Source organism: Cavia porcellus, unplaced genomic scaffold, assembly GCF_034190915.1.
Source record: "Cavia porcellus strain 051 isolate PalLab524CR breed Dunkin Hartley unplaced genomic scaffold, mCavPor4.1 scaffold_24, whole genome shotgun sequence".
Lineage (NCBI taxonomy): Eukaryota > Metazoa > Chordata > Mammalia > Rodentia > Caviidae > Cavia > Cavia porcellus.
In genome coordinates, this window is record NW_026947507.1 from 40,660,493 (window position 1) to 40,732,581 (window position 72,089).

Below are 72,089 nucleotides of genomic sequence, written 5' to 3' on the forward strand. Positions count from 1 at the left end.
TTAACTCTTATTTTATTTCCCAGTCTTCTCCTGATATTCATGCAAAATTACAAAAAGTTGAACATGGCCCTCAGACTCCACAAGGGGATCTACTTAAATTAGCTTTCCGTATCTTCAACAACAGAGATAAGGTTCAAAAAGAGGAGAAGCAAACTCAAAAATTAAAGTTTGCTAAATATCAGTCTGACCTTTTAGCAGTGGCACTTGGAGCTCCCAAGACAAGAAATCCACAACAAGGTGTGGCTGCCCGAGTTCTGCCCGGACCGTGCTTCAAATGCAGCAAACAAGGACACTGGGCAAAGATGGCCCTAACCCTGCCATCCCTCTAGGACCCTGTCCATACTGCAACCTTAAAGGGCATTGGAAGATCGACTGTCCTAGCTGCCAGTGAGCCGGTAAGCCATCCTCTAATATCTCGCTCTCACAGGAGACTTCGTCAATGCCAGATTCATCACTGACTGACCTGCTCGGACTTGCTGCGGAGACTGACGGGGCTCAGGGCTCACAGCCCCCACTCCAGTAACCTTGTCAGAGCCCTGAGTCTCACTGGAGGTCTCAGGTAAGATAATGTCTCTGCTTGTGGATATGGGGGTGACTGATAGTGTACTTCCTGAATTTTCAGGACCTTGTAGTAAGTCCTTGATTCCTGTTGTAGGCGTTGATGGCCAGCCTAATCGGCCTTTGCAGACTGGGCCTGTCCCATGTAGATTTCAGACTCTTTTCTTTACCCATAGCTTCCTAGTAATCCCAACATGACCCACACCCCTTTTAGGTAGAGACCTTCTTCAAAAGCTTAATTTTTCCTTCACTTTCTCTCTCCCCCCAGCCCTAATCCTCCAAACAGCTTCACAATGCGTCACAAAGCCATTCCCTCCCCTTCTTCCTTCTCTGGTTGACCCCATGGTTTGGGACACATCTAATTCCACTCTGGCTACACATGCCAAGCCTGTTTTAATCCATCTCAGGGATCCCTCAATTTTTCCCTGTGTTCCCCAATACCCCATAGCTCCCCAACATTTAAGGGGACTTAAACCCATAACTGAGCGGCTTTTAGACAATGGTTTTCTTAAGCCTACCCATTCTCCCCACAATACTCCCATTCTCCTGGTACTCAAGCCTGATGGGTCCTATCACCTGGTACAGGACCTTAGGGTAATTAACAGTGCTGTTACCCCGACTCACCCAGTCGTGCCAATCTCTATACCATGTTCTCTCATATCCGTCCCTCTTTCTACCACTCACTTTACAGTTATAGATCTTAAAGATGCCTTCTTCACTATCCCCCTATACCCTGATTGCCAGAACCTCTTTGCGTTCACATGGACTGACCCAGACACTCTCAGGTCTCAACAACTTACTTGGACAGTGCTCCCCCAGGGGTTCAGAGATAGTCCTCACTTCTTTAGTCAAGCTCTCGCTACTGACCTCACAGAACTTGATCTCAAACCTAGTGTTCTTCTTCAATACATAGACGATCTTCTATTAATGTTCTCCATCCCATATGTTAGCCATACACCATTCAACCAGTCTTCTTAATTTCCTTGCTAGTTGTGGATACAGGGTGTCTACTGCTAAAGCCCAGATAGCTTCCCCAAAATCAAATGCTTAGGTCTTGCTCTCACCCCCTCCACTCGCTCCATCACCTCAGATCCTAAGGCAATTCTTCATGATCTCCAGGTGCCCACAACTAAACAGCAGGTTACATCTTTCCTAGGTTTAGCTAATTTCTTTTGTCTCTGGATTCCTAACTTCCCAGCCCTAGCTCAACCCCTCTACAAGGCCGCTAAGGGTCCCTTATCAGAACCCCTGGACTCTACTAGGCCCATACATGCCTCCTTTCAAAAATTAAAAGAGGCTCTCCTAAAAGCTCCAGCTCTTACCCTTCCTGATCCCACCCAACCTTTCATCCTATACACTACTTTTCAGGGCCACAATGCTATAGGTGTACTAGGACACAAAAAAAGGACATTCTTTTTAAGCACTAGCTTACTTGTCAAAACACTTAGATCGCACAGTGGAAGGATGGGCTCCTTGTTTCCGAGCTCTTGCAGCTGCAGCCCTCCTGACACAGGAAGCTAAAAAGTTTACATTAGGGCAATCTATTACAGTACACTCACCTCATCACCTATGTGAGCTTATCTCACATAAGGTGCTCCTTGCCCTAATGACCCCTTCTCGCCTTCAACAGGTACACTTAGCTCTCTGTCAAGACCCTTGCATCTCTATTGCAACTAGTGGTCCTCTTAATGTGGCAACCTTACTTCCCACCTCAGAGGGCCATCCTCACCATGACTGTATTGAGTTCCTACAGATGACTCCCACCCCTTTCCCTCACATCAGTAGCACACCTCTCTCCTTGGCCTTTGACACATGGTTCATAGATGGCAGTTCAGCAAACACAGACAACCAAAAGAAGGCAGGATACGCAACAGTTAACCAGTCAAAAGTTATAGAAGCAAATCCACTGCCACCTGGCACCTCATCGTAGAGGGCAGAACTTATTGCCCTTACAAGGGCTCTTACACTAGCAAAAGACAAGATTATAAATATATACACTGACTCAAAGTATACATTTAGCATTTTACACTCTCATGCCTCTATCTGGCAAGAACAGGGTTTTATTACCACTCAGGGAACCCCCATCATTAATGCTCCCCTTATCCTTAAACTTCTAGAGGCAGCCCAACTTCCAAAGCAGGCAGCAGTCATCCATTGCAGAGGACACCAGAACTCTATAGATCCTATTGCTCAAGGCAATGCCTTTGCAGATTCATAAGCCAAGTTAGCTGCACAAAGGCCCTGCCCTTCTCATCTTCTCCCGTTAGTCCCAAACAGTCTACCTCAGCCTAATTATTCACCAGAACAGTTACAGCTACTTTATAAACCAGGTTACACACAAAATACTCAGGGATGGATTTTTCAGGGATCTAAACTTGTTCTCCCACATCAACAGGCCTTAGACATCATCACTGACTTACACAACTGTTTTCATATAGGATCACAGGCCCTATACAAACTCTTAGCACCAATAGTCACACACCCTTCTCTAAAAGCTATCATTCTTAAGATTGCTCACACCTGTTACCTCTGTGCCAGGATCTCTCCTCAGGGACGCATGGCACCCCCTTCCTTTCCTACCCATCAGTTTCGAGGACACACTCCTGGTCAGGACTGGCAGATAGATTTTACACACATGCCCCACCACAAGACTCTCAAATAGCTTCTCACCTTTGTTTGTACCTTTTCAGGATGGATAGAAGCCTTTCCCACAACCAGGGAAACTGCTGATGTAGTTACCAAAGTCATATTACAAGAAATCATTCCAAGGTTTGGTCTACCTCAGAGTATTCAGTCAGATAATGGTCCCGCCTTTATTTCTCAGATCACTCAACAGGTATCCTCGAGCTTATGCATCACCTGGCACCTACACATTCCATACCATCCACAATCCTCAGGAAAAGTTAGAAAAGGCAAATGGCCTCATAAAGACACACCTTACAAAACTCACTTTAGAACTACATCAACCTTGGCCTCGACTTTTGCCCTTAGCCTTAGCCAAGCTCAGGGCACTTCCCCGGGCTCCTACTTTCCTAAGTCCTTTGGAACTTATGTATGGCAGGCCATTCTTACTCCACAATCTTCCTACTCCCCAAAATCTCCCTCCCCTGGCTGACTATGTCCCAGTCCTCTCTTTCCTCCGACACCTGTTGCAACAACATGCTGATCTCTGCCTTCCACAACCCTCTGGAGAAGCCAAACCAGATCCTCCCATATCCCCAGGAGATCTAATTTATCTCAAATGTTCTAAATCCACAGGACTACAACCAAGGTGGAGTGGCCCCTATCTGGTCTACTTGGCTACCCCTACAGCGGTCAAAGTTGCTGAACTCCCATCCTGGTTTCACATCACTCAGGCTAAGAGGTGCCCTCCCAGCCCTAAATCTGATCATTCTGAGTGGTCATCTCATCTTCTGTCACCCGCCCCCCCGTCTCTGTTTCACGAAGGCCTCGCAGCCACAGTTAACAGGCTAAGTCATGTTTTGTTATCCACTTTGGTTCCTAATTTCTTACATTCTATTAATGATCATTTCTACAGCAGGACTCTTCACAGTCTTTCCCAAAGACTGCCACATCATGCATAAGATAATCTTCATCATGTTCTATGCGATGACTGTCGTAGTTCTTTATGCCCTCAGCTGTCTGGTTAAGCGTGACATCCCTGAAAGCCTAAGCTCTTACCTTCCCTATACTGGTACAGCCACCACCTTCCCTGCTCCCCCTATTTTTTCTAGTTCAACTCCTGGACCGGAGACAAGTTTTACACACCTACCCTCTTAAGTTTATGCTTTCAGATGGGGGAGTAATCACCTCTCATAACATCATTTATTCTAACCTCACACTTAATTTTCAGAATTCTACCTCACCATGACAATGATCCTACCTCAACGTCATCCTGATATAATGACATGTCTAAAATCAAAGGCACCTTTCCCTCTACCTCACCTGGGTCCTTAAATATGACAGTGCCATCTCTCCTCATAACATCATGTCTCTTTGTTTTTCCAGTCTAACATACTTGTATTCACCAGTGAAGTTGTCCTGGCTAAAACACCTGGCACCAGAGTCTACCTGGGCATCAACTGTCACCCCATCGACTCCCCTAAACTCCAGTACAGCGCCCTCTGCCAGCAGGAAATAGTTAAGAAAAATCTTCCCCCCTTTTCATAATAATAATCATAAGATGGGATATGAAAGGGTTTCGGCCCAGACAGGACTCTGTAGCCAGAAAAGCCTCAACCGAACCAGGAAGCTCCTATCTCCCCCACCCCTCGGAATTTACCTGTGATGTCATCTTCCCCGCCCCTGGGAACTTACCTGTGGCGCCAAACCTAGGACCAATGGGCTACCCGTGCATCCCTGATGCCCCCTTAAGGTTCCACCCCAAACCGAGGCTGCTTACATATCCCGACGCCTCGTGTCAGCCAGAGAGAAAGCCAGACTCCAGCAGTCGGGGGTGCTGGTTCTCTCTCTCCGTGTTCTCAGAATAAAGACCTCTTTTGTTTTATACTTCTCATCTTTTGGAAATAATCCTATCAGTTCTGCTGAGAGAAACTCAGGTAATCTAGAAACACGTGCCTTGGGGCCTGGGTGGAACAAAGGGAGGGCTCTGAACCTCACCCCCTTGGTAAGCCCGTGGAAATAGAGCTTCGATATTTTAGTCAGCAGATAACAGACCCAGTCTTTGTACTTGGAACTTTCTAAGGATTTTTCTTTAATGCTGAAAAAGTAAGCTTCTACCTCTACTGCCTTAAAAAATTGATCACCACAGTCTTTTATTATCAGGATAAATGGAAAGGATCCTGTTTCCACAAGCAGTGGACCCTTGACTTACAAACTCATTCATTCTGAGGGCTGGTTGTAACTCAAACTGTTTGTAAGTCAAGATTATTTTTCCCATGAGAAGGAACGGAAATACCCATAATGCATTCTGAACCTCCCAAAGCACCCCTTAACTAACCCTTTCATAATAAAAATGGTTGTATAATGTGCGTAATGTACCAGAAACACCAATTGTTTTCCCAGTGTATTCACCGGCAAGATATAAAATGTGCCTAGTTTACCAGAAACAAGTTTCATAGTGTACTCACCTTCAAGTTGGCATCTTTGGCTGGCGGAAAGGGAGGATGAAATGGGAGGTGGGCATTGTTTGGAAGCAGAGTTCTTCCACAGCATCAGGAATCTGCTCTCAGGTGTCTTCTCTCTTGGGAGAGTCTGTAGCCCACTAGGCCTTCCTTCTGGCTCATCAGGTCTCAGCCTTTTCAGAGCTAAAAACTGGCCTGTGTCTTTCTTTTCTTTTTGGTCTGGAGTATGAAATGACCTTGTCATTAACAAGTAAATAAGCGATTGGCTTTTTCTCTGTCTGGTGGGTCTTCTCTACAAATGTTTAAAGCTCTGTGCAGTTTTTCAGGATTTCCCTTATTTTTAGAAGAACTTTGCTGAACTGGTTGTTGATCCCCCCACCCTCCCGTTCAGAAAGCTCCTCACTGCCGTTCTCTGCTGGCAGCCAGAAGTTGGTGCAGTTCCTCCATAGGCAGTTCCCAGAATGTTCCTCCACCAGTTCCTCGACGTTACCACTGTCCACCTGCAAGCCTGTGGGCTCTGCTGTCATGACAGTGTGGTCTACCACAGGGTCACTTGAAGGCTCAGGCTCCTCTGTGTACCCTTCAGAGTCTCTCCTGTGTAATTTTAGGCTATATGTGGTTCCAGGCAGATGTCAGGGTCCTTAGATACACAATGGCCCAGGATTTCTCAACTATCCCCACACTGGAAAGGATGTAATTTTCCTTCCAGAACTCTTTAAAGGTTACACCTGTATCTGAGACCACCTGGAAGCACTGCAGGAGCAGCTTCTTGGTGGATCGCTTCTGAAAGCTCGCTATAACCTGCTGGTCCGTAGGCTGCAGTGGAGGAGTTGTATTAGGTGGGAGGAACTTGACTGAGAGCCATGGGAAGTCTTCAGCCAGTTCCTCTTGCAGATCTCATGGGTGAGCAGGAGCATTGTCACGATAAGGAGAGCCTTGAATGGTAAACCTCTGTCCTCTAGATATTGCTTAGCAGTAGGACAGAAAGCCTCTCTGATCTGCTCAAGAGAAAGTACTCCTGTTACCCAGGCTTTTGTGTTAGGTCTCCACATGACCCCTAGCCAATTCTTCATGACTTTATGTTTTCTGAACACCCCTGGGGTCTCAGGGTAATCAACCAAGAGAGGCTTTATCCTGAGGCACTTGCATTGGCATGTAGCAGTAAGGCTAGCCTGTCCTTCACAGGCTTATGGCCTGGCATTTTTCTTCTCTTCCTGAATAATGTACTGTATGTTCTCCTGGGCATCGCTTCCAGAAGAGGCCAGTTTCATCACAGTTGAAAACTTGATGAGAGCAAAAGTAATTTTTCTCTGTTGTTTTGAAGTGGTGTGTGTAGTTTTCAGCCGCCCTTTTATCAGCACTGGTTGCACGACGATGCCTAATTATGTGTAGACCCGAGTTCTCGTTTTAAAATTGTGAAACCATCCCTTACTGACACAAAATGTTTCACCATTATCACTCATGAATGGATTATCCTTTGTGAAATCTGCATTTATAGCTAGCCCCAGCTTTTTCACCAATTATAGGCTCAGGCTATATAACTGGCCATCTGCCTTTCATTTATGCACACTGATAGCCTTCTGCCTTGTCTAACACTCTTGATTGTGACTTAACGTAACACCTTTTTGGGAGGGTGGGTTTGGGTACAGGGAATTGAACTCAGGGCCTCACACTTGCCCTGTAGGCGCTGCACCACTGAGCTAAGTCCCCAGCCTGAGTGACATTTTTAGCAACACTAGCTTCCTTATACAGATCTGTTCTCTGTAAGATTGTGGAGATGGCGAATTTTGACATGCCGTGCATATTGGTGAAATTGTTTACACAAAAGCCACTCTCATATTTCTCAACAATCTCCTTCTTCTTTTGAATTGTGATTGCTTTTTTTCTCTTCCCTTCTTTCCTTAGCTTCTTTACTTTTCTTTTGCAGGCTATTTGACAGCAGTAATTGTAGTGATTATACAAAGCACTGACTGAAATCAGCCCCATGAGTCTCTGTCCCTCTGCAGAGCCACCCTCAGAAGAATCCCAGACCTGGCTACTCTCTTTCCATAAGCCCCATGATGTGCTATGGGGAACTTCCAAATATCCCAGAGACCTCGCCATTAGGCTTCAAAAATGGAAACATTTGATCCTGAGGGTCTGAGGAAAAAACAACTTACTTTCTATGGCAGTGCCTTTTGGCTTCCACATCAACTCAGAAATGGTGAGAGATGAGCACAGAATGGCACAGAAAGTCTATAAATTATAATGCTCTTCTTCAGCTAGATCTTCCCCATAAAAGTCAAGGAAAGTGGGCTAAAGTCCCGTCTGTCCAGGTTTTCATGGTTCTATCTGGAACCATCCCTCTGCAAAGGCCCAAGAGACCCCGAAGAAGAGGCTGAGATGGCTGATGATTCCTCAGGTCCTGCCTGTCTCTCAGGGAGATGTGGGTCTCCCCTTCATGTTTCATGAAAACAGCCACACTGGGGGAGGCGTCTCCTGAGCCACCTCCTTCCATCCTCAGGTCAGTAAATCAGGGCCATCCTCTCAAGTGACTCAGAAACTCCACCATCTGCCACTCCCTAGAAAGACCCAGGACTCCTCAGACCCCTCCTCCTGCTCCTCAGATGGCTCCGAGCCCCACAGGACATATGTGGAATAGAGTTTCCAGCTCACATCCTGCTCCTAAGAGACACCCGGGAGTACTCAAGTCCAGATTCCTCTTCCGTGGCAGGTTTCCAAAAATGCAAGGAAGAGTCAGGCCGATTTTCAGGAGATCCTAATAGGTTTGGAGATGGGCTTCCATCTTTTTTTTAAAAAACAAGCTGTAGCAAGTTATATCAATAAAGAATCTTGCATGGTTTATTTCTCCCTAATGTGTACTTGCATGCTTCAAGTGATATCGGAATGACCTGGATCAGTGATCGCCAGTGTGCGTGCTCGGTAGTACTTTTCACGTGCTGTGCCCAGATCAATATTATGCCACTGTAGTGATGGATGCCAGCTTTGGCCAACATGGCATAGTACTCTTCAGAGTCTGCTTTTACCCCACTGTGCACTTTCCACTTTTCATGACGAGTCGGAGCCTGGAGCTGATGGACTCCAGAGGCTCTTTCATCTTCTCTGCAGCCACCATCTTGCTGCTTTAGCTGGGTGACTGTCCCAAACAAAGAGCAGCCACCAAGATGCCCGGGAAGCAAGAAAGTGAGGCTTCAGACTTCGACCCTTGTCTTTGACCTTGCATAGCAAGATGTCCAATTTGTCCACTTGCTGCACCCTAAATAAAAACATGAGGACTCCTAGAGGTGGCTGGGAGATACGCAGATGAGCAGTGTGCTGTGGAAAGAGCAGAGTCGCCCCAGAGAGGGCACTGTCCTCCTGGTAGAAGCAAATGGGAAGGACTGGGTATGAGGTCTAAAATAATTACTGCTCTTATGGGAATAAAAAGATGCATTAAGAAACCTGTTAATTATGAAAGGGTGAGAGAGGTCATGCAGGGCAAAGAGGACAATCCAGCTGCCGCTCCTAGTTGATTAGTAGAAGCTTTCCATAAATCTATGAACTCAGTTCTGACTCCAGAGGAAGGTCAGGTACCAGTGGGACAGCGTTTCTCACTGTCAGTCGGCCCCAGCTAGCTGTTCGGCACAAATTAAAAAACTTCAGATGAATTCCTGAATGCCTGGGGCCCCACTGTGAAACTCATCCTTTTCAATCGTGATCTAGAGGAGGATAAATAGGAGAGGAACCAAGAGCAAAGGCAGGCCAAAATTGTACTGTCATAAGTGGCAGTACCTTAAGCACACCCAGGTTGTCCAAGGGAAACCCAGGGCCAAGCAAGTGAAGAGTTACAGTTTTAAACACAAGGAATCTGGACACTGGGCATGCAACTATATTAGGCAGCCACTCGGGCCCTGCTCCATGTAGCAGGTGGCTGATGTGAATGATTTATGACTGTGTCCACAGCTTACATGGGCACCGATACTGGGACTCCTGCTTTTTACTGGGTAATCTTGCCAGGGCTGCATTCTCAGGCTCTTGGTAGCCTAATATCCCTTCGCAATGCTTTCCTGTCCACAGAACACATGGAAATAAAACTCCTAGAAAATGTCTCAAATAATAACAAGGAAAAACACTGTCTTTTTGCTGGCTCAGTCATAGTACACTTTTCAAGACAGAGACCAAGAAATATTCCGACCTGTTCCTTCTCATACTTGGCTGCTGGCTCTTAAAACTGGTAGGTAGTAAGCTTTGCCCATTGAAGGCTTCAACAGATCCATCCTCAGATGATGATCCAGCCCATGACTCTCCTACAGCTTTCTCCCACTGGCCAGGCAGTTTGACAGTTCCTGACATGTGGGCACTAGTTCTTCTCTCCTTCTCTCTCTCTCTTTCTCTCTCTCTCTCTCTCTCTCTCTGTGTGTGTGTGTGTGTGTGTGTGTGATTGAACTCACAACTTGCACTTGCCAGGCAACCACTTATGCCACTGAGCTAAATCCTCAGCCCTTTCCTTGTCTTCTGACAAATTCTCCCAGCCCAGCCAGTGAGCCCCACATCCAGGGTAGTCAGAGAGCACAGGTCCCCCAGCAGCAGGTAGGGCCTGCAGGCCTTTTCAGCAGGAAGCAGCTGTAAGAAGAGGCCAGTGCTGCCTCAGCATCCCATGAAGAACTGGAGATTCTGTCCCTCAGAGGGAACTGAGGTAGATTAGGGCCGGGGCAAACCTGCTGGAAGAAAGCTGTCAAAGTCTTAGAGACTGGGTACATGCACAGAACACAGGCTCCAGGATGACCCTGAAGCGCCTGGGTCCTGCACACTGAACCAATCAGAAAAGCCCTCTTTGCAAGTCTTTATTTATATCCGCAGGAAACCAAGCAAGTCTTCCATAGGGTGGTTTAAACCTGGCTTAAGCCCCAGGGCATTTCTGATAGGACAATGTCCCAAAGGCTTATTTGCATGAGAAAGAAGTCAGTCCAGGAATCACAGCTCCAAAAGCCCCCTTGCCCTTGTGCTGGAGCTGCCAGGAGTCTGACCCCAACTATGCTGTCCCTGCAGAGCGTGTGTCACCACCCTTCAGTGAATGTGTACCTCGATACCTTTTCTGTGTCTCACTCAGTTCTCTGTTCCCGACCCCGAGATCCTGGCGAGATTACCCCGGGAGGCACCTCCGGTACCAGTCACAATTCTACCTGCAATTTCACCACTTCCCTGACAACTTGTTTTCTTTCTGTTTTTATTGATCACAGAAGTCGTGATAGGTGATAGGCTGGTGACTTTTTGTAATTCATGTTCCTTCATTAAAATGAGTTTTTAAAAAACTGACAACGTATTTGTTTGATTTCAAAAAATGAGAGGCCCAAACTGAATAAATAAGTGTTTCCCTAACAGGATTGGGATATAGAGTCAAAATTCCCCAAAGTCCCTGCTCCAGAGTGGTGAAAACTTGAGTTCCCAGCAACCTCGCTGTTGCTGGGTTGAGTGCCGCAGGAGGACTGAATGGACTGAAAAGGCGCAGCGCCCGGACTCAGAGGCGGGCAGGCGCGCCCTCCAGTGGCCGTTCCTTGCTGGTGTCAGTGAATTAAAAAAGCCGGCCGAGGACACATTTCAGTACTGCAGTCACTGTTGACGGCCCAATCCAGTGCATTGGGGGCTTGGTCTGGCTCCTGGCGTGGCTCTGTCCTTTGATGTCGGTATGCACTCTGCCTTCCTCCCTTCCCAATCATGCCATTTCCATAGCTGGCTTGCTGTTGTTCAACATTATTTTACTTCTTTAAATTTTACATATTTATGGAGTACAGTATGTACTAATGCATAGTAAGAGCCTGGCATGGTGATGTCTGTCTGTAATCTCAGCTACTGAGGAGGCTGAGGCAGGAGGATCTTGAGCTCGAGGCCAGTACACATATACAATGTAGAGCCATCAAAGTGAAATATTTAGCAGTTGTAGCCCCTTAGTCATTTGTTTGTGCAGGGAACCTTCCAACTTCTCCCTTTTAGATGTTTACACAATATATGTGCTGTGAAAGACTAGAACTAGAACTTACTCTTCCTATCTATGTTATATGTGTTTAAGTGGAGGTCTTGCTATGTTGCCAATCTGCTTTGCAGACTAACCGCAGCGCATGCAGCTGCAGCTGTATAAACTCCCACCTGCCTGGCCGTTTGCTTCCTTGCTGTAGCCCCATGGCAAACGCAGCCCTTAGAGCAGCAGAGCTAAGTCATGAGACGCAGAGGTGTGCTCTGTATGTGGCTGGGGCTGCCGAGTTGAATTAAATCCACTGGCTGTATACAGTTAAATACAAGTTCAGTTGAGATTTTTGTGCTCTGGTATGGTATTTGCTGTTTCCTTCTAGAGATACAAGAAGCTCACTGAACCCTTTTAGTGTGAATTTTTTCTCCTCTCAGAGTAAGAAAGAGAACGTGTCGTTTAATTGACTGTACTTGGTTTGGAACCATGCTGTCCTGGGCTGTAAGCGCCACTGGAAAAAAACTTGTAAAATTCTAGTCATTGAAAGTGACATCAGGAGGGAGGGCAGGGAAGACTGAAGAGGAATCAGCTTGACTGGTATGTGTGCCAGCTCCCATGAAGAGTGTACTGTGTACAGCGCTGATGTATCTGTAAACATTGAAAAACAGAAATGACATCGAACAGCAAGAGAACATGTAACCTTTAACTTAATCATATAGAGGAGAGGTTTGTTTGTTTCTCTGAGGGAGGACTCCGGGTTTCAGTGTTGACTAAGCTGTGCCCACATTATTATGTAGTTTGGTTCTAGGATAATGACTTTTTATTGCCTGTATTACCATGAGTATGAGGCCAGCCTGGACTACACAGTGAGACCTTGCCTCAAAAAACAACAAAACGAAACAAAACTTGCTAATAATGTTTAAGACTTAATTGAAGGCTTTTTTTGCATCTGTTGACAAGATTACAAAAATTTTTCTCCTCATCTGCTAATGTGAACTACCTTGATACATGTGCTAAGCTAACCACACGTTCTGGAAAGTAGTCCCTGGTTTGTGGAGATTTTCCTGATCCAGTCTGTAATGTTGCTGGCATCCCAATTCCCCCAGCCATCCGAAGATCTCAAACACGCAAACTGCTTTTGTGGTGTCGTGTGACATTCTCTGTGGCAGGAACTTCTGTGAGCTTCGTCAGACAGAACAGGACAAAGAGAAGAGAAATGGGACTGAAAAGGCCTAACTAAGTATAACTGGTAAACTTCAAATGACCTTCTTTATCACAGCAACTAAAGGATGAGTTGATTTGACTGAATCTCTGAGACTTCAGGACAGCAAACTATTTAAAAAGCATCTTCCTCACCGTACCAAATGCTGAGATGTAAGGCCTATCAAATGTCCACAGGTACAAGGACACCATAGCTATTCTGTGGTTATTTATAACTGGCTTCCTTGACCTACTGGAAGTTTTCACCTGACTTTTCCTTGATTGAACTTGAATTAATGTCTGCTTTAGGGTGATGAGATGTGGAAGTGTACATCACTGTTTTGTATAAAATACATCTGCAAAGAAGAACAGCGTGCAGGAGGCTTGCAGGCCAGACTGCATTGTGCTTGCCTGGTTACGGTCGAGAGTGGGTAGAATATTTCCATGTTTGCTGACAGTATGTACTGTGAAACTGTTGGCAGAGCTGGCTTTTACTGGGGCTTCCTTGTTGCCAGGTACTTTAGTACCACGGCTGCCCTCAGAGCTGGGCATGACACTGTTCACTATCAGAATCGAGAAGATTGGCCTGAAGGATGCCGGGCAGTGCATCGATCCTTACATTGCAGTCAGCGTAAAGGGTAACAAGTTGGGTTTTCCCTCTCTCACATTACTCCTAACTTACCGCACTTTTTTGAGGCATGTCTTGTATCTATGACAACTCATTTTAATCCACTTTACAATGAGGCAGAATTTCTGCAAGAAATATCGTTCCATCACTAACCATTTCTGACGAGTTTACTGAAAATAGTTTCCTTTTCCTTTTTTGTAACTTGCACCCTTGTTTTGGAGATTGTCTGTCTTTTGTTCTCCTCAAATTTACTGTGACAGCCTTTTCTTTGGCACGCACGCTTTCATGAGCCCTGTCTGCGGTATGCGGCAGTTCCCTTCCTTGCCAGGAGTTGGTCTGTATGTGTGTGTTTGTGTGTGACAAGGCCCCGTTCTCTCCCAGTCCCCCATCTCCCTGCCCCAGCCTCTAGCTCATCTGGTTCTTCTTCTGACTCTGGGGTGCTAACCAGAACCACACAGTCTCCCTGCCAAGGGCTTCTGCCCTGTGAAGGTTGTCAAGCCCTTACCTCCTTGGCTGAGCCCTGTGCTCTGTCTTCCCACTCGCCTGTCCCTGAGGCTTCTGACCCCAGGCCCGTGGGAGCCCCAGGCCTTCAGGGCATCTTTAGTGGGGACAGGGAAGCAGGTGCAGCCCAGCAGCATCCAGGCCATGTGGGCCCTGGGCACCACTGCCGTACTGAGGAGGTGACAGGCATCTGCTTGGTACTTGCCCTCCCCGTCTCTGGTCCAGAAGAGAGGCCAGCGCTTACACTCTTTTGTTGCTGCTGAACATATTTGTACATCACTGAAGTTTTTTAAAAAATAGTTACTGGTTGTCAGGTCTGTAATCCTAGCTGCTCAGGCAGCTAAAGCACTCAAGGATCACTTGAGCCCAGGGGTTTGAGACTGGCCTAGGAAAGACAGTGAAACCTGATGCTAAAATTTAAAAAACAAGTCATTCCATTATCCAGAAATAAGTGCGCAATACAAGTGTATTACTTTAATCTGTAGTTGGGGGCAAATCAGCAAACATCGAGGCTGAAGTTAACTGGAGAGAACTTTTATCAGTCCTAGAAATAAGCGCAGACCCATAGGAGAAAAAGGAGCCTGGCAGGCGGCGGTGGGTAGTCCGGGGCCCCAGCAGGCGGCAGTGGGTAGTCCTGGTGCCCGGCAGGCAGCGGTGGGTAGTCCCGGGGCCTGGCAGGCAGCAGTGGGTAGTCCCAGTGCCCGGCAGGCGGCGGTGGGTAGTCCCGGGGCCCGGCAGGCGGCGGTGGGTAGTCCTGGGGCCCGGCAGGCAGCGGTGGGTAGTCCCGGGGCCTGGCAGGCAGCGGTGGGTAGTCCCAGTGCCCGGCAGGCGGCGGTGGGTAGTCCCGGGGCCCGGCAGGCAGCGGTGGGTAGTCCCGGGGCCCGGCAGGCGGCGGTGGGTAGTCCTGGGGCCTGGCAGGCGGCGGTGGGTAATCCTGGGGCCCAGCGGGTGGTGGTGGCATTCGAGGAACAGGAATGAAATACTCTCGGGGGCCGAGCGGACCTGGAGGCCTGAATGGCACAGGTGCCGGCAAGAACTTGCGGCGGTGCAGCGGCAGGTCTCGGCATCCGGGCAGGATGCCGGGCGCATACTCTCTTAAGCCCAGTGTGGGACTGGAAAGCAAGAGGGACACGCGGACACATCCTGAGGAGCAGCCCAGGTCTGCTCAAAGCATTTCCCTTCCCCTGAGCCAGGAAGCTGAGTGATGCACTGGACTTCACAGATAAGGAAAACTGAGGCTCAGTAGGGCTCAACCACAGCCTGACCCTCCGTTCTCCCAGTGCCGGCCACCTGTGGCGTCCCGGGTGACCACCCTGGTGGGACTGGCACTTCGGCTCTGCGGGAAGGGCCCTTCTGGTCCAAGCAGCTGTGGAGGCTGCACTGGGCTCAGAGTGCTGGGCCTCGTGCTGTGAGTCCGGTGGGCTGCAGCTGCCGATCAGGACAGGAGAGGAGAGGACCTCACCTCTCCTTGTAATTGTCTAATCGGCAAACAGAACAAGCTAAGAGCACAGCATGCGCCAGGCTCTAGCTGCCTGTGTGGGAGATGAGCGTACCCCGAGGGAAGCCAGGATTGTCCAGCAGAGCTGCTGGGAAAGCAATAGGCGGAGTCCTCCTCGCACCCCCTCCCCCCGCCCCCATGCTGTCTAGGAAGAGCTGTTCCTCTAGACCTAGGCCATGATAAGCACACAAGCAAGGCCGAATGGGTGGACAGGAGCCTGTGGCCCCAGCCAGAAAGCGAAATGTGGGCCCCAGAGGCCAGTGCTGCCCTCCTTCAACCCACACATTGAGGACAATGCCAAAGATGCTGTACTGAGCCCTCGACAAATCCCTAGGCTTTAAGAAACAAGCAGTGGAGCTGAGGCTACAGAGGCAGGGACGCTGGGCTGAACTGCTAGCTGGATGAAGGTGACGGCAGACAGGCAGGAGCAGCCTCAGGTCGCCATCACAGGAAACCAGCAGCACCCTGGGCCCCAAGTTTCCTCTATGATCACTGCACATTGAAGCTGCTAGGCAATCAGAAGTGACAGGAATGGCCAGCATGAGACACTAGGCAAAATCTCTCGGATTCACTTCTGCAGCTCCATCTCCTTCTGCTGGGACAGCTCATTCAGGACCTCCACCTTCTGTTGCAGCATCCTAAACTCCTCCTCAAGCCGGGCCTTGTCTGCCTGCAGCATGCCGCAGTCCTCACCTAGCTTCACGATCTGGTCTGGGAGGTGAGACACGTCATCAAGGGCACCGCCAAAGACACAGAACCAGGCTCCCAGCATCCCTGCCTCATTCATGCCAGCGCTCAGCCTGACCACCATGCGGTCAGGGACCTACTTTCCAGGTCACATTTGGCAGACAGGGAGGCTCTCAGCTTCACCTGCAGGAGTTTGACATCCTCCTGAAGTATGGATATTGCGGGATGTGTCTGAAAATTGTGAGGGAGAGACACAGGCTTGAAAGTGAGGCACAGTCAGGACTCACGGGTCCCTGGGGGGCTCTGTGAAGGGATTCACCCGGGAGACATCCATCAGCTGGTGCATGTGAGTCTTCATCTTATTCTCCCCACCTACAAAGAGAACTAGTGTGGCTGTGTCTTCCTGTGCCATTTCTAACACTGTTGTCTTGACTTCCACAAAACTAAACTAATGCTCATCAAACACTGTAAAGAAAAACAATTCACCAACAGAACTGACACAATGACTTTTATGACAACTGCACCCTTAGATTTTGTGAGCTCTTGCCAAGACAGCATGCCACCTGGGCTGTGGCTGAGCAAGCCTAGCTCTGCCACATACATGATGGTCTAGGGGGAGCTGGCTGGTGTGGGTCCAGACTCGCACCCTGAGCACCCTCTGCAGCTGGGGTGGCACCATGACCACTTTCCTCATCTCAGACCCTGCTGCTCTCCAGCCTCTGCCCTCACAGCCTGGGCTGTGGCTCCCCCATCCCCACACTCTAGCTGACCCTGGCCAAGGGCCTGAGAACCGCAGAACAGCAGAGGCTGTGAGTGCGGACCCGAGCGTCATCTCCAAGAAGCTGAGAAGGTTTCTTCTCTGGCACAGAGGCCAACACAAAGGCAAAGCCCCAGCGTACACATCCGGTTCTCAAAGGGTGGAAAAGCAGCTTTCCCCACTTGCCTGCTGCTACTGCACCCCAGTGACCCAGGCATAAGTACGAATTATTTAGATGTTGGGAGCCACTGAAGCTGGAAACTGACCACACGTGTAGGGCCAGGGCATGGCTAGCCCAAGAACAAAGAGCCCCTGGGGCTGCCATGTGAAGAAGCTGCCTCAGCCCAGAGATCACCAAGCCCCAAGACAATCTGAACAGTGGGCTGCTAGGACAACAGGGTGTCACGTGACATTAAGTTGCTAAAAGGTATAAACGCCCCTGCAGTGAGGGGCCAGTTCCTTTCTTCCCATCAGGAGGGTAAGGGCTCCACCTGACCCTAGATTTGTCTGTCTATTTTCTCATCCTCTTGTGGTCCTTCACACTAAGAACCTAAAGAGCTGCATGCGTCAGTCGGGGCAAGAAGAAACTCAGCTGAGAAGCAGTATCCATGTATGGAATTAAAGACAAAAATGCTTAGGAGACTGAGGTAGAAAATTTGCTGTGGGTTTGAGGCCAGTGTGGGTTACACAGTGAGCTCAAGGCCAGCCACTACATAGAGACCTTGTCTAAAATAACAATAAAGAGAAGAAGACAAAAAAGGGCCCTTGAAGGGCTGGGGATTTAGCTCAGTGGCACAAGCACCTGCCTGGTGAGTGCAAGGTCATGAGTTAGATCCCTGGTTAAAAAAAAAGGGCCCTTGGGCTAGGGCCAGTCTTACCTCCCACTTCTCCATTGGCTAATTCACCTGGCTCACATCTGCCTGGACCTGGACCCTCAGATTCTGATCCACTCTCCTCCAACTGATTCAGCTGCATGATGCAGTTGGTCAGAGCCTAGCAGAGAAGCAAGAGGCAGTTAAGAGCCTCTCCATCCTCACAGTGGGTTTGTTTTCCAAGTGTTCACAAACAGGCTGGGCTGGCCGGGGTAACTTACACCAATGCTATCATCCTTATCAGCGAGAGTGGCTTCCAGATCCCTCTGAGACTTCTCCAACGTCCTGATTCGCTCGCTGAGTGCAGCGTTCAACTTCTTCTGGTCTTCAACTTCCTGCTGTAGCTGAAAGTCACATGGAAGGGTCCCTGTGGACTGGGGATTCCACAGAGGCACAGGACTATGCAAGTGGGATGGGGAAGCAGGAGTCATGTCCCTCCTTGTCCCATCACAGAGGCTAAGACTTGGTTCAGGACCGAAGAGTGTGGCTTCCACCCTGAGCTGTCAAGGAAGCTGACCCCATCCATCAAGTCCTTCTGAAAAATGCCTGCTGACTCAAATGCCTGACTTCCAGATGGCACATGTGGGCATGTACTGTTGGGGTTTAACATATTCCCACTGGCATGCACCACTGCAGGGCATGCGGGACTGTCCATATCACCTAATGGGACTATCCTGTGTGTCCCCCTAGCAGGAACATAACCCATTCAAATGGAAGCTGCCGGCAGCTAGCCGTGGGATTTCTGGCCTCATTGTGTGTGTGTTGATCACAGATCTCTGATCTAACTTTCCTATGGCCAATGTGAGGCAGTAACTGTTAGAGGAGGCTTAGCAAAGCCTTAACTCTGAGGTTTAAAAAGCCAACCCCTGGCCTTGCTGAGGCCAAAGTAATGACTGGTATCTAACAAGACAAGGGCCAAGAACTGCCATCAATTTACAGAACTGAAAATCCATGAGCAACACAAAAGGCACCTGTGCCCTCAATAATGTGCAAGCTGGGGAGGACAGACTCGATGCTCCCCAGCTTGCTGCAGGGGCCTGCATAAGCAGCTCCTCATGAGAAAAGATGACAGAGCTAAAGTCGCTGGGTTTTGCACCCACCCTGACCAGACATTTACAAAATCTGCCACCCTGACCAGACATTTACAAAATCTTTCTTCTTTTTCAGCCTTGAGTTTTCTTCTGAACCTGGTGGCACTCAGACTTCACCTTCTCCTCACTCAACTTGCCTTCATTCAGGCCGCCTGAACCTAATGCAGAACACGACTGTTCACGAGCCGCGCCAGCCCTGCCCCTCAATCATGCACGGCCTCTGCCTTCCACGGCTCTCAGCACTTGTCAGGTCACCACTGCTCGATGCAGCTGAGTCTCGACACTGACATCGGTAGGGAGTGTGAGCAACCTTACCTCAGAAAATTCTGAGGCATTCATTGAAATAACCTCCTTTAGCTTCTCCACAGATTTCTCATTTTCCAGGACCTGCCACGGAAGCAAGGAACACACAGAACGCGTTAGGACTGTGGGAGAAACACTGATACATATGCTAAAGAACAAAAACATTACTACAAGGTACCCCAAACTATCTACTATGTTTTAGGTAAAATCGGGATTTAACCTGGTCTGGGGAAAAAAATCAGCTTAAAGAGCTGAAGAAAAAAACTTAAAGAGTTTCATGGCACCCGCAAGCTTCAGGGTGACCACACAGCATAGTATAAAGAAATGTTCAAGCAAACCACGGAAAATGAACAGCTTTTTCTGGTGGCAGGAAAACAAGCCCCAAAAGGGCTGGAGATTTAGCTCAGCAGCATTAAATGCCTGCCCGCCAAGCACGGGGTCATGAGTTCGATCCCTGCCACCAAAAAAAAAGCTCCAAGATCACTTTAAACATGTTCTTGTCTGAATTAAAAATGGTAAGAATGCTGGGTATGGTGGACGCCTGTAATCCCAGCACTCAGGAGGCTGAGGCAGGAGAGGAGAGTGTAAGGCCAGCCTAGGGTACAAGGTGAGTTCACAGCCAGCCTGAACTGCATAACAGAACCCAGTCTCAAAAAGACAAAACCAAAACAAAACAACAGAAAAACAAAGTGTTTCTGGGGGAATAGAAAAATCTCATGTGCCAAATTTCTCAATATTTATGACAATACTGGCTCAGGGGGTGACCCTAACCCACCGTTCTTTTAACTGCAGGTTGTGTGTCATAACTTGCTGCCAAAGAGCGTGGTGCACAAAGGACTGAAAATGGGCAATTCACCAGGTCTGTGCTGAGCAAAGGACCAGGCCACACAGGAGGCGGGAAGCATGAGAACTCTCCTCAAGACATTTCCACTTAAGGGATTTTCAGACTATTCAAAAGGCACAGAGTTTACTGTGAAATAAAACCAGTTTACACAGACTACTCAACTGGACCAGTTTGTTAGTGACTGTGTGTGTTCTGGAGGACACAACTATGAAATTATCCAAGATTCGGGATCAAAACACTTCCCGTGCCTATAAAAACATCCTAATGGGTTAGTACGAAAAATCCCACAAAATGGGTTCAGGCATGTTCAGTTCTGTTATTCCTAGTCTTATGGAGTTAACAGCATGGGAACAGCTCAACTAATTTATGAAATAGCTAAAAATATACCTGTAGTAACACGCAGCAGCAGAACTCACCAAATCCTGATTTTTCATGTTGCGTTTCCTCTCAGATTCTAACATATCACCAAGAGTTTTGGTCCTATCATCCAGAAATTCATTGCTTTCTTCAAGCAGCTTGATTTTATCCTACAAGAAAAGAGATTAAAAGTAACAATATCATTAATGCTTGCTTTTGTTTTTAGACTATAATCCCAAAAAGAGAAGGACTTTTACCTTGTATTTATTTGCTTCATCAGAGAGAATCATATTTTGATTCTTGGTCTCCTAAATAAGCCTGTTCGATTCCTTGATCTATGGAAAAAACACATTCAGAACTAAGTAACAGAAGTCATTGTGCTAGTAAAACCTTGTTCCAAAGAAGCGAGCAGAGTGTTCGCTTTACATATGATGGTGCGTAAGATCTGGAGGGCTCAGAGGAAATGATGAAGCGAAAACACAGGCCTTCAAAATACCATAATAACCGAACTACACCACAGACACACTAGAGGAGGGCCCGGGAAACAGATTCTACCTTCTGTTCATAACTTGACAATTTTTCTGCAAGTTCTGCATTGTCCTTTGTGGCAGTCTTCACCTGCTCGGCAGTCTGCTGTTCAGTGACTAAAAAGAGGAAAAAGCCAGGTTATTAGGAGCACTAAATGGAACTGGGCTGCACAGTGTCTCAGCAGCAAGGACACCTGTGAGGCTCTGTGAGAGACAGGGCTTAGCACAACCACCTGCCTTTCCAGAGACCCGCAGCTAACAACAACAGTGCACAGGACACTGTTAAACTTTAAGAAAACTATAGTAACACTTGTTTTGAGGAGATATCAATTACTGCAAAGGCAGGAGATACAGTAAAATGTTACACAGTTGGAGAGGCTCCTTTCACAAAAGGCACTTGTTCTCTGAAAACGGATCACTTCAAATGAATGTCATTTGCTAAGAGAAACAGACACTTCAGGCTCCGGATCTATACTGCTGTCTCTCGAGCTCCTGTGCCGATAAACCTATAGGGGCTGAGGTGTCCCTGGCACAGACACACTGTCCTCTCTCCACACCTGTGTGGTCCAGCCACGCTCGGTCTGCTCCAAGTAAGCAGTCACCCCTGCCCCCACATCTCCTACCTCAGCCAGTACCATCACCTTCCCCACTATACCATGGTTAGTAGCAACAGTAAAATGTGGAGCAGTTAGTAAGTCAAATCAGACACCAAAGTCACTGTCGCTCCTAGCCTGCCTAAAAGTCCTCCCAAACACCAACGGGAAGAGATTTACCTTGGTATATTCTCTCCTTCAATAGAAGAGAAAGAGAGAAATTTGATGTCAAACATTTGATTAAAAGGAATGCATAGTTCCTAACACAAGTCAGGATCATAACCAAATGCAAATTTAGTAACTTTAGTTCAGGATAAATCCATACAATTAAAAATGTATTACAAAAAGCATCTGATACAGAGGAACAGTAAGGAGCGTGTCTTACTTCACAGCTACACACGGGCTTATGTGCCAGGACCAAGTGAACACCAGGCTTATGAGATGAGCATTTGGCTTCAACAGTGAAATGCTTGTTTTTATAATACACACATTATTGATTTACTTACTCAAAATTACTTGACAATCCCAAAAGCAAGCATGCAGTCTAGAAATGGGTGACCATATGGAAGACCTGCGAGCGAGATTACCAGCATAACCTTTGCACTAAGATACGCCTCTCTTACTCACTGGAAGACACCTCAGAAACTCTATTTCAAGTGATCTATTGACTCAATTAAGAAATAATCTAATACACCTCTTCATCTGATTTCCCCAGACCACAAAAACAGTAATAAATCTAAGCGGAAGGGAAGACACCAGAAGAACACAGAGAAATGACAGCTAACGGCTTCCAGGAAGAGCACAGACCCAGTTCTTCCTCCCAGCGCCTTCTGGGGTCATAAATCCTAAACTGTAACTAATTAAATACCACAGTGGCGATCACTGCACTTCTCTGTAACACAGACTCTGTCTTCTCCTTCCGAGTGCTATAAACAGTATAGGACAGCAGAGCACAGTGGCCAGCTTGGGGGGGGGGCGCGACTGTCCTCTCCAGGATCAGGAGTGGGCCTCAGAGCCATGTGACCTCAGGGAGTGGGAGGAAGTGAGCCCAGGGGCAGGGTGGGAAGCTGCAGGGCTGAGCCTGAGAGCCCTGCTGGGTAGCAGCTGCAGGGGAACCAAAGGAGAGGAGCAGGGGAAACAGCACCTTTTCACCCCCAAACACTTCCGCTTACCCTTCCAGGCGTTCTCTCATCCAAGAAGCTGTTCAGCGAGATTCCAGAAGTCCTCACAGGAATCTTTCATAGGCGCTGTTTTGGGGTTGTTTTTGGTGGTACCTGGGACAGGGCCTTCACAATGAACTACATTCTCAGCCTTCCCATTATTCTTGAGACAGGCTCTTGGCAACTTGGTCACCCAGGCTGGACTCAAACTTGCACTTCTCCTGTCTCAGCCTCCCTCTCCACCAGGGCTGCAGGAATACACACACCACTTGCCTGATCTTGCCTGGACGTTTCTACCATCTTACTGTATTTCTTGCCCTGTATGTTTCTACAACACAGTTCATCAATACCTCACGGTCTGTTTCCACTTTTCCCACTTCACATTAAATCGTGAACACCTTCTTTGCCCCTGCCTTTGAAATACATACAGCAGCCTAATATTCTGTTCTGTGGATATAAATAAGATAAAACATGATATTCCCTAATATACATCATTTAGGTTTCACCAAGTTATTATTCTATTAAATACTACATCTAATACCTTTGTATAAAATCTTAACATGTAATTTATTTCTTTAAGATCATTTACTGACGTTATCATACCACATAAAAGCAATTTATATTTCTTATCCTGTTTTGTATCCCATTTTAAAGGCTTGTGATATATAGAATTATGAAACTGCTTTTCAGGATGGCTGTAAGACTCACCAACTCTACTAACAAGTGGATATGGTTAGCTTGCTCTTAAGTCTTTGCCAGTACCAAGATTAAATTATTTCAGAAAACTAACTTGAATTATAACCACTGATTTGTTTATGTTAATAACTGAAAGGGCCAATGATACATAGAATCCTCAATATATTCAGAAGTCAAAGAACAAGTTAATTCACTCACTGGAAGAACACTCCTCCACAAGAAAATCGCAAGCATAAGGATTCCAACACAGGTAGTGAGCAACACAGGCTCCCAGGGAAGCCCATAAAAGTGAGGCCCGGGCTGGAGATCCTCAGGTAACACTGCAACCAGCTGAAAAGGAAGGGACAAATAACGGAAACGTTAACAGAACTGGCGGAGCAATCACAAAGGTTCATCACAGATAGTCTCAATCTACTCTCAATAGTCTAAACCAACTTCCAGGTGCCCTGAAGAAACTTCCAGAAGGGGGATACAGGCAGGCTCGCGTTCTTGTCCCGTATGTGGAGTCTCTAAACTTAGGGAGTGAGTTGAGCCTATTTCCCAGTTGGCCAACAGGCCCTTCTTCATCGCGGTGTCTCACGTATGGCCCAGATCATGCTTGAGCTGTTTTCTATTACTGCACACGTGCTCACTCTCTCTCTCTCTCTCTCTCTCTCTCTCTCTCTCTCTCTCTCTCACACACACACACACACACACACACACCACATTGTAAATACATGATAGAAGCCATCGGTTTGTGCGTCTGCAAACAAAAGCACTATGACAATGATCGCCACAAATCAGGCATCACTCCTCCAGGATGCTGCGTCTCAATTCGCTGCACCCTCACGAAACCATCTGTGCGAGGAAACAGGTGGGGCGTGAACAGGGTGGCTCCCAAGGTGATGGTTGGCTTCGCCCCATGCGGCTCCCTCAGGACAGCCCGGCCCTCTGCAGTCCACACCACGCTCGTGCCCGAGGGGTACAGCTCTTTCGAAGAAGGGACCGTCCCACCGGCGGACCCGCGCCTCTCGCCCTACCCTGGTTCCCCCGCCTCACCTGCAGTAGCAGGGCTACGAGGGCCGAGTACAGCTTCGACGGGGGCTTCAGCAGCTCGGGGTTGCCCGGGGACACGAAGACCGCGGCTACAGTGGCTGACACCGCGTCCATCGCGAAGGACCGCTCCCTGCAGACACGGCCGGACCCGACCGGACCGGGCCGGACCCGGCAATGGCAAAGAAGTCTTTCCCAGTGGCAGTGGCAGCAGAGGGCGGGACCGCACTGCTACACCTTCCGCTTCGTGCTGTGCTATGAATCATAAACATAGGTAACAGGGTCTCCAGGACGACCACAAAGCTGCAGCCTTCACACAGGGGGCGGGGCGAACGCTGGGCACCGCGCGGGGCGGGGCGGGAGCGTCCAATGAACGAGGCCGGCGGGTGGAGCGTCCAATGAACGAGGCCGGCGGGTGGAGCGTCCAATGAACGTGGCCGGCGGGTGGGGCGCCCAGTGAGCGCGGCCGGGGGCAGGGTCCCGGGGCCGCAGAGCAAGGCTGGCGAGTAGCTGCACTAGGGCACCAAGCTCAGGCGCCTTCACCGCTGGACCTGGGCACCAGGCCTGGCACGCCGCTACGTGGCTGCTGGCCTGGCTGGCACCTTCGCCCGGGTGGGGCAGGGCCACGCGTCGAAGTTCAGGGTGCAGACCCCGGGCACGGCGGGTCACCTCAGAGCCAGGGCCGCGGTGGCAGGTGGCTGGCATTGTAGGTGACGGAGCCTCCCCTCCTTATTCACAGTGTGGATTAAAAGGATCCGCAACTGATGGCAGAAACAAAGATGACTATATCAAAAAAGCGTTGGGTGATTTTTTTCTATGTACTCAACAGGTCTTTCCTGATTATGTCTCAAAAATCAAGAAGCAAAAAGGGAAAAGACTGTAAATCTGATTACTTAACACAAAACAGAAAGAAAACGTGGAAAGGAAAGTTTGTAAATGGTAAGGGGAGGAACGTTGAAGGGAGGGAGGGGAATGGGAAAGAAAACTTTACTATGTATAGGTACAAATCCTCTAAGATGATCATTAGGTATGTCCCAAATGTACCAATAAAATCTAATTGAAGTTAAAAGAAACAAAGCTTGTTCAGGCCCTACCTATAGAAACAAAACACACAGAGAATAAGCTAGTGAGGCTCAGAAAAGATGTGTAAGTAGCTGTGCCACGGGAACACGGCTGCATGGCTCCTAACTGCACAAAAGCGTGCTGAGGTGGCTGGCGGAGCCCTGAACAGCACTGGAGAGAGATGGGGTGGGGCGCTCTCCCAAGGTGTCTCACTGTATGGAATGATCGCTGCCAACCATTTAAAGAGATTATGTCAAATTAAATTGAAAGGGTTTTGGCCCAGACAGGACTCTGTAGCAAGAAAAGCCTCAACCGGAACCAGGAAGCTCCTATCTCCCCCACCCCTAGGAAATTACCGTGACATCATCTTCCCCGCCCCTGGGAATTTACCTATGGCGCCAAACCTAGGACCAGGGATTTGGCTCAGAGGCGCAAACACTTGCCTGGCAAGTACAAGGTCATGAGTTCAATTCCCGGTACCAAAAATAAAAAAAATGAACACGTGTGGTCCTCCCTACACCTGACTACCATGAAAGCGTTTTAGAGGCACTACTGCAGACCTCCTCCACAAGCCCACACCGGTCACTCCTGAGTCTCCATCACCCTATTCTCTCTTCGTGGATCAAGTCCTGATGCTCAGGTGCCTTTGAAATCACCCCAGGAGTCCAGAGGTCGTATGACCAAGGTCATTAAGACTGGATCCTGGGATTCTCCACTGGCTTTGATATTTGGAAAGCCTCAACACACTGAGGACTCCACAATGAACTCATAAATGACAGGGAAAAAAAAACAAGACTTTCCACCAGATAGCCTGGCCTTCCACAGTGGCCTGTGCCAGAGTCAGGTGCTGGGTGTTATTTTGTGAGCTTGGTATCTATGCCAACACTTGACAAGGGGCAGGTAGGTACTCAACAATAATCTCTACATGAATCATCTACTCCATCCTGTCCTCAAACAACAAGAGTGTTTAAAGTAGCGGTATTTTCCCCCACTAGCAAATGATAAATTTAAAAGCATGAAAAAGAGAAAGTCACTTAGCTCAACCCATCTAGAAACAACGGAGGTTTGGTATTATTAGGACACTTTCTTCCAGTTATTATCTAGGCATGTTTTTTAACCTTTGGAATTAGATGGTAGGCACACTGTAACTTTTACCAGAAACATCCTCCCTGGTTATCTTTTAAATTGCTCCTAAATATTATTTTGCATAACTTCATAAACCTCCATTTTAAAGGCATATCCACTGGAATTCACCTATCCACTATCTACAGCCCACACCAGTGGAAATATAGGTTGTTACCAATTTTTTACTAGAGTTTTTAAAAAATCTGAATGATGGGTGCATAGAAACATCATCTATATTTCATGTTTTGTCTCGGCTACATCCCCAGAAGAATAATTATCTTATTAGACTATTTGGCCATCTTGAGACATCGGCTCAAATCTGTAAAACTAAACCATGCTTCATCTTTATTCTTTACAGAAATGAGGGAAGGGGCTGTGAGCTACAACCCTATTTAGCCCCATTTGTTTATTTATTTAGAGAAAGACGCTCACAGTTACCGAAGCAGGGCTGGAACTTGCAATCCTCCTGCCTCAGTCTCCCAATTAGCTGAAATTACAGACGTGCACCGCCACACCCGGCTCTTTTTCTTTTTAATTTGAGGTCCTCATTCTAGATGACTCTGATTTATCTACAGACTAAGCAGTCCTTCCCAGCTCCGTGCCTCCAAATCAGACAAACACATCTTCCTTATACTCAACCCAAACCCAAGCCAAAATCAGTGTATCTTAAGAAACTGTGAACTACTTTACTAAAACTAAACATACCAGAGCTGCTGCATCATTCCCTTCTGGTTTAGTAAGCAAAACATCACATAAAACAGGAAATAGATTCAACTTGATATAATTCAGCTGACTTCTAGGTACTCTTGCATCCTATGGCCATATGCTTTTAAGAAAACTCCTAACTTGTATCTGTGTGTTATTAAAAAAAAAAAAAAAGTAAAAAAGCAATACTTTTAGGTAAATTTTGTCCTACCTGTAAAAAGCAGGGAAACGATTGGTCAGCCCCTCACCTGCAGCTCACCTGGGTGGAGCTCTGAATGGTGGTTAGTTAGGACTCCAGGAAAAGCCAGAGTGTTCTCAGCCATAAAGACTTCCCATACCAACTGCCCCAAACACACCTACTCTTCTGTAGCCATATGCATTAATACCTGGGCTTGAGCCAGCTACTCTGCAGCCACTATGAACCTCTCCAGACTATGCACCCTTCCCCGCTGCAGCTCCCTCTTCTCCTTGGTCTTCTTTTATGGGCCCACAGAACCAAAGCATCTCAGAATCTAATGTCGCAAGGCAACTGACAGCTGTGACTCACAACTCGCAACCCCAACATCCCTTTCAGAGCGACATGCCAGGAGCCACAATCTAATCACGCCAGCCAGAAGTAGAGGCAGGAGAGAACTTCAGATCACTAGAAGTCTGCCTCGCTTTCTAGATGACAAGGCAAAGCCCTGTCTAGTAAATACCATGCTGTTCATCATGAAAATATTTCCAAGGCCCAGCCAGCAGCTCCCCAGCGAGAGCTGCTCACTGGCCTAAAGCAAAGCATGGTGCTGGAATCCTCAGATTCCAGTCTCTGGCTCCTGCCAGAATCCTTGGGGTGGGGAGGGGGGCACCCATGGCCTGTGACAGCAGCACACATTCTCCAGCATGGCATCCAAGACTTGAAAACTGAGGTCACAAAGCCAAATGCCGATGGGACACAGCGAGGAATGCCAAGCAACTGGACCCAGGCAGGCAAGAGAGGATGCTGGAATCATGATGCTTGGGAGCAGCAGACCTGACCCTTTCCATAGGCAATGACCACCTCTCTGCTGGAAATGACGGTCAGATCTGACTCTTTTTAAAAAGCCACAAGTTTTTCGGATTATTCTTAATGTTTAAAAGCCTTTATGCTATCCAAACTGTAACAGCATAAAGGCTTGGAAATTTCTACAAATCCCCTCTTAATAAAGAACTATATTTCCTACCTCTCCAATCTAATTTCCCCCTGCTCTACCACAAGAGTCCCATGTTCTTCACATCCACACACACATGCTGTGTTCGCTCCTAACTCCTAACTTGCACACATGAGTTTCTCCCATGCGACATCTGAGACACCCAAACTGTTCACCCCAGACTTCCTTCATCCCAAGAGTTTTTTCTATCTACACTGCACATATCATGATCCCTTTTTCCTTTTTTTTTTGGGTACCATGGATTGAACTCACAACCTCGAACTTGCCAGGCAGGCGCTTATGCTACTGAACTAAATCCCTGGCTACCACCCCGTTTTCATACACCGCAGGCATTTGTTTTTCATTTTTGGCATTTAATCATCTTGCCCTGCTCCTTAATCCAAGCCGTGCCTTAAACCTCCAAAAAGGCTGAACAGTTTCTATCTCTCATTTGTACCTTTCTACCTTCAGTACTGGGAAGGGTATGTTCGCACACTCACGACTTAATAAATGTTTACTGAATGTGAAAACTCTCTCTGCGCTTTTCAAACCGTTCATGCATTGTGACCCACTACTTCATCAGAGAATAACTCCATGAACTTAGGAGCAACAGCTGTTTTGATTTTTGGAAAAGGTCTCCCTAAGTTGCTCAGGATGGCCTTGAACTTTCAATCCTCCTGTCTCAATGTCCCTCTCAAGCATGTATTACCATGCCCAGCTAACAACTGCTCTTCTAATGAAAAACAATAAAACAGACGCCTCCCCCCCAAATGTTCAAGGAGATGGGACCACGCAAAGGGAGGTAGTCCTGCATGAACTGAAATTAGATTGTAACATAATGCTGTATGTACAGGGTCATAATGTAAATTTTGTTTCTTAATGTAGGTCAGAGCCAGAACAGTACAGAAAACATTGCTCTAGAATGAGTGAGCTCAACCACTGCTCACTCACATACAATTATTTTTCACGCAGTCAGATATTTGCCATAAAGAAAAAAAATATTCTGATCCACACCCCTGCAGGTCTCCTCCCCTAAGTCCTGTTCCCCTACCAGTGCACCTATCCTGCAGCTCTGAGAAACAAGGAGGCTAAGTCACTAGTTACATTCTCGGCTCATTCTGCAGCCTTCTGCAATCATCCTCCAAATTCAGATGTTGCAAGTTGAGGCTTGGGGAATTTGTTCAGCAAATCACCCTAAGTCAGCCGTGCAACAAGAAAGCACAATTCAGTACTCAGCAAAAAAGCACCCGATCCCTTCCGTGTGCAGGTCCCCAGACTCCTGGGAATGGGCGACAGCATGGGCTAGGAAAAGCCAACCCACCCCCTCTCTCCTGCAGGAATGAAACATGAGACTAGCCTGAAGATCCTGGTGGAGTTCAAAGTTCAACACACTTCCAAGTCCAACAATATACACCTTTAGCAAATCCTATGCTGCTTCTCTCCAACCTCCAACTGCATGCACCCGCATGCCTAGAATAAATGGCCCCAGTTTCCCAGAAGCCCGATTCTTCAGACTTGTTTCTCCAACTTCAAGGTCAAGACCAGGCAGTGTCATGTAAATGGCAGCAACACAAAGAGGTGAAAATGACAGGTGGTACATGCCTGTAATCCCAGCACTTGGAAGGCAGAGCAGGAGGATTGCCATGAGTTCAAGGCCAGCCTGGGCTGCCCAGTGAGTTCCAGGCCAGCCTGAACTGCAGGATCCCAACCCTAACAAACAGACCTCCAAGGCCACACATCCTCAGCTACCTCTCTGACCACCGAATGCCTGCTCTCTCTAACACTCTATCCCTGGGGTTCTCAAGAAGCCCTGTGCAGGACTTGCTGGCAGAGCACTTACACTTGGATATCCTGGCAAACACACAAACTTCCACACAGCCTGAGTGTCAATTACTTCTCTGCAAAACACACATTTCCGATTTCTCGAGTTGCCAGCTACAGTGGCTCTAAGACCCTGGCATATAATCAATTTCCACAAAGAATTAATTTTCATTCATCTTTTCCCTTCACCCTGGCCCTGTCAGCAGACTATGTCAATGGTAATGTCTCTAACACGCACCCTTTTTTCATTTCCAGTTAAATCCAATGCAAACCCTGGGCACTCCTGGAGTGCAGTAGCTTACTAGCTGACATATCTCCTAACATTACTTTCAAAATCCTTCCCAAACACCCCTTCCTTGCAGTCCTTCCTGACCCTAAAACTTTTAATGTCTGCCAGGACACACAGACAGAACAGCAATTCCCCAGTCTGATTTTCTAGGACTTGCACAATCTCAACCACTGTTCTCTCCATCTTCAGGAAACACGCAAGATGGCCAAGGTCATGCTCATGGTCACCCTGTCACCATCTCGAGGGTCTCCGAGAGCGCCCTCCTCTGACCGGCAACAGCACCTGTGTCTGCACCTGCCCACCACACAGTTCATGTGTCTTAGCTGGAGGTCTTACTTCCGAACTGCCTGTCTTCCCGTGCTATGCACAAGATGACAAGTCCCAAGGCCAAGGATCAAACCCAGGCTTTGCACATGCCAGGCAAGTATGGCACCACTGCTGTGCTACATGCCAGCTTCATTTATTTTCTGTATCCTCCCTCCTCCATAACTGCTCCTCTGATCCTCCTTTCTTGGCCCTTTCTACCTGCTACTCCTGTGGACTCTGGGTCTTGCCACGGAGTCATCCTCCACAGGCACACCTTCCTCCAAAACTAGGCCGCCTGCCCCAACTCGGACTTTTCCTCTCTCTGCTGTGGCTCCTGGCCTTCACCAACTCGGGAAGCCATGGCTCATGCATCTGAAGTTGAGTTCTTAAAGTCATTTCCACCTAGCAGACTAGGCTTCCTGGGGCCTTAGATTTCTTGGGTACCACTTGACATCTCCCAGGAAGCCAGGGGTCCTGCTGAGAACACAGCAGCTCCCAGAAGGACCAGTGGAGTCCAACATAACTGCTCTGTCTCAAGGCTCCTCAGGCTCTGTTTACACAACACCCGGGGAAAGTGTCCCAGACCTTCAATACCTGTTGAAGCAAACTGTCCCAGTCACACCTTCCTGCACAGCCCGTGTGAAGAAAGCAGTGAGGGCCTGCAGATACCCAGTGCCTTCCCTGGCTGCACTGCAGGAGTGCGAGAGCCTGGGGAGTCTCCAGAGCCCCAGAACCGGCCGGCCCGGCTGACAACAAACAGGAGGCGTGGCGGTGCCCACCACCTGGAGGGTGGGCTCCTTTAGATCTCTCTCCACCAGCCGCAATGGAAGGCACAGATCTAAACTCCGAGGCAGGGAAGGAAACGCTGCCTCTGAAATTGTTTGCACATGCCAAACTCCCTGTCCAGGCCCCCACCCGCACATGGGGTGAGGGGAGCCAGGCTGAAGGCACCGGGCCAGAGAAAGTAGTGGCCAAAGCAGGCTTGAGAGAGGGTGCGGGGCCAAACCGCCAGGAGGAGGGTGTGTCGCGGAGTGGACAGGCGCGAGCGGGGCGTCAGGCCAGAAAGAGGCATGGAAGGGCCGGGCTCCCCGTGCAGGGTCCTTCGGAGAGGCGACTGCCAACCCCCGCTCAAAGCTGGGAGGGTCCTCGGTCGGAAGCACAGGCGCCCGCGAAATAAACAAGGCGGCGCTGGAGAGGACAGGCGGCCCCCACGGCCCCCACCCCTCGGCCACCCGGCCGTTGCGGCCACTGCCGCAGAGCCCCCCGCGCCCCGCCCCTGGCCCCCCAGGACCCCCGGACCCTGCCCGCCGCGGGCGCGCACCGCACGGGAAGCGCTCGGCACCCCCGGCAGGCTGCAGCGCAGCGGCCCGCGCAGCTCACCTCCCCGCGCTCCGCTCCGGCTGCAGCTGGCGCCGCCCTCCCGCCCCGCCCCGCGCCCTCCCGCCCCGCCCCGCGCCCTCCCGCCCCGCCCCGCGCCCTCCGCTCCCCGGCGCGGCCCGCTCGCTCTCTCCGGCCGCCCGCCCTCCGCCGGCTCAGTTCGCGCCCACCTGGCCGGCCTCCCTCCCTACCCGGGACACAGCGCTCACGTACGCGGCCGCGGCCACAACCCGGCCCGGATCGCGGGCCCGGGAAGGGAGCGGCTTGCCGCCAGCCCCGATCGGGGGCACGCCCCCTGCCTCCCTTCCTCCCCGCTCCCTCCTCCTCTGTCCCTTTCCCCCACCTCTGCCCTCCCTCCACCGCCCCAGGCGCGCGCCCACCCTGACCCCGCACCCCACCTCCGCGCGCAGGAGAGGCGCACCCCGGGTAGACAGTTGGCACTCAATAAGTGCCCAGGCCCCTCCGGGCACATGCGCACTTGAACCTGACCGAGTGGTGATCTCCCCCCGCCCCCCGCCTCCGCCCCCAAATCGGAACCCACAGGTGCAGCCCCGAACCAAACTTGAGGGTGTGCATTTCTTTCTTTCTTTCTTTCTTTCTTTTTTAATTGAGCTGCTGCAAACCCTGCCAAAGTTTCTTGCTGTTATCTTTCCAGGCCTGGCTCCGGGACAGGCTTCTCTGAGACAGGCCGAGTTTGCCCCAGGGCGGGAAAGGAAGCCAGAAAACTGCGGGCTGGCTGGCTTGGGGGACCAGAGCTTGGAGCAGGCAATGGGGGCCTGAGGCTTCGGTAGCAGCTCGGCACAGCGCAGCGGGAGGGAGGAAAACCAACCTTTCCATTTGCTTCTGAGTGTTCTCTTCCCCACTTTATGACATCTCCCTGGTTTGTAGTTGTAAGGCAAGGCGTTATTTACCGATTCTGGAATTAAATGGGAGAAAGTTAACTATTAGCCTTCAACCTTTATGTAAACAATACTGGTTGCTTTTGGCACCATCAGGCCCTGGCTTTTGGATAATTTGTAACAAGCAGAATTGAAGCCCTTCCATTGTGTTGCTCTGTTTTTTCTAGATAAGACCAGAGCCTCAACTGTAGTACAGGAACCAGGGTGTCTATTTTGAGGGCACACTGTATCTATTTATATTGTGAATTTAATGAATACAAGAGGAATCATACCTCCCCAGCCAAAAAAAGTTTAAAAATATTTTGCGACCTGATTTTTGAAACCACAGGACAATTTCAGGCCTGCTGCTTCTTCAGCAAAGGTAAACCCACTTAACTGCTAACCTGGCTTCGTGACCTTCAGCAGGGCCTTCAAGTTGGGACATCAGCCTGTTTATCTGGAAGATGAAATAAAATCGTGCAGAGATGGTGCCTTGCAAATCAGCTCGAACTGTTTCCCACAATGTGCCAAATAAGAAAATTACCCGAACCAAAATTCCTAGAGGATGCGGGTTTTCAACTGGGGCTGATTTTGCTCTCAGGGCACACTTAGCAATGTTTGGGGACATTTTTGATTGTCACAACTGGGAGGAATTGCAGCCTACTGGATTTAGGCTGACAGAGCCTAGGATGCTACTAAACTTCTTTAGGGAACAAGGCAGCCCCCAAGGGCAAAGAGTGGCCTTGTCTAAAATGTCAGTAGCACCCCTTTCTGACTTGTCCTGCCCAAGGAAGACTCTGCTCTGGAGTAATTCGTCAAAACCTGCTACCTTTCAACTGTCATCCTAAAGGAAAGAGCTCTGTTTTTCATTAAGAGGAACAAGGTGTGGGACCGCACCAGTTCCATTAATACGCAAAGCTCCTCTTTCCCAGAAATGGCAGGTTGGGATTCTAGATTTTATTATGAAAGGAATAAATCCCATCCATTCAGTTTCATGTCCATGTTTCCATTTGTTGTCAAACACTGCTGCATAGGCCCTGTCCTGAGGGTCACACACCCACGAAGGAGGAGAATTACTGTCCTTCCAACAATTAAGGAACAATACAAATAACACAGAACTAAGCTTTAACTGTAGCACCCAGGTTAAGGTGGCTCAGAGGAAAGGGAACTGAGTCCCTACAGCAAAGCCTAGGTGTTGCCTGTGGGCTGAGATGTTCAGGAAATGTTTGTTGAATGAAACAGAATGGGGAATATTTTAGACTTTGAAGTAGGGCTCTGGCTCAGCTCCATCACAGGATATAAACCCCTTGATTTTCTAAACAGATACTGGTGTCTGGCTGTGAATTTATTTTTCTTAAAACGTCTAGTGCAAACTTTTAACCAAAGCTATACATTTCCTAAAATGACTAATAAAACCAAAATGTTTACATGCGTGCCTGCCCTGTGCTGAATGAGCCCAGAGCTTCTCCCATCCCCAGCAGCCCCAGTAGCTTGTTCACTCTGAGATGCAGTCTGGGCAACCCCAGCCATGCAAGGCATATGCTCACAGCATAGGCTGGATGCAAATCCCTTTCCTGCAGGTAGGTACTTGCATGGCGTGCATTCCAGAGCTCTGCACCTCCACACCGAGTCGGGGAGAACATGGAATCACACACATCCAGCCCCACAAGCACACGTGACCAGCAATCAATGCGTGACGTGGAATCCGGGCCCTTCCTGAACTCACACTGCTCAGCACACGCCTTACACGCTTCAGAGCCTCACTGCTGGCTTCCACTCCTGTGCCTGATACATCCCTCCCCCACAACTACCATTTGCTCTACCCCAGGGTGCATCCCATTCAGAACCACCCCCAACCCTGCTTTCTCCCACATCCTACCCCCCACACACCATTAAGGTCTTGGCGTCTTTTCCCTCATCTCCATCAAAGGAATTGGCTCTCTGGGGAGTATCTGCCACTAGTGGAGGTTAAGCAAAACAGACCAGGGCCCTGCCTCTTATTATGTGGACACATCCCTAGGTCACTAGTAGGGTGCTGAGTCTGAGACTGCCCCTCCCTCTCTCCTTCACCTGTGCAGACTCCCTGTGCTGCTGCCTCTCCTAGAACTCGCCCCATGCCCCCTTTCACCCCTTTACCCAGCTCCCCTTACTCACCCGTAGCATGTTCTCAGGGAAGCTCTTTCTGGCCCCATGAAAGGTAGCCATGCCCCTCCTTTGTGTCCAACAGCATCCACATCTTACCCCTGAATCGCTGTACTAACATCTCCATTCTCTTGGCCTTATCCCCTAGGAAACATTTTGTGAAGACAGCCACTGTGGCTTTTTCTTCACTATATGTGTATCCACACTTGTCATCTGGCAGGGCTTGCAGGAGGCCCTTCACAAGGGTTTCTTAAGGATGAGTCTCTGGCTGGACCTAGGGACAGAGTAGAGATATTCCATAGTTCTTGTGATCCATGACTCAGAGCACGTCCTGATGTTCCACAGCTCCCATGGCTCCTGAAGACCATCTCTGGACAGCAAGATGAAACTTAAAAATGAGTGGAGTCTTTGGGTTCCACCCGAGCCCCCACTTATAAACGTCTCCTGTTTTCCTGAACTGCAGGTTCTTATAACCAGTTACCACTTTGGCAACTCCACTTGGATGTCTAATCGGATCTCAAGTGAGTCGTGAGCCAGACGTGGTAGCACATGCCTTTAATCTCAGCACTTGACAGGCTGAGGCAGGAGGCTCACCTGTTTCAGGCCAACCTGGGCTCCATAGTGAAATTGTAACTCAAACAAAACAAAAAAATCAAAAACTACCATCTCCAAATCCATTTCTCTTGTCCCTCCAAAATCTGTTCCCTTTCATTTAAGTAAATAAGAGTCCTATTCTCCTACTTGCTCAGAAAAGAGGTTGAAATCGTATCTAGTTCTTTTTTCTTTCTCACACACCACAACTCATCAAGAAACTCTGTTGGCTCACCTATGCGCTACCTGAGTAATGCCCCACCATTGCCTAATTCAGCCACCGTCTCGCCTACCCGGCCTCCTGCAGCAGGCTCCTGTTTCCTGCTGTTGCTGGCACCCAGCTATAAACTCTTCAACCTTCAGCAGCCAGAGCAATTATTTTAAAACCTGCACTACACCACACACTCGTCTGCTTAAAAATTCCAGCAGCTTCCCATCTACTTGATCTTGGCTTAAATAACTCTCAGATTTCCCCACCTACCACTCCTCCCTGGAGCCTGCTGCTCCAGGCTGATGGGCCCCTGCCTGGCCACAGATCCACTCCAACTCTGTCTTCCAAGACCACTGCTTTGGACCACAAGACCTGCCCCAGCACTCGCTACATCACTCGATGCGGGTCCCTCCTCAAATGCACCTAGGAGAGACACAGTCCCTGTCCAATGTGTCCACAGTAGCGTCCCCCAACTGCACCTTCATCCACCTTTTCTTCCTTATGCGTAGCACCAGACAATCTTTCCCTTGTCAGGAATTTTGCTTCTTCCATGCTTATTTGGCTGTAAGTTCAATGAGAACAGAGACTTAGTTGTCCCTTACTATTATATCCTCAGCTTCTAGAACATTGTCTAGGCCCGGGGATATAGCTCAGTGGCACAGTTATCTGTCTGGCAAGCACAAGGCTCTGAGTTCAATTCCCAGTACCGAGAAAGAAAAAATAAAGAGCATTGTCATTGTCTAACTGCTAGCATACAAAAGGCAGTAAATAACTATGAATCAAGGGCTCTAATTAGATAACTGTCTTAGTCACTTTCTTTGTCACTGGAACAAAATACCCAACACCCAAAACTTAAAGAAGGAGAAGTTTATTTTGGCTCACAGTTTGTAGAGGTTTCAATCCATATCTGACTTACTCCAAGGCAGAACAGCATGGTGGGAGGGCCTCCGCAGAGGAGAGCTGCTCACCTCATGGTGGCCAGGAGGCAGTCAGTGGAGGAATCAAGAGGGAGACAAACCCTTCCAGACCGTGCCCCCAGGGACCTGCCTCTTCCAATGGGACCCCAGCTCCTAACAGCAAGTAAGCTACAAGGCTCTAAAACCCAATCACCTTCCAAGAGCCCAGCCTACAAGAACATGAGGCTCCTGGAGGACATCCAACAACCAAAAAGTTACCTACAAACCAGGTTCCTCCGAGCTTCTTTAGTCCCTACTCCCTCTGACAGAATTTAGTTCCTGAAGGAGGGCGTCAGGATATCGGGCCCCCTTTGACAGTCATCCTCTTTTTCATTCACTTGAGTAAGGGCCATTGTTACTGCCCTGATTAACAGTTTTAAACATAGCTTTCTAGCCATAATCTCAATCCAGTGTGTGAATTTCAGACAGTGCTACTAATTTGATATTGATAGCATATTTTTGTCTTCTTTATTTTTTTTTTCTGGTTGAGAAAATTGCACTGTATTTTAGTGGACAAAGGCAGATCCAAGACCTTGAAGCACTCTCATTCTAAGAAGCACAAGAGAGCCAGGAGTGCTAAAGAGAAAGTGGTTGGAGTGTGCCTGGCAATGCCGTCTTCACATTCATCTAGTTGGTCATCTAGTTGGTTCCCACACGTGCAGACAGCTGCAGATAAACCCCAGTGCATGAACTCCCAGATCGGTGCCTACTTTCTCCTAACTTTTGTCTTTTTTTTCAGAGTAGGTCTCACTATCTAGCCCAGACTGGCCTCGAACCCTTGATCCTTCTGCCTCAGCCTCCTCAGTGCTGGGATTGAAGGTATGTGTCACCACGCCCAGCTCCTCCTAACCTTGAAACTGAATTTCAGCAAGAATCCCCCTTCCATAAAGGGAGGAAAAAAAAAAAAAACTGAGCGGGCTTTGGCAACTTGGAACATGAGGTCTATTGACTTTGGGTATGAAAGAATGTGTAAGCCTGAATGGGCTCTATGTGAACATCTGTTTTTTTCCTTTTAAGCTTCTGTGATTTCTATGACACAGGAAATTCATTTTGGAACAACCCTGTCTGCTTTCTAGTGAATGCCTTAAAAGAAAAATTGGGATCAAAATTATGTTTATCTCATCACTCAGGCAGGATGATAAAATCCAGAACAGTACCATTCTGAGAGGGAATCAGTTGTGGCTTCATCCTACATCCTGCCTCAGGGGAGATGCTAGTCATGAGCCCAGAGGGGTGGAACATGGAAGAAAAGACTTCTGCACAGGCTTAAAACCATGCCATCAATGCTTTTCCTCCAAAGCACCCAGATGCGGTGAAAATACCAGTTTAGTTCGACTCAATGAATAGTGTGTGGGTGGCTCCCGGGGCCCTGGTCTTCTCCATCAGGTTTCCACCCTAGAAGCCTGGGCTTCCCAGGCCGGGCCTTCCCACCTCAGCACAGGGTAAGACAGCTCTTCCTACCCACAAGGGAAGCAGCTGGGAGCTCCTTAAGAGATAACACAGAACAAGGTGGGCGCTATCATTTGGATACAATTTGTCCCCTGAGCTTGCTGAGCTGGTCTCCAGGGTGGCAATAGTGACAGGTGGCAGAACCTTTAAGAGATGTGCCTTAATGGAAGTGGCTAAGTCTCCAGGGCAAACCCGTGGGGAAGGATGAAGCTGGTCTCACGGTGAGTTCATTTTTGCAAGCCCCTCTGGCTTTCTGTCACCTTCACCGAGTGTTCCTGTCATTGCGATGCCACTGCTATAAGGCCCTTACCCGAGACTGAACCAGGGGAGCCACCGCCGATTTTCAACTTCCAAAACTGTGAACTAAATCTCTTTCTGTCTGTGTCTGTGTCTTTGTCTGTGTCTGCCCATCTCTCTCTTTCTCTGTCTCTGTCTCTGTCTCTGTCTCTGTCTCTGTCTCTGTCTCTCTCTCTCCCCTCACCCTGAAGACAGAGTCTCACTATGTAGTCCAGACTGGCCTTGCTCTCTCCATGTAGCCCAAGCCTCCGTCTCCAGAGTGCTAGGATTACAGGTGTGCCCCACCGCACCCAACTATCTCTTGCTTTTATTAAGCACCTAGACACTGGTATTTTGTTATAGCAACTAGGAATGGACTAGTACAGTGACAGGAAATGGAGAATCTCAGACTTAAAAGAGGACTGGTTACACCCCAAGGGAGGTCTGAAGGAAGATAATAAATAATACTAGAAAACACATAAGGGACCCCTAAAAGAGAAGGAGAGATTGAACAAATGGACAACAGCAGTCAGACAGAAACAATTGGCAGAACAATTTACATTCTGAATGTCCTCTTTTAGTGTTGGGTTCCCAGCGACATGTAATTGTTATTTTCTGCACAGTGTCATGTGACTTGTTCTTCGGGCCTTATTTATATTTTCTGTCCCACAGCAGCCCTGGACCTGGAAGCCTTTTCCTTAGTGACCTCACCAGGGTTTCAGTTTGGCAGTGGCTGAAGTCCATTGTGTCTCACACGTCCTCTGTTCTGTTCAGTGGCTGCAGACATGCCTTCTACCACCCTTTATTCTTCTGTATAGACCCAACTGCTGCATCAGGCAACTGTGCCTGTGTTATGGCTTGTGTCTAGATGTCCCCCCAAAGTGTAAGCAGTGTCATAGGTGGGGTTTTTTCGGATAGGCTGGATCTTGAGTGTGTGACACTGGATTCACAGTGTAATGCTAGGATCCAGGATACTGGGAATAAGGATGTGAGTGCTCCCCACCGCAAATAGCCTGGATAAGATTTAAGGGACAGACAGAGCCATGACTGTGTCTTGCCACTTTGCTACCCTCTCCCTGCCATGGACGGTTTCTTCCTCTGCGATGCGTGTCCTGCGTGCCAACTTGGCTTGGAACCAGCCTATCATGGACAGTGTGAACCAAATAAACCTTTGCTCCCTTAACTTTGGAGGTAGGATATTTTGTCTCAGCAACGAGAAAAGTAACTAAGGGAGTCTGCCACCACCCAGTCCTCCCAAGGGTCAAGAGGGGCCAGACCCTAAGACAGCAGTAGGAGAACCATACGGTTCATGATGGAGTGCACAAGGTGACTCCATGTGAACCACGGAACGGCAGAACCATGAACTCTAGGAAATACTAGTAACTCCCATGTCCTCACCAACCACCGCCCAGGATTTGCAGCTGACTAATGGAACAGCATTTTGACAAACAAATGAAAAGACTTTTTTTTTTACACTATTTTTTTTTTATTTAAAGAAAAGGAAACGAGAAAAAAAATACATGGAGATAAAAAGAAGGGTAGAAATAATACAAAATTACAGACAAACAAAAGGTAAGAAATTGCCGGTTGATAAGTTACACATTGTCATCTTCGAAATAGGTGTTCAGGTTATAGAATTAGAGTATTTAGAATGATATTCAAAACAGTGACCCTACAAACCATTCTGCTCTATGATCGAACAATAGCTCCGTAATATGATTATCAGTCCCACCTATTTGTTTTACATCTCAAAGAGGGTAAGGTTAACCATATCAAAACAGAACAGAACATTTAAAAAAGATAAAAAACAATTTAAAGAAATACAGATTTCATAGCAAGTCCACTGGAGATCTTCCTTATCTAACTGTCTCTAGCTTCTTACAAATAGTTGTCCCTAACTTCACCCACTTTATATACTTATTGCATATTATAGAACTAATCAAATCATTACAGGATGATGAAGTCTTTTTAGGTCCTCAAGGTCCAAATTAGGGAAGACAATAGCAACTACCTTCGCATCTCTCATTCTCTTTGTGATAGCCGTCCCCATCTCTGCATATGCTGAAGTTGAACTGAAGAAACCAGGCCAATGTCATTCTAATCAGCAAACAATAGATTGCTAGAATTTATATTATAATGCTACAAAATAAGCCTCGGGTTTTTCAGGTCTCTTCCTCAGAGTATTTGTTCCTATCCTCTCTGTATTATAGGGAAAACCAAGTCATAACAAGACAGCAAAACAATTTCCTAGAAAAACATGCAATGGATAAGACATATAAAACTATAATATAAATGATCTTCCGTAGCTACTATGTTTTCTCTTGTTATTTTCAATAGATTTGTCCACAACACTGGCTTATTACAGTTAAACATACTATCACCTATTTTTATAAAAACTTAACTTTGACTGCATTGTAGTATTTGAGAGCTGTTACTGATTCATACCAGTATGGATATCCTTTACATCTTGTCATGCTCAGAGTAGTTTCCTCTACTTTTAGGGTTGATTCTAACATGCATACTAATTTCAAATGGGATCAGTCAAGGCCAACCAATAGTCTTATGATTCAGATACAATTAAAATCAGTCATAGTAAGACAATGTAAGTAATACAGGATTTCAGCCTAAGTCAATAGGAAAGTAAGGATAGTTACCATGGTATAACCTGCTATTTTTAGTTCTAGAGGTCTGTGTCCTCAAATCTGACATGAGTGGACAGATCAGAACAAATTTAATTCAATCTAAATATGGCACTAGGACTACTGTGTCTCTTAAATCATTATACACCATTAGCAATGACCTCTGCTTTTTTTTTTTAAATATAGTTTCAGAGCTGTCTCTGCTAAAGACTAGCTTACCGTCTCTGCCTTATGTCTGCTACTCCACTTTTCTGCTATAATTTGTCCACCTTATTCCCTCATTCCATTGTCTGCCCCGTTCACTGAGGCCTCTCTGCCACTGTAGCTGGAATCCTGATATCTCTTCCTCTCTTTCTCTATAATGTCCTTCAGCACTCTCTGTAGGGTTGGATTGGTGGCCACGAACTCCCACAGTTCCTCCTTGTCTTGAAAGTATCTTATTTCTTCATTAATTTTTAGAGAGAGTTTTGACGGATACATGAACTTCGGTTGCATATTTTTTTCCTTCAGGACTTGGAATATTTCTCCCCACCCCCTTCTTGACTTAAGAGTTTGTGTTGATAAGTCTGCTGTTATTTTGATAGATTTCCCGTTATAGGTAACCTGCATCTTTTCTCTGGCTGCTTTTAATATTCTGTTTTTTTGGTGGATTTCTGGGATCTCGATTATTATATGTCTAGGCGTAGATCTGTTTTGGTTGTAGGTAGCTGGCGTTCTGTATGCTTCTTTTATCTGGATATCATTTCTTTTTGCTATATGTGGGAAATTTTGCTTTAATATATCTGTGAATATTTTTTGTATTTCATTTTTGGATGTTCCTGCTTCCTCACTCACATTCTTTATTCTTAGGTTATGTATCTTTTTGTCATCTTCCAGTTTTAGAATTGCTTCTTTCTGGTTCCTTGTTATTTTTAAGAGGCTTTTTCTTTCACGTTCATAAGCCCTAAATCTCTCTTCAAGTTTAAGAAGGTTGTCTTTAGTTTCTGTCAAGGCATTTTGCCAATATTCAATGGAGTTTTTAGTTTCCTGATATTCTCTTTGGATCTGTTTCATGCATTCTAAGTTTTGCTTAAATTCTTCTTCAGATGCTTCTCTTTCTTTTCTGATTTCCTCAGTTCTTCCATCTGTGTTCTCTTGGGCGGGGCTTGTCATTTCTTTAATTAATCTCTTTATATATTGCCTCACTTGGATCAGGAGTACATCTTTAAATTCCTCTATGAGTTCATGTAGGTACATTTTAATTTCGGCTGATGCTGTGTCGAGTAGAGGATGGTTACTGTGTTTGTTCTCTTCAGTGTTTAGTTCTCTTGGGCTTATTTTCTCCTGTTGAACAGCTGGGGATTTTTTTTTTAATTTTTATCTCTTGTCATATTTCTGGTTTCTTTCAGACTGTCCTGGAGTTCTCTGGCCCTCTCCGAATTGCTTAGGGCCTTTCAGAAGCGTGCTGGCTTGAGTTTTTGCTGTCCTCCCTAATTTGCTGTTATCTGGGGTAGGCTGGGATGCAGGGGTGGTACAGGCTAGTCTCTAGCCTCTGTGTCAGTTAGTTCATAAATTAGGCTGTACTTTCTGGTTGTCACTGAGTTGTGACTATTTTGTATCCGCTTATTGGGCCCCAAGCAGAGGCTTGGTTTAGCCCCAGTAGCTCCTGCCAGTTCTCTTTGTATCAGAAGCAGCTGAGTAATGTCACTATGGCACAGGATTCTGCCCAAGTTCCAGCCGTTCTCTTCCAAACCTCTCTGTGACAGGAGCACCAAAATAGCAGATCCGCCCAAAACTAAGATGGTTCCCACTAAGTTCTCTGTGTGGAACTGAAGCCAGCAAGTAATCAGGCTCTGCCAGGATTCAAGATGTCTTCCACCAGCCCTCCCTACAAGGGGACCTGGTGATGTCACCAAGCTGCTGTTTCTGCCACCAGGCTAATATGTCTGCACCAGACTCTGTGTTATTGATTTCCCCATGGTGGCGGGCCAGCTGTTCTCTGGCCAAACCCAGCAGCCGCGGGGTTCTCGGTACTCATCAGAGTCCGGTGCAAGTCCTCGTTCCGGGACCGCCGCACACCAAGCTGTCCACTTTTCCCGCACTCCCGGCACAGTGCTGACCGGTCAGATATCTGTGCACCATTTAGATTTGAAACGCCAGAGCTTTGTACATCCGCTCTGGTGCAGCGGTGCAGAACTGGCTGCTACTTGGAGTCCCGGTCCAGGTCTCAGTTTCCCATAGTCCCCAAATGCAACTCAGCTTTTCCTGCTGGGTCCACGGGTCAGTTTGTTGATTTAAAGGCGCGGGATTTGCAGCCTCCCGTTATCGGCGTTCAAGGTCTCAGCACGACTTTAAATCCTCCAGCTGTACTGTCTTGGTTAGTAAGAATCGCTATCGATTTGTCTGGCCCTCTCCATGCTGTCTTTTTTTAGCTTCGAGTATGAATTCTCTGGAGAGACTCTTCGCTCGATCCCCTAGCCAGCCGCCATTTTGACCTCTCTCCTCATGAAAAGACTTTTTTAAAAGTGTGTAATTCCGGGGCTGGGTATTTAGCTCAGCGGCACAAGCACCTGCCTTGCAAGCAGGAGGTCGTGAGTTCGATCTCCGGTACCGATAAAAATTAATAAAAAAAGTGCGTAATTCCATAAGCTAATGAGATGTAGCTGCCTCTATGAAAAGGCTGGATCTGAAATGATGCCAATCACCGTATGACAATTTCTGCCTCTTCAGAACTGAGTAACACGTGCTGAAGTCCAGACATCTCTGTATTCACATCCACTCCTCCTGTCCTGTAGTGGATGGACTCTGTCGCTACACAGCAGGGCACACTTCCCAAAACAGGTCTGGAAGAGATTAGAAGAAGGAGATTTGGCATGCAGGATGGAATCCCCTCTTGAGTTACAATAGAAAGAGCAAAGCCTGAAGCTAAATTTTTTCTTCTAATTTAACTTTTCCAAGTCTATATAATTTACTGACAAATGTTTCTCCTCTTTTCACAGAACTCCCTAAATTCATTTAAGTAAAATACCTGTCCAGAAAACCTGGTTTTAAATTGATAGGATATCTAATCACACACTGATTCTCCTAACCCATAATTCATCTGGCATTACACCATATCCTGCTTAAGTAATCCTTATAATACATTGGAGTGGAACTATTACAAATTATTAAAATCCAACTCAAGTACCCTATTGTATTATCCTCTTAGGAGCATGCTGATTTTCTAGCACTTGCCTTAGACATGGCCAAGCTCCCTTATAAGCTATTAATTTACCAAATCCCAACCTTCTCACTCTGCTGGTATAAATGACTGCCTTCCAAATCACCACAATAGCTTTCAGTGATTCCGGAGGGCAAGACAAATGGCTAGGACAAAGCGTTTGGAATTCAGCACTCCAAAGTGGGAGCAAAGATCTCAATCCACTCTTGGACCATGTAGGCTCTTACTCCCTTAATATTTCCCTTCCTCTGTTATGGTTTATCTCTTGATCTAACCATCTAATCATCCCAAAGAGAATCTCTGAAATGCATCAGCCAATTTATCCTGAGACCAACACTAAGAGCCAACTGAATGAGAAAGCATTCCCATCATGCTTTCTGGCACCCTCAAATCCTAAGCAGCAAACTTGACTCCTGATTAGTGGAAGTGCTGATTGTTGCTTGAACTTCCTCTCTGCCTTGGGAAAAGGTGCAGGCACAGAGAGAGAGGGACAGGACCCTCAGTTCGCTAGGAGGCTTGTGAAGTGTTAAGGGGAGACCTGTGGAACAGGGGTGGCATGGCCCAGAGAAAGGCCAGCTCAACTCCAAAGGGCCTGCTCCTAACCTATGTCTTGGCCTGTCCTCTCTCCCACTGTGGCACAGCTTCACATTCTTTTCTTGGGTCCTTCTCATGAGACCTTCAGAATCAAAGAATGACTATAGATCCTCAAATCCCCAGTAAAAAATAGCAAACTGCATCTAACTACATATAAAACAATAATACTCCAGGTACAGTGGTGTGCACTTGTAATCCCAGAACTGTAAAGGCTGAGGCAGAAGGATTGCAATTTTGTTCTCAACCCAGGCCACACAGTGACTTAGTGAGATGCTCTTTCAAAACAGAAACAAACAGAAAAATGGGGCTTGAGATGTAACTCAGTGTGAAGACACTGGATTCGGTCCCTGTTACTCTCCAAAGTCAGAGAGACAAACAAATACACACGGACACAAGGATACTGCAGTCCAGGCATTGTATAGGATAAAAATGACGGTGCTTAAAGCCAACATCGTTTTACTGCAGATTAATAAATTTAAAATAACTAAGTCCACAAGTTGGCATCCATCAACACAGAAGAAGCAACTGGAAATTCAGCTGCTTCCTGACAAAACATGGAGAGTGCCAGGTGGCTTTAACTTCCTCAATGTGACTTACATGTGCCACAACCATAGGCGCAGGTGCGCAGTGGCGGATACATTGCAACACCTCAAGGCCAGCGTGGAGCTGGGGAAATTCACACTCACAAGTTCACTTCATGCTGCACTGCAGGCTCCACCAGGCCAGTGCTGCTGGGCAGGGCCAATAAGTAAAACACCCCCAGCTGGAAAGTAAAGGATCTCTGTTTGAAGAGAGCGTGCATTTTATGTAGAAAATTCCAACGGATCAGCCGACAACTATTACAGTGAACAGACAAGTTTGATACTGCTGAAGGAAACACGATCAAGGCACCAACACTGACATTTTGACCACTGTGCCAGTAAGTCCACTATCACGTTAAAAAATTCTGACTCCAACAACATGGAAAAGAACAATGGACTACTGGTTAATTTAAAAATGCAGCACTCAATCCAGAAAGGTATAAGATACTGTTGACAGATATTTTAAGATTTGCAAGTAGATGGAAAATGTCTTATTTTTTTTGCATTAATCTTGAAGAAAACTAGTTCCTTTCAGAATCCAAGCTGCTGTCTCTCTAGAAAACTGAAAGACTGATTTTTAAACTTATTCAGAAATTCTGGAAACATGGGTTATTCAATAGTTTGTGATGAAGAAAAATGTGGCTGTAATTTGAAACTTAGCACACAGGGTGGTAATACTCACCATGAGATACTAGCACCTAGGTAAGTACAGGGATCCACAGAATACATCTAACAGCTCTCCCAAAAGAAATGTGCTCATGGTGAACTGCTTTGCTTCAAGAATATTAATAGTCCTGCATGGGGAAAAGAAGTCTTTCAAACAATGGTTTCTGGTCAAGTAAATAGCCAATAACAACAGAGTGCAGTTGGATTCTAACTCACAACCTATGGGAGATTTGTCTCCAATGGATCAGAGACTTGAACCTCTGACTTTAGACTGCAGAACTCACTGAAGAACCTCATGTTAACACTGACTTCTATCTGATGATCAATTCCAAGACAGAATTTCAAGTCCTAAAGAACAGAGGAAAACATAAATGTACTAGCAGAATTATAAGCTGCTCCAATTTGAAGTTTGTTAATCAGAAAATTACAGAGTACAGTGATCACTGTTCATAATTCCAGGGTCTCCAAAGGCCTCACGGGGCAGGGTAGTGTCAAATTCCATGTCAGCTTGAGCAACTTGGCAAGACCTCATGTCAGAGTAAAACAAAAGGTCTCAGGATGTAACTCAGTGGGCTCAATCCTCAGTACCAGAAGACAAAACAAAAATAGAAAAGAGAAAGAGAAGAAAATGAATGGACAAGAGTCCAGCGGAGGCCTGGAACTGTCTTCTTCACTTGGGGGCCAGGCTCCCGCTTCCTGTCAGACGAGTGAGTCCAGTGGAGACAGGGAACCCCGCCCCAGCCTGGCGAACTCTTTTCTTGGCTTGGGGGCCAGGCTCCAGCTTCCTGACAGGTCGAGTATGTTCAGCGGAGGCCCAGAACTGTCTTCTTCACCTGGGGACCAGGCTCTGGCTCCCTGTTGGGATGAGTGGGTCCAGCAGAGGCACGGTACTCTTCTTCACCTGGGGGCCAGGATCTGGCTTCCTGTCAGGTGGAGTGGGTCTAGAGGAGGCAGGGAGCCACGTCCCAACCCGGGAGAATGCTCATCTTCACCTGGGGACTAGGCCCCAGCTTTCTGCCGAGATCAGTGAGTCAGGAGGGGACAGGGAATTCCATCCCAGCCTGGCTGACCTCTCTCCTGCACTTGGAACAACATTTGAAGCTTGAAAATATAGGAAAATGACAAAATGAAAGACCAAAATGCAGTCTCAAACATCCAGCCCATCCCAAGAAAGCCTAGGAGCCATGAGCATAGAAGAAAATACATGCCACATAACTGAAATACCTGAAATAATAGTAACTGAAATAAAGAAGCAACTCTGGGAAGCCTTAAATGAATTCAAACTAAAAATAATCTCTCACGTAAAAGAATAAATGATAAAAGAAATGAAGAAGATACTGAACATATCTAAAGAAGACACAGTTAAAAAAATTGGAGGACCTAAACAAAAAGATAGAATCCCTAGATGAACAATATAAGAAACAAACAGAATATATAAAGCAGATGCAAAGAGATATACAGGAAATCAAAAACTCCATCGAAAGCTGTGAAAAACCGCCTCAATGAATGTGAAGATAGAATTTCAGACCTCGAAGACAAGCTTGCAGCCAGTGAACATGAAAGGAAAGATCTTTTAAAAATAACAAGAAATCAGGAAATAACAATTCAACACCTGCAAGATGATGCAAAGAGGAACAACATAAGGTTAATAGGGATAAATGAAAAAGAAGGGAACAACATAAAGGATGTCAAGAGGATATTTCAAGAAGTAATAGCTGAAAATTTCCCAAACATGAGATTGGAAATTTATATCAAGATCAATGAAGCATATAGAACTCCAAATAGCCATAACCAAAATAAAACTACATCCAGACACATAATAATGGCCATCCCAGAAATCGAACAAAAGAATAGAATATTAAAAGCTATCAGAGAGAAAAGACAGATCACCTATAAAAGAAAACCTATCAGAATCACAGCAGACTTCTCAGCACAAACAATAAAGTCAAGAAGAGCATGGAGTGAAGTATTTCAGATCCTATAGGAAAATGATTTCCAACCTAGACTGATGTACCCTGCAAAACTATCCTTCAAAATGGATGGAGAAATAAGATACTTCCATGACAAAGAACAGCTGAAAAACTACATGATCACCAAGCCAACTCTGCAAAGAATACTGAAAGACAGTATAGATACATTTAGGGAAAAAAAACCACTAAACAAAGCAGACAATTAAACAGAACCAAAAGATAAAGATGCAACAGCAGAAAGATAACATGTCAACAATAAACCAATATATAACAGTTATAACCATTAATGTAAATAGTCTCAATGCACCAATTAAAAGAAACAGACTGGCACAGAATGGATCAAAGAAACAAAATCCAGGTGTATGTTGTCTACAAGAAACCCATCTAACCCAAAAGGATACTCACAGACTGAAAGTTAAAGAATGGAAAACAATACTTCATGCAACAGGAATCCCCCCCAAAAAGTGGGGTGGCTATTCTGTTTGCAGACAATGTGAACTTCAAGCCAATAATGATCAGAAGGGATAAAGAAGGTCACTACATACTGGTTAGGGGAAAACTCCAAGAGGAAGAGATAACTATCTTAAATATATATGCACCAAATTCCAGAGCACCGAGTTATATAAAACAAGTACTAACAGAAATGAAAAACCAAGTTAACAGTGACACAATTCGAAGAGGAGATCTTAACACACCATTGACACCAATGGACAGATCAACCAGACAGAAAATCAGCAAAGAAATAAAAGAACTGAATCGCACCTGTGAACAAATACACTTAATAGACATATACAGAGTATTCCACCCAACAACAACAGAATACACATTCTTCTCATCAGTGCATGGGTCATTTTCTAAAACTGACCATATATTAATTCACAAAACATATCTAAATAGATGCAAAAGGGTTGAAATCATCCCTTGCATTTGGACTATAGAGCTATGAAATTAGAAATTAATGATAAAAGATACTACAAAATTCCCACAAACACATGGAAACTGAATAAGACACTCTTGAATAGTCAGTAGGTCACAGAAGAAATTAAACACTACCTACAAGAAAATGAAAACACAAATACAACTTACCGGAATCTGTGGGATGCAATGAAAGCCGTCCTCAGAGGAAAATTTATTGCACTGAGTTCCCACATCAGGAAAACAGAATGAATACAAATAAATAACCTGATGCTACACCTCAAACATCTAGAAAAAGAAGAGCAAGTAAAGCCCAAAGCCAAAAGAAGAGAGGAAATCATAAAAATTAGAGCAAAAATCAATGCAATAGAGACTAAGAAAACAATCCATAGAATCAATGAATCAAAAAGCTGGTTCTTTGAAAGAATAAATAAAATTGACAAGCCCCTAGCCAACCTTATTTTAAAAAGGGAAGAAAAAGCTCAAATTTACGCAATAAGGAATGAAAGAGGAGAAATCACTACAGACCCTATAGAAATACAGAAAATCGTCAACACCTATTTCGAAAACCTCTACTCTCAACAGTTTGATAACACAGAGGAAATGGACAGATTCTTAGAAGCATATGAAGTACCAAAGCTAGGTCATGAAAATGTAAAACTACTGAAATACCCAATTTCTATTAATGAAATTGAAAACATAATTAAATCCTTACCTACAAAGAAGAACCCAGGCCCAGACGGATTCACTGCAGAATTCTACAAGAAATACAAAGAAGACCTAATGCCAATACTCCTCAAACTCTTCATTGAAAGGGAAGCAATCCTTCCTAAGTTGTTCCTAGAAGCAAATATTACTCTAGTACCAAAATCTGAAAAGGTCCCAACTGAAAAAGAGAACTACAGACCAATCTCCCTAATGAACACAGATGCAAAAATCCTCAATAAAATATTGGCAAATAGGATGCAGCAAATCATCAAGAAGATCATACACCATAACCAAGTGGAATTCATCCCAGGCATGCAGGGATGGTTCAATATACGTAAATCAATAAATGTAATATATCATATCAATAGAGCCAAAAGTAAGAACCACATGATAATTTCTACAGATGCAGAAAAAGCTTTTGACAAGGTTCAACATTCATTCATGATAAGAACCTTGCAGAAAATCAGAGTAGATGTTCTGTACCTCAATATAATAAAGGCTGTCTATGACAAACCAACAGCCAATATCATACTAAATGGCCAAAAACTGAAGGCCTTTACTTTAAAATCAGGCACAAGACAAGGATGTCCCTTATCACCGCTCTTATTTAATATAGTGCTGGAAATACTAGCCTAAGCAATTAGACAAGAGAGAGAAATAAAAGGCATAAAGATAGGAAAAGAAGAAGTTAAGCTATCATTATTTGCATATGACATGATACTCTATATAGAAGATCCTCAAAACTCCATTGAAAGACTGCTAGATATAATAAATAAATTCAGTAATGTAGCTGGATATAAAATCAATTCTCAAAAATCAATAGCATTCCTATACACTAACAACAAAGTCACAGAGAGAGAAATAAAAGAAACCACACCCTTTACACTAGCAACCAAAAAAATGAAATATCTAGGAATTACTCTCACGAAAGAAGTGAAAGAACTGTACAGGGAAAATTATAATACACTGAAAAATGAAATTGAAGATAATGTCAGAAAATGGAAAGACATCCCTTGCTCATGGATAGGAAGAATAAATATTGTGAAAATGGCCATTCTCCCAAAACTTTTATACAGATTCAATACAATCCTGATAAAAATACCATCAACATACTTCACAGAACTTGAGAAATCACTCCTAAAATTCATCTGGAGTGAGAAGAGACCTAGAATAGCAAGGACAGTTCTAAGCAGCAAAGGCAAGGCAGGAAGTATCACAATTCCTGACTTGAAGTTATACTACAAAGCAACCGTAGTAAAATCAACATGGTACTGCAACCAAAACAGAGCTGAAAATCAGTGGAATAGATTAGAAGATACAACCACAACTACAAACACACTCAACCACCTTATTTTCGATAAAGGGGCCAAACATGTTCACTGGAAGAACGACAGTCTCTTTAATAAATGGTGCTGGAAAAACTGGCCCTCCATATGCCAAAAACTAAAACTAGACCCATGCCTATCACCATGTACTAAAACAAAATCTAAATGGACCAAAGATCTAAATATTAAAACAGAAACACTGAATCTATTGGAAAACAAATTGGGTAAAAACCTTGAAGATATAGGAGTAGGTAGAGAATTCACGAATAGGACTCAAACCCCACGGGGAATACTTCCCAGAATCAATAACTGGGATCACCTCTTATTAAAAAGTTTCTGCACGTCAAAAGAAATCTCCAGCATAGTGAAAAGAAAACCCACAAACTGGGAAAAAAATCTTAGTGAACTGCCCCTCAAACAAAGGACTTCTGTCTAAAGCATATAAAGAATTTAAAAAAAATCAGACCCCCAAAATTCAAAGACCCAATCCAAAAGTGGGCATCTGAGATGAATAAACAATTCTCTGATGAAGAAATACAAATGGCAAATAAATATATGAAAAAATGTTCATCATCATTAGCCATTAGAGAAATGCAAATTAAAACCACACTGAGATTTCATCTCACTCCTGAAAGAATGGCCAAGATCAAGAAAACCACCAAAAACAAATGCAGGAGAGGCTATGGGGTAAAAGGATCTCTCCTGCACTGTTGTTGGGAGTGTAGACTAGTGCAACCATTGTGGAGGTCAGTCTGGAGATTTCTCAGAAAACTGGAACTGGAAGTCCCATTTGACCCAGCTATACCACTCCTAGGCATATTTCCAGAAGAACTGAAAGCATCATACCACAGTGATATATGTGCACCCATGTTTATAGCAGCACAATTTGTAATAGCCAGATCTTGGAAACAACCTAAGTGTCCATCAACTGAAGAATGGATAAAAAAGTTGTGTTATTTTTATACAGTGGAGTACTACTCAGCTATAAAGAGTGATCACATTGAGACATTTATAAATAAATGGATGCAGCTTGAGACCATACTCATAAGTGAAATAAATCAAACTCACATGTATAAATACTGAATAGTTTCCCTAGTGTAAGAAATGATAAGAATACATAAAAGTATGTGGTAATCATGATTCCCAGTTATATTGGTTTGAAGCCATATAATGTTTTCACTCATTAACCACAATGGTTTTAACCTGGGTTGTTCGATTTTAGTATCTATGGTAGTACAAATAGCTACTTTGAAGAAAACAACACAACATAAAACCTAGTGCTGATTTAATATCATCTTGTTTTGAAGTCTCATCATGCCGTGGTACATCTGTTTCCACTGGTTTTAACATGTTGTATCTTACTATATTTCACTATATGCTATAGTATAAACAAAATTCTTTATAGGCACAGAGATAATAAAGAACCCATTGTTTGTTTTCTATTAGCTGGTTCGAAATACCCTGTAATTCTTGCATACTCTTAAATGGCTTCACACTGTCTTGATATGCTTGATGTTATAGCATACGAAGTCACACTCAAATAATTAAAGGAAAGAGGCACTATGGCGACTACTATTATGTTAGATTATCTGGTGATGAAACACAGTGATGCTTGAATGGTTTGGTTCTGCCCTGCATTGTTCTGTTACAATGTCCTCTCTTATCTCAATCTCTTCCCTTTTTAAAAAATTAATCTATTTTCTCTCATTTTTTTAATTAAGGGAAAACTAAATTAAAAATAGAGGGACATATTATAGTAACTTTCTTGGTTTTCTGATTAACCTGATTTGAACCCCAGTATTGCTCTCCCCATCTTGTTCTGTCTGATTATTCTATATTCTATTTTGTTTGATAGTATCAAGTTTGAGGGTATAGGCTGTTGTACTCTAAGAAAATAGCTTCGTTATATGTGTATTATAGCAAACGTGCAACGTGGCTTACTAAATGTGTTTTTTTTAATCCTTTTTCCCTAACTGATATGTTAAGTGACCTAATTGATATGTTGAGCAATACTCTCCTCTGTAAAGATTAGCAAGAATCTCACCTAATTGATATGTTAACCATTGTTGCCCTCTACAAACTACAGAAGTTGTGCTAAAACAAGCTAACAAGGGTTGTTAATCACTGTTAGGCACCTCTATTCTCCGCTAAAGAGCTAAAGAAAACTAGGATGGCCCACTAATTTACACTTGTTTGAAGTAACTTGCTTGTGTGCAGAGAGATTTGCGTATGAGTTTAACCCTTTACCTGACCTTGACACATAACCACTGTTTTCTGTTCTGTATGGTGCCTTATTGCCTCCCTCTCCTCTCACCTATCTATCTAGGCCATAAAGAATTTGGGTTTCTGGTGACCTCTTCCTGACCCGGTGATGATCTGTCATAAAATGAGCCTGCCCCAGTTTTAAGAACTGTTTAGCCTCAAAGAAATTACCGGGAAATACTATGGCCCAAACCCCAATTGGTGCTTTCCTTTTGTTCTGTATGCATCAAATGAGTTAGATATCAGATCCTTGTAAAACTTAAGTTTCAGCTTCTTGTAACTCTTGACCCCTTCGCACCCACTAGTGAAAATGAGCTGTCCTGGGATAATTAACTCTCCACTTTCTTCTCCAAATATTGCTGCAGATGTGCCACTCCGAGATAATGTCAGTCTGTAGGATGGGAGTAATTTGAGAAACACCAGGAACTCCTGAGATTGTCAGAGCTAAGTGGACAGCAATACAGTTTCCAGACTCGGGTCAACAAGTTTGATGACTCTGCAGGTTTCTTTGTTTCTCTCCCTCTTTTCCTCCAGCCTCTTTTTAAAGTCCTCCCTTCAGTCTCTGGGACACAGTCTCCAAATTGGCTCCTGGAGACTCATCTCCAGGCCTGGAAATAAAGCCTTTGCTACCTAAATTTTCGGTCTCTTGCTTCCTTGAATTTTATACCGGGGCCCGAGTTATAACATAGGCAACCACTTTGAGGCAATAAGATATACTATGATGCCCATTATAGTTTGACTATTATCCTTTTTTTGAAGTCCTGCAAGGTCTTCAGTGTAGGTTTTATTGGTCTTGTTCTGTACTGTTTTGATCAATTCTATTATACCTGATGATATAGGCAACTCAATTTAAAAATAACAAGAGGCACAATGGTAACCACTTTTGATCACCTGGTATTCTATTTTTGTATCATATGCTATGCCCACCCTTCTGTTCTAACTGACTCTGTTTTGCTTAGTCACTTGTTTGCTTTGGTTTTATTCTCTTCAAAAAAGGTTATAAGTACCGTGGGAGTAATAAAACCCCAAAAGTTTAATTGTTATTGTAAAAAGAGAGGAAAGGAAGGTGGACTAAGGGATATAACTGCAGGTACGTTCGAGTGTGTAGGATGGAAAACCATATTACTGAGTTTTTGTTGGATCATTGAATGGGACTGTCTCCAATTTCACTGTATGAATGTCCACTTTATATGCTTTAATTCTGTAATTTGGACAACTGTTCCATGGAAGATAATATGTAACTTATTAACTGGTGATTTCTTACTGTATATTTTACTTTTCTTGAAATACTGTATTATTTGTACCCTTTTACTGCTTTTTTAAATGTCCTTTCTTTTTTTATCTTTAAATTAAAAAAAAAAGAAAATGAATGGACAACTCAAAACGCTGTAAAGAGTCTAGAAGTCATACATCTGATGTGACATACTTCTAGAACCTGTAAGTTGATAGTTTTAAGGAAGTAAACTCCATCTAAGTACTGGAAAATGATCTTGGGATAATTTTTTTCAAAAGGAATATATTCAGAGAGTCAATTGTCTTGTGAAAATATGCTTAAAATAATCATTCAGTAGGAAAATGCAAATCAAGAGCTCCTACACATTCACCACCAGGATAGCTAGAATCAGAAGTTACTGGGAAGTGCTGGTGAGGATGTAGAGATACTGGGACCCAGGCACTGCAGCTAGGAAGGGAAGAAGTTCAGCAGGTAACAAGATGTTTCTTAGTAGGGTAAAGACAGCTGTGCCCAGTGAGTTTTGCCTCAAGAAATGGGCATTTATATAGGGAAGTAAGAAGTAAAAAATATGTGATAACAGGCACAATGAATCAAAGGACAGACACCAAGTATATTTCCTTTCAGTGACTGTGGTTTATCAATAGTTGAGGCCCACCTACAGTGTGAGTTGTGTCTGACTGCTTGAGAATCAAGCTGTTAGCATAGACCTTGACCAGGACATTTGGGGACATAATTGTTCTAAAATTTTGAAAAATTGATATATGCAACATGATTTATTGAGCTGTTCTTTCTATGTTTCTAGGGTTTCACATTATTAGTAAGGACTCTTTTCCATAACAGGATTTAAAAAAATACACTTGATTTTCAAGAGCTGTGCTTTACGATATTTGGAGGAGTTTTATACATTTTTACATTCAACTTTTTGCCAGTTATAAAATGGATTTCTATCTCCACAGTTCAAAAATTAATCACATGATTTCTCAAAGAGATTTTCTAGAAGTGAGAATATGTGATGTCACTTTATTGTCTTATGGAAGTTGAGTAAACTAAGTTTAACCTTTGGAAAACTTCTGGGTAGAGCAAAGATCCCAGTGCACTTAGCTCAGACTTCAGGTCTTTTCTTGGCAAGAGAGTGATTGTGACATCAATGTGAACTTGGCTTCTTCCTGGCATTAGACATTTATGCGGGTGGATAAGACGCAGGTGCAAAAGGGACCAAGTGGTTGTCTGGCTGTGAGTGATGGGATGGAACCTGAATAGCACAGTAGCCAAGGAGCATCTCTGAAGACTGGCCAGTGAACTGGGCAGAGTGGGGCTTGTGGGAACTGCACTGCAGTAGTGCTATGGAGTGAGAGGGCTGGTGACGTTTCCTAGTGATAAAGCTTGAAGACTGGTGAGGTGGTACGGGATGCTAGGGTTTTCATGCCAGAGCAACCCCAGGCCACAAAAGCCTGAGGTTATGATCAAGGCTGGGCGTGGGAATGTAAAGGAGAATGAGGAGGGTCCCTGTCACTGAGAGGTCGAGGAAGCAGGGTGTGCTTTCAGGTTCAGGTGGCTCCCTGTGAACAGTGTTTTTTTCCAGGACCAGAGAAAGTGAATCTGGTCAGTCTGGTGTAGAACCATGTACACTACCAGTGCTCATGCTAGAAACACAAATCCTGCTCCTGCCCCAGAGCTCCTGTCTCAGACCCTTGAGGCAGGGCCCTGGAAATTGTGCTTTAACAAGACCTGCTTAGCACTGGAAATCACTGGATCCTCAGATCCCAGCACTCATGTCCCAGGCACCTTTTCTCAGGTCCTCATAGACACGGAGGACATACATCTTTGTCTGAAATGCCATAGATGAGATCCATACACTTGGAAAGAGCATTGGCTTCTATGGCCCTTCCCAGAGACATGTCATTGGATCGCAGGTGCTCACTATGCACTCTTCCTTCCTTTTGTGTTTGTTTGAACTGGGCATTAATTTACATAAGCTGAATGGGCCTGTAACCTCAAGCAAAGGCTCTAATTAAGGTGGTGTCCTCTGAAATTTTGTTATCCCAAGATGTGGTAGTTGTCCGTGTGACTTGTCTCATGTGTTTCTGGGAAAGACTGTGATTATATGACCATCTGGAGATCCCATCCCAGAGCTATTACTCACATGACTTGATATAACCAAGTGGATCAAATACTTCTGTGTATTCATCAGTTTTTATCTAAAGGGAAGTTCTGTAGATATCTTGGAACTAAGAAGGGTTCCTATTGTATTCTAGAAATAATCCATTGTAATGCAAAGCAGCTCACATAGCCATTTATAAATATTTACGCAGATAAATATTGATGAGCATTTACACAGGAAGGCTCTCCCTTTTCCACAATTTAAATTACATTTATATGTAATTTTCCTTAGATACTTTCATTCTCTTATATGGACAACTCTTCAAAATTGGAAATTTATTGGAGAGATTAATGTTTCCCTTCTCAACTGTTGTTTAAATTTGTGTTGAGATGCATGATGGGGGCTTTTAGCTCCCTTCCTCTGGCATAATATTCTGTATGCTCCTTGAGGAAGTCATAGTCAAGGCCCTGGACCAAAAACTTATGGAAAGTTGGTAAAAGTAGGTACCAAGTAAATAGATGCAGTGTACAATACCAGATAAAGTCCTGGGTCTGTAGAACATCAAAGAGTCCCCTTGATCTCACTGTGATGTTCTGGCCTCATTAGAGTCTTACATATGTGGGTTTCCTATGACTCCATCTTTATCCCTGATTCTCTTTTTTCACCCTATGAGGTGAAAAAAGCAAAGCTGGCCTCTAAACCCAACTTTGAAGTGTCATATCTCTGCCATCCTGCTTTTGCTGAACAAGCAAAACAGAAGTGTACATTTCCCCTTTTGAAGCCATCAGGCCATTGTTCTTCCATGATATATAAAGACTGCTATGCGGTTCCTGAGATATGCTGACATTGTCTTTGTTCTCTGCCTTTCTTTGTTTACCCTAGTGTCCATTTCCATGTCTAGGTGTGAGCAATGATCCGGTAAATAGATTCCACTGAAATGTGACCTGTCGAGGCCAGCAGTTGAATATCCTCTTCTTTGTAGCACTGATGTCTATTCCTCTTGAAGCCTCCTCAGCCATAAAATGCTGACTCAGTGCCCATTGCCCTCACCGAGGAAGACAGCCCTATAGACAATGTGGGCAGAGGTCCCTATAGTAGCGTGTCTTGGCCAGAGAAGTTGGCATTGTTGCCTTTGAGAATCAATTTGCTTCTCAGTGAGAAACACTGTGTAGAGACAGAGAGTCTAACAGGTTGGAGATGAGCATCAGGTTCTGGTCCCTGAGCACCATGCATTGCAAGTTTCTTTCCCAGGGGGGTGTTTCAATGAAAACATTCTGAGTTTCCTTAAAACAGGCTGGAATTCGTGAGCTTACAGACATATTCAGATCACCAATGCGACTCCAATTTCATAACATGACCTTGTTTCTTCAGAATTAAGGTGATTTTAAGAGTCCTCTTGTTTTCAGTAAAGCTAAATAACATTTTCAAACATTCAAGGAATAACACTTTTTTTTTCAACATTTGTATGTAATTTTCCTTGGACACTTTTCATTCTCTTATATGGACAACTCTTCAAAATTGGAAATTTATCAGAGAGATTAATGTTTCCCTTCTCAACTGTTGTTTAAATTTGTATTGAGATGAATGATGGGGGCTTTTAGCTCCCTTCCTTTGGCATAATATTCTGTATGCTCCTTGAGGAAGTCACAGTCAAGGCCCTGGACCAAAAGAGTTCAAGGGAAAAAAATGGAGAGAGGATTCCTATAGGCGCAGTTAGGCAGAGGGTAACTAATACCACAGCAAAAGAATGGGAGTTTGGTCCCCCACTGAGGGTCCCTTTTAGCCAAGAGCTTGGTTGGTGTGCCCTCCTCCAGCGTACATCCTTAGCTTGCAGTCCTGGCCCTGCTCTTCTGGATGTGAGTCCAAGTTGATGGTGCGTGCAGTGGGTGAATGCCTCATCTTTCTTGTTGTGCCTTTGATGTTTCTGATGTTTCTCCCAGTTCATGTCACTTCTCTAGAAGAGATATTCCTCAGTTGTTTCTCTGTAAGTGGATATCTCTCACTTGTTGAAATTTCTTAAAGAATGGAAGAAATGAAGACACACATACATATACATAAAATTAGTTATTTTGGGTGTTGAATTATGTATGTAATATATAATCTGCTCTTGTATTGAACTATATAGCCTCTTGGCCATGGCCTCTCCTAATTCACTTCTATCAGCATTGCTATCTTAGAACTCATGTTTCAAAATCCTAAGCCTTTTTCAAATCTTTCCAAACACCTTCTGCAAACAAGTTCCAAATGCTTTTAAACTACGTGGTCATGTGTAATAAAAATGACTCCACTTCTGCAGTATTGATTGACTATATTCAACAGTTTTCCTCTGGAATACGTACTCCAATAACCACAAATTAAAGAAGAACAGTATAATTTAACCTATGGTTTGTTAATTAGTCCAGGGAAGATCTCCAAATTTTTCCTTTGCTTTTAGCTCTGAGGGAGGAGCGCCATGACAGAAGGGAATGGTGGGGCAACGATGATTAATTTCTAGCATGTGGAATTGAAACCGGGGAACAGTGTCCGAGAGGAAGGGGCCAAGTTCGTGCTTTCTTGACACACACAGACATACTCAGAGGTATGCTTTACTAATTTCCTAGGTGACTTCCAAAGCCAGTTCAGCTGCCATTCCCGTGAGTGCTGCAGTCCCAGGGTGCAGCGCTGTCTGAGTTCCCTACTGATACTCCTGCCAACCTCCAGCCACGTGGTGACCCCTTTGAACAATAAATCATGGAAGAACCAGTGATTATATCCAAATGCCCATCTTGCTGAGCAGTGCCCATGCTGGCAGTGGAAAAGTGCACGTGGAATCATGTGTGTTGCTTCAGGGCACTGAGGTATGAGGCGGTTTCCTTTCAAGCTAGACACTTTCTCAGTCTTGGAAAGAGGCAGGATTTTTGCCTTTATCCTTGCAGTAGATTTTACTTCTTCCAAAATTATCTTGGTTACTTTACTCTCCTTGATGAGGAGAGTAAATACCCAATGCCCAAAATTAGGGGAGGAAAGGTTTATCTAGCTCACAATTTGTGGAGGTTTCAGTATGTAATCAGCTGGCTCCAAGTAGGATGGCTATCACAGGGGCAACACTTCAAGGTGGCGGAAGGCAGCAAAGCAGCAAGAGCAAAAAGGAAGGAGAGCAAGCCCCTTCTCCTTCCTTTCCTTTATATTGTAAGCAATTAGGAAATCTCCCTGCCTGTTGTAGTCAGAGGTTGCAAAGTGAACAATTACACACAGGACACAGAATTTATAATATAATTTTATCACGGTCACTCAGAGTTAAATACAAGCAAGCACAGAAAATCTGTCCACAACATCTAGAAAATCCAGCTGACGATTGGCTTGGGAGTGTCTTGCATATTTTTTAAAAATTTTATTTAAGGAGAATAAAAAGCAGAGAAAGGATACAAGTTATCCAGATTTACAGAAAAAAAAATAAACAGTAGGAAATCACTAGTTAATGGATTACATATTGTCATCTTAGAAATACTTGTTCAAGTCACAAAATTAAAGCTTGTAAAGTGGACATTCCAACAATGATACTGCAAACAGTTCTGTTCAATGATCCAATAAAACTCAGTGATATCATTTTCTATCTTATGCACTTAAATATACATGCAGTTATATCATTTAGAGCACTTTCTTTTCCTCTCTTTTGTACAATGACTATTACACATTTTGGGTTTTATTGCTCCCACAGTTCTTATTACTTTTTTGGAAGAGAGTAAAAGCAAATGTGACATAACAGAACAGAGTCGGTCAAATCAAGGGGGGGGACATAATAGATAATGTAAAAACATAATACAAGGTGATCAACAATGGTTACCATAATGCCTCCTGCTATCTCTAATAGAATTGCCTATATCATCAGTTATAATAAAATTGAACAAAACAGTAAAAAAGAACAAAACCGACAAAACCAAAACATTGGAGACATTGTAGGTCTTCAAAAGTAGATAAAAGTCAATGAGAATGGGCGTCATAATGAATCTCACTATCTTCACAGCTGTTGACTAAACTTTCGAACCTGGTACTATCCAGCAAAACAGAATAGGGGAACATCAGTCAAAAACAAGATGGTGAGAGTAATACAGGGCTTTAAATCAAGATAATGGAAAGTCAAAGTGGGTTACTATAATATATCCTGCTATTTTTATTTATTTTTCCCTTAATTAAAAGGATAAAAATAAAAAAGTAAATAATGGAGTGGAGATTGAGATAAAAGAGGGTATAACAGCAAAACAGTGCAGATCAAAACATAACCATTTAAGCAGAATAGCGTTCACCACCAGATAATCCTGACATATAGGTAGTTACCATATTGTCTCTTTCCTTGAAATCCTTGAGTACAACTTCGTATACTGTAGCATTAAATATATCAAAACAATGTAAAACCATTTAAGAGAATGACAGCATTACAGGGTATTTAGAATCAACTAACAGAAAATGAACAATGGTTTCTGTATAATCTCCTTGTCTTTAAAAGTTTTTGTTTATACTATCATACATAATAAAATCCAGTAAGATACAACCTATTTAGACCAATGGAGACAGAAGAACAAAAGCTTGATGAGACTTCAAAACAAGATGATACTAAATCAGTATTACCTATTAAGACATCATTTTCTCCAAAATAGCTGTTCCTATCATCCAATCTTCTCTGCCTCATTTCTGTTGAGCTCTTTTTCTGTCATTAGCTGTCAGTTTGTCTTCTTCATTTTGTTCTCTGCTCCATTTGTTGTGGCCTCCCCGCCACTATTTCTGGATTCTTTGTATTTTTCTTTTTTTAGAATATCCTGCAATACTCTCTGTAGAGTTGAATTGGTGGTTGCAAATTCCCCCAGTTCCTCTTTATCCTGGAAGCACCTTGTTTTTCCATCAATTTCCAGGGACAGTTGTGCAGGCTATCTCAATCTTGGCTGGAGATTATTATCTTTCAAAGCTTGAATTATTTCCCCCCATGCTCTTCATGATTTGATGGTTTGTGCAGAGAAATCTGCTGTAATTCTGATGGGTGTTCCCTTATAAGTGGTCTGTTTCTTGTCTCTGACAGCTTTTAATATTCTGTTCTTGTATTGAATTTCTGGAATTTTTATTATTATATGCCTGGGTGTTGCTCTGTTTGGGTTGTAGGTAGCTGGGGTTCTGTATGCCTCATACATCTGAGTATCTTTACCTTTTGCTAAATTAGGAAAATTCTCCTGGATTATTTCTGTGAGTAGCTTTTGTAGTTCATTTGTTTGTGTCCCTACTTCTTCTTTTATGTTCTTAATTCTTAAGTTATGGATCCTCTTATCATCTTCTTGTCTTTGTATTATTGCTGTTTGTTTCTTTGTTACTTTTAAGAAGTTTTTCATTTCATTCTCCCATATTACAAGTCTGCCCTCCAGTTCAGATAGGCTGTCCTTAGTTTCTTTCAAGCTGTTATGCCAGTTTTCGATAGACTTTTTAGTTTCCTGGTAGTCCCTTTGAACCTGCTTCACGTATTCTATGCTTTCTCTATTTTCTCCATCGAACAATTCTCCCCTCTTTTTCTGTTCTTCCATTCCACCATCAGTTTTTTCTTGGGTGGTGCTTAGCATTTCTCTAACTATTCTGCTTACTTCTAGCTTCAGGTCATTGATAACTTCATTCCTGAACTGATCTATGAGGCTCTCTAGATGGCGCTTTATGTCTATTGGTGCGGTCTCTGCTATTACCTGTTTCTCAGGATTGGGGGCCGAGGAGCCTTTCTTGTTGCTGCCTCTTCCCATATTCTTTGTTCCTTATATATGCAAGCTTATATAGGAGGCCCAGCTTCCCTCCCTGTCAGCCACAGCCTGATCGAATTGCGCCGGCTAGGTGTTTCCGCCCACCACAGCACACCAGGAATTTCCAGACCAGGCAGCCTACGCCGGGCCCGCCCCTCCAGGCCACCGTCAGGCTCTGGGATCTGGGTTGGGCTAGCCTACTGGGTCAGCCAGCAGAGTCATGTAGGCTAGGCACTTCTCACCAATCCTGCCTGAGAGGGGGATGTGTGGCTGAAGTCGCCACCGCGCCCTGCTCCCTCAAGACTGCCCAGTCCCAGGATGTCCTGCGCTGGAGTCAAACTGTGGTAGAGTGTCAGTTTCTCTCACTCACCTCACCACAAGTCAGTGCACGCCTCCCTGCCCGTCCTGTTTTCGAGTCCGTTCGCAGATTCCCATTCTCAGAGCTTCCGTGTGTCTCTCTCCTGGCCGAGCCGATGTAGAGGCAGCCACCACGCGGCGGGAAACCCAAATCGCGGTTTTCAATGGCGCGGGCTCCAGCCTCCACACTGAGGCTTTTCTGTTCCTGTTCTAGCACCAGGACTGCATTCCAAGTTAGTTTCTCTCAGCCCAGTTCGTTCCTGGGTCAGCAGAGCATATCTCCACCGGCTTATGTCTCCTTACTCTGCACCATTCCTGACTTCTGAGCTGAGTCTTTCAGAGAGCCTCTGTAGCTGCTGTTATCTGTCCGCCATGTTCTCCCAGAAGTCACTCGTGTCTTGCATGTTTACAGCTGAAGACCTGGAGCCCATGACAATGACTCATGCAAGCGTGTTTTATGAATCTCTGCTGGGAAGGCCCAAAGGTCAGAAAGCTTCAGAAAGGAAGCTAGAAAGTCTATGCCAGTGGGGTTAAAGATCTGTACCAGTGGGTGTAGGTTTCTATACTGGAGCTAAGAAGTGACATTCAAAATTAAGGATCAGGACTCCCAAGTAAAGTACAACAGACGTTTTCAGTGACAATGAGGTCCTGAACTCCTCTGTCGATAAGAACCACCAAGTACATACCCTGAAGCCAGCATGATATGCTTTTGGATCCTTAACAGCACATATCTTCCCCTCTGGAGCCAGGAAGTGATGCTCAATGTATGGAGCAGAGTTCCCCCAAAATGAACTGCAGCCACTCTCAGCAACAAGGTTCCAAGTTTCTCCAACAATAATGGCCAAATTCATATCATGGAAGCCAGCATGACAAGGTCCTCCAGGAAAATCAACAGCTTCAAACAGCAACACTTAGGGGAACCCACAATGCCAACCCTCTTTCTGTCCATAACTCTTCTCTTTTTAATGTGGGCAGCTTGTCTCAGGTGGGCATGACACTGAGCACCGTGCTGATTGAATTCAGCTGGCATGAAACTGACCACCAATTTTTTTTATTTAAGGAGAAAAAGAAAAAAAAAGCAGAAAAAGGGTACAAGTTATACAGAATTTCAGAAAAAAAATAAACAGTAGGAAATCACTAGTTAATGGATTACATATTGTCATCTTAGAAATATTTGTTCAAGTTACAAGATTAAAGCATATAAAGTGGACATTCAAACAGCGAGACTGCAAACAGTTCTGTTCAATGATCCAACTATACTCAGTAATATCATTGTCTATCTTATACACTTAAATTTACATGCAGTTATACCATTTAGAGCACTTTCTTTTCCTCTCTTTTGTACAATGACTATTATACATTTTGGGTTTTATTGCTCCCATGGTTCTTATTGCTTTTTTTGGAAGAGAGTAAAACCAAATGTGACTTAACAGAACGGAATCAGTTAAATCAAAAGGGTGGACATAATAGATTAATGTAAAATCATAATATAAGGTGATCAACAATGGTTACCATAATGCCTCCCGCTATCTCAAATAGAGTTGCCTATGTCATCAGTTATAATAAAATTGAACAAAACAGTAAAGAACAAAACCAACAAGACCAAAACATTGGAGACATTACAGATCTTCAAAAGTAGATAATAGTCAACCAGTATGGGTGTCATAATGAATCCCACTATCTTCACAGCTGTTGCCTAAACTTTCGAACCTGGCACTATCAAGTAAAGCAGAATAGAGGAACATCAGTCAAAACAAGATGGTGAGAGCAATACAGGGCTTCAAATCAAGTTAATAGAATATCAAAGTGGGTTACTATAAAATATCCTGCTTTTTTAAAATTTATTTTTCCTTTAATTAAAAGGATAAAAATAAAAAAGTAAATAATAAATTGGAGATTGAGATAAAAGAGGGCATAACAACTAAACAGTGCAGATCAATACATAACCATTTAAGCAAATTAGTGTTTCACCACAAGATAATTCCGACATAAAAGTAGTTACCATATTGTCTCTTTCCTTGAGAACTTTGAGTATAACTTCATATACTGTAGCATCAAATATATCAACACAATGTATAACCATTCAAGAGAATAATGGTATTACAGGCTATTTAGAATCAACTAACAGATAATGAACTATGGTTTCTGTGTAATCTCCTTGTCTATAAAAGTTTTTGTTTATACTATCACATATAATAAAATCCAATAAGAGACAACATGTTAAGACCAATGGGGACAGAAGAACAAAAGCTTGATGGGGCTTCAAAATAAGATGATACCAAATCAGCACTACCTATTATGACGTCGTTTTCTCCAAGATAGCTGTTCCTATCATCCAATCTTCTCTGCCTCACTTATCTTGAGCTCTTTTTCTGTCCTTAGTTGTCAGCTTGTCTTCTTCATTTTGTTTTCTGCTCCATTCATTGTGGTCTCTTTGCCACTATTTCTGGATTCTTTGTATTTTTCTTTTTTAGAATATCCTGTAGTATTCTCTGTAGAATTGAATTGGTGGTTGCATATTCCCCTAGTTCCTCTTTATCCTGAAAGCACCTTGTTTTTCCATCAATTTCCAGGGATAGTTGTGCAGGATATTTCAATCTTGGCTGGAGGTTATTATCTTTCAAAGCTTGAGTTATTTCCCCCCACGCTCTTCGTGATTTGATGGTTTGTGCGGAGAAGTCTGCTGTAATTCTGATGGGTGTTCCCTTGTAAGTGGTCTGTTTCTTGTCTCTGACAGCTTTTAATATTCTGTTCTTATATTGGATTTCTGGAATTTTGATTATTATATGCCTGGGTGTAGCTCTATTTGGGTTGTAGGTAGCTGGAGTCCTGTATGCCTCATACATCTGAGTATCTTTACTGTTTGCTAAATTAGGGAAATTCTCTTGGATTATTTTTGTGAATAGCTTTTGTAGTCCATTTGTTTGTGTCCCCATTTCTTCTCTTATTTTCTTAATTCTGAAGTTATAGATCCTCTTATCATCTTCTAGTTTTTGTATTGTTCCTGTTTGTTTTTTTGTTCTCAGTGCTTTCACACATCTCTCTCCCTGCCGAGCCAATTCAGATGCAGCCGTGGCGGCAGGAAACCCAAATCGCGGCTTTCAATGGCGCAGGCTCCAGCTTCCACACTCAGGCTTTATCTGTTCCTGTTATAGCACCAGGATTGCATTCCCAGTTGGTATCTCTCAGCCCAGTTTGTTTGTGGGTCCTCAGGGTATGTCTCCTCTTGGTTAGGATTCCTCCCTCTGCACCATTCCTGGATTCTAAGTTGGATCTCGGAGAGATCCTGCGTAGCTGCTGCTATCTGTCCGCCATGTTCTGGAAGTTCCCTGACCACCAATTTTTAATCCATAACACTGCCCTCCTCTTGCACAGGCTCAGGATGTTTACAGAGTGAGGATCCTGCCCCCTGCTGAGTCACCCAGTTATTCTTCTAAACTTCTCAAGTCGACAGACTGAATCAACCCTAAAAAGCCTATTAATGAGATGGTTTGAATAATCTATTTCCCAAACAAAAAGACAGCACAGTCTGTGTTTGAGTGACATAAGATTCTGTGTTGTTTGCAACATATGATGGAAATTTCTCTCCTGTTTTTAGTCCAAATTCTTCCAGTGATGATGCATGGAACCCAGGTGTGATTGAATTTCTTGCCTCGGGGCAATATGTGACCTGAGAGTCTATCAGAGCAACAGGAAATGCAGTCAATATTCTTTCCAGGACTTGAGCTACTTGGCTGTGTCAAGTTGTACTGGCTTAAATTTTTCCATTGCATGAGGTGAATGCCAAAATAAATCAATGAAAAGAAAAAGAAAAGGTGACAGTAATAATTTCACTTATTTTCCTTGTTCTTGGATGAAAGTCTTTCAGAAGCTAGGACTCCGCCTAAAAATCCCCAGGCATGGGAGTGTGAGTACGGCCTTTACTACACATAGTTACCAGGATTTGAATCCCAGATCACAAGTAATACATAGCTGAAAATGAGCAAAGGCAGAGAACATGGTGGGGGACTTCCATGGTGCAAGCAGGAAATTTAGAACGGATTCCCGCTGTTCCTGTGCAGCCTGCACATCAGGTGCTCAGGAGACTAAGGCTCAGGTGAGGGCGAGCTGCACTTTACTGTGCTGATTGTCAGGGATGCTGAAGAGCTGAGAGGGCTGGAAGGATACTTATGGCAGGGACCAGCAGTTAGGAAGCTGGTTATTCAGAGAGGGAGGAGTCCAGGTGATGGAAAGTCAGGGTCCGACCAGGGGATCCAGTGATGGGGAGGGAAGGGAGTCACCATTATCTATGGGTGAAGTGGTACTCAGTTGGCAGTTGCCCCCACAGACCAGGTTAGTCCTAAGAACCGTTCCTCAGAGAGTGGGAATGGGGTGCAGGCATTGTGTGTTGAAATAAATAAAATCTTAAAGCCCCATAGAAGTGAAGAAAAATTCATCCAGCACCTTGGCAAAGATGAAAAATACCAAATAAAGAACACATGAGACAGAGACTTTATGACTGTGTTCCCCTCCTTTGGGGCACTGTGAATGACTTTTGCTTTTCTGTGGATGAAGGTGATGTGTTGTTTAGGAAGGCTTGGGGTGACTCAGAGGACTCTGCCATGAGATTCCTCACATACACCCTTCCTTATAGAGTTTGTTTTTCTATGAGAATCTAGAGTGGTCTCTGACCTGACCGAAGGCAGTAATCAGGCAATAAGGAGAGCAGTGAACTCTGGTACATGCAGAAGGAGCCATGCCAGCTGACTTGTGCTTATCTCCTGCTGTTTGGTTTGGTTTGGCCTGGTTTCAGTTCTGCTCTGTAACCTGGGTTTGGGGACCACTGCTAGACAGTGTAAAAGGAAACGGAGGTCAAAGTTGTGCTTATCAGAAGAGTTCAGATATCCAGACACAGAAGTCAAAAAGAAGGAAGTGATTTAAAACCTGCACCTTAGAGAGATCCTGCTACTCCCTGGACTACTGCAGCTTTGTTCTCAATATCTAAGACATACTGTCAACCTAAGTTTTCAGTAATACACTAACATGTGGAAAAAGAGAAAGTACAAATGACACACAGTGACATTGTACTCAGTTGGGAAAGACAAAGGTGTTCAAATGCAGCTCTGTAGGTCAACCTAGAGGATATTATATGAAGTGAACTAAGCAAATGTAGAGAGACAATAAAATTTCACTTGTAAATATTTCAGAAATCTAAAACAGTTAACCCAATAGAAGTGCAGAGTAGATCGATCAGCTTCTGAGGCAAGAGACAGGTATGGGCAGAGATGGAATAAATGCTCATTACATGTAAAGAGCTACAGTTAAGAGGAATGATTTCTGGTGTACTATTGCATGGTTGCATGACCAGAGCCCACGATAAAATTTGGTACATTTAATAAAAACTTTTCCTTTAAAGAGAATAAAATAAATGGCCACAAAACAAAACAGAACAAATCAAATGAGAACAGAACAATGCAAGCAACACAGGACTTCATGTCAAGACAACAGGACATCGACAGTGACTACCATAACGTCTCTTGTTTTCTTCTAAATACTTGACTATACTTTTACACACAATAAGATGAAACATAACACAATAGTATACAAACCATACAAAAGAATGAAATCATTACAAAGCTTCAAAACCAGACTGTGGGAAATGAATAGTAGCAACTATAATTGTTATTTTCCTCAAAAAGTTGTCCATACCATGACACATAATTAAATCAAAGAAAACACAGCAGGTTAGAACTAATCAAAAGAGAACAACAAAAGGATGATAGACCTTCAAAACAATCTCATAGGAAATCTGCAGTTGCTACCATAATTTCTAGTTTTCTTCAAAGTACTGTTCATAAAATTACACATAGTTAATCAAACAAAAAGACCCAAAAAAACCAATTAAACAAATGAATTATAAGACTTCAAAACAACATAATATAAAGCCATCATTAGCATAATATATCCTATTATATTCAAAATTGCTGCACTTAACATCACACAGAGTAAAATATAACAAAATAGGCAGAATGAAGCCAAACCCAACAAAATTGTGAAGACAGTACGAGTTCAAGACAAGAAAATTAGAAGCTAGCAGTTGTTTACACCTTTCCCTCCCAGGTGTTTCCTCCTGTATCACTCTAACAATAACTATTTTGCTTTTAGATCCCATTAACTCCTTCAGTTTTTTATTCTAAGGTTCACATGTATGAGTTTGAACTGTTTCACCCATGAGCATTTTCTCCAGGTGTGTCCATTTATGAAGGAGAGCTTTGAGATTTTTCTGTGTTATATCTCGGTAGCTTTCCACTGCGTGGAAATACCATATCTTTCTTATCCATTCTGCAGTTGATGGGAAGGTTTCTCTTGCTCTTTTTCTAGTCTCCTATTACATGAAACAGTTGCTTTCTTTCCTTTGATTTTCAATCTATGAATTTCCAGTTAAATGTGTTTATTGCATGCAGTATATCAATGAGTTTTTTCCTTGGCCCATTTTCCTTGTGTTTTTCATACATGTGAGGGCATAGGAAACGATTTCCAACAGGCCCAGGGGAAGCCTTAGAACAACACTTGAAAAACAGAAATACAGGAAAAAGAAAAATAAAGGACCAAAATTCAATCCCAAACCTCCCGCCTATCCCAGGAATGACTAGGAGCCATGTACATAGAAGAAAATATATGCCATACACCTGAAATACCTGAAATAATAGCAACTAAAATAAAGAAGCAACTCCGGGAAACTTTAAAGGAATACAAACCAGAAATAATCTCCTTGGTAAAAAAGAAATGATAAAAGCAACGAAAGAGAAGCTGAACATATCTAAAGAAGACTCAGTTAAAAAATTAGAGGAGCAAAACTAAAAGAATTGCTGGAAGAACAATATAAGAAACAAACAGAATACATGAAGCAGATTCAAAGAAACAAACAGGAAATAAAAAATTCCGTTGAAAGTTGTTAAAACCACCACAACAAAAGTGAAGATAGAATTTCAGACCTCGAAGACAAGATTACAGCTAGTGAACAGCAAAGGAAAGATCTTTTCAAAATAACAAGGTATGAGGAAATAACAATTCACAGCTGCAAGATGATGCAAAGAAAAACAACAGAAAATTCATAGGGATAAATGAAAAAAGAGGGCATAATACAAATGATATCAAGAGGCTATTTACAGATGTAGTACCTGAAAATTTCCCAAACATAAGAATGGAACCTGTCATATGGATTAGTGAAGCATATAGAACCCCAAATTGCCATAACCAAAATAAAACTACATCCAGACATATAATAATCACCATCCCAGACATCCAACGTAAGTACAGAATATTAAAAGCTGTCAGAAAGAAAAGACAGATCACCTATAAAAGAAAACTTATCAAAATCTCAGTAGACTTCTCAACACAAACAATGAAGTCAACAAGAGCATGGAGTGAAGTATCTCATATCCTCAAGGAAAATGATTTTCAACCTAGATTGATGTACCCTGAAAAACTGTCCTTCAAAATGGATGAAGAAATATGATATTTCCATGACAAAGAACAGTTGAAGAACTTCATGATCTCTAAGCCAACCCTGCAAAGAATGCTGTTAAATAGTTTTGATATACATAAGAAAAATAAGAAAAAACCACTAAGCAAAGAGACAATTAAACAGAATGGAAAGAGAAACATCCAACAGCATAAAGACAACATGGCCACAATAAACCAATATAACTCTTTTTTTTTTTTTGGTCTTTTTCATTTTTTATCGGTACCAGGGATGGAACTCACGACTGCCTGCTTACAAGGCAGGTGCTTATGCCGCTGAGCTAAATCCCCAGGCTTACTCTTATAATCATTAATGTAAATGGTCTCAATTCATGAATTAAAAGGAACAGACTGGCAGAATGGGTCAAGAAACAACACCCAACCAAATGCTGTCTACAAGAAACCCATGTAACCCAAAGGAAACTCACAGACTGAAATCAAAGGATGGAAAACAATACTTCATGCAACATTAATTGAAAAAAAAGCAGGGGTAGCTATTCTGTTTACAGACAATGTGGCCTTCAAACCATGAATGATCCAAAGAGATAAAGAAGGTCACTACATACTTGTTAGGGGAAAATTTCAAGAAGAGATAACAATCTTAAATACATATGCAGCAAATTCCAGAGTACCCAGTTATACAAAGCAAGTATTAAAGAAGTTAAAGATCAAATTAGTAAATCACAGTTATAAGAGAAGACCTTAACACACCATTGACACAAAGAGACAGATCAACCATACAGAAAATCAGCAAAGAAATGACAGAACTGAATCACACCTGTGAATAAATGGACTTGATAGACATACACAGAGTTTTCCATTCAAAACATCAGAATATACATTCTTCTCAGCAGTACATGGTATATTCTTTAAAATAGACCATATACTAGCCTACAGAAAATATTTAAATAAATGCAAAAGTGTTGAAATTATCCCATGCATGTTATTGGACCACAGTGCCATGAAACTAGAAATTAATGATAAAAGATACTGAAAAAATCCCACAAACACATGGAAATTCAATAATATACTCAAGCAATTACTGGGTTACATGGAATATTAAAGAAGAAATTAAATAATACCTACAAAGAAATGGAAACACAAATACAACTTACAGGAATCTGTGGGATGCAATGAAAGCAGTCCTAAGAGAAAATTTATTGCACTGAGTTTCCAAGTCCAGAAAACAGAACGAATACAAATAAACAACCTGATGCTACACCTCAAACATCTAGGAAAATGAAGAGCAAGTCAAGGCCAAAGTCAAAAGAAGGGAGGAAATTATAAAAATTAGAGCAGACGTTAAAGAAATAGAGACTAAGAAAACAATCCAAAGAATCAATGAATCACAGAATTGGTTCTTTGAAAGAATAAATAAAACTGATAGGACCCTGGCCAAACTTATTTAAAAACAGGAAAGAAAAAGCTCTAATTCATGTAATAAGGAATGAAAAATGCAAAATCACTACAGACTCTGTAGAAATACAGATCATCATCAATACCTATTTCAAAAACCTCTCTTCTAATAGGTTTGATAACACAGAAGAAATGGACAGAATCCTAGAAACATATGAAGTACCAAAGCTAGGTCTAGAAGATGTA

The 72,089-nt window shown here is 44.3% G+C and overlaps 1 protein-coding gene across 1 annotated transcript; it reads right to left on the reverse strand.

Annotated features, from left to right (window-relative positions):
- Positions 1 to 14,360: 14,360 nt before the first annotated feature.
- On the reverse strand, positions 14,361 to 32,075 carry LOC106025648 (transport and Golgi organization protein 1 homolog). Its single transcript, XM_063234932.1, is given in 15 exon segments — positions 14,361 to 16,121; positions 16,238 to 16,328; positions 16,417 to 16,469; positions 17,733 to 17,847; positions 17,948 to 18,070; positions 18,873 to 18,910; positions 18,913 to 18,969; positions 19,102 to 19,204; positions 20,381 to 20,491; positions 20,579 to 20,656; positions 20,877 to 20,965; positions 21,622 to 21,637; positions 22,818 to 22,819; positions 23,492 to 23,627; positions 24,336 to 32,075. Coding segments are annotated over 15 exon segments (1,266 nt in total). The 5' UTR covers positions 24,447 to 32,075; the 3' UTR covers positions 14,361 to 15,978.
- Positions 32,076 to 72,089: the final 40,014 nt, after the last annotated feature.